A 71872-nucleotide genomic window follows, 5' to 3' on the forward strand; every position below is an offset into this window, starting at 1 on the left:
TCATAGCAAGAGTCCTGATGTCCTCTCTCAATAAGGCTTTTTCTCTTATTTTCATTTATCTCCCCTATTGTTTTAGCCTCCGACCTTTCCAAGACTCTCTACTCCCAATAATGAAACCTAAATAGGGATTTTGTGTCACAGTTATATTTTCACATACCCTTTAGGAATGTTTAAGTGTGAGTAGCGTACATTTTAAAGCTAATGAAATTGAAACCTCAGAAATGAACAGAATTATCCAAAGAAGCAGCTTGCCCAAATTTATAGCAAAACTAGAATTTAAATCTCAGACATCCTAAGCTCAGGGCTCCTTTTGTCATCTACTAGCTAAGAGAGTCTTGAATGTGTGTCATACAGGACAGTAGCATTTGGAGGAGGAAAGGTCTGGAGTGAATCAGGTTTTGAACAAAAGCCCTTGAGGGGCAGACAGTGAGCATGTCTCTGCTGCCATCTGGTGGCCATATTGATGCATGACACCCTTTCCCTCCGTCCTCCTGCCTTCTCTGGAATCCTCATTTTCCCTGGTTTCCTCACTGATAGGAGCATTTGTCTTGTTTTCATGCCTCTCTCTTCCACATACCAACATGTCCCTACACAAAATGAATATCCATAATCCACAGCATAATTCAGGACACAGTTCTTATTTCAAAACTGGGGTCCCCTTGAAAAAGTGTATGTACGGGCCTTTTGTGAAGAGATGCATAAAATTTTAAATAGAGCTTCTTTAAGCGGTCAGTTGGTGCTAATGTGACTGACCATAAACAAAACGCAAAGACAAGTCCTAAGGTCCTGGGAAAATTCCAACAACATATACCATCAAGACGATACAGAATATGTGTCATGAGTAGAATATTTTCATACCACAAAATTGGGTGTGAAAAAATAAATTTCTGTGTTTTCCTATTACTGATCCTAATTTTTATGTCAAGCCCTATAATGTCTTAGAGCAAAGGGGTCAATCTAGTAATTTCCAGAAAATTCCGTGGCTCTCACAACAATTAATAATTTAAAAACAACTCTCTGCCCAGGGTTATTTCTAAGTCCCCAGGTAGGAGGTGGTGCAGGGCTGGTGCAGAAGGCTCTCCTCATATTTACAGCGTTGGCTCCCACTGTATGTCATGGTCACACTGCCCCTGCTCGTCCCTGTCCTTCCCATATTGGTGATGATGACTGTTATATCCATACCATCACTCTCCTCTTCCTGTATCACCCCATGCCAGCATTTTAGGCAGCAAATTTTCATTCTAATAGTTGAAGCTTCCAGGGCCCAATTCTTCTTGCCCTGGGTAGCTTTCCCTTTCCTGCTGCTCTCTGGTTCTGTTGTAGGAGAGAGACGTCTGTGGCACCGCTGCCATTCTGGGAATCAGAGGTGAAATGGGGCACGGTCCCTTCTACCCTCATTGAGAGAAAGAAACAGGATAAAGGAACTTTCACCAATGTTTAATTATTTTTGTCTCCTCTTCAAACCCCTCATCCTCCACAATGGGAAGGGTCTTTATCTACACTGAAGATTGGAGGGAAAACATTCTTCATTAAGAATAGCAGTTTCGGGCTTCCCTGGTGGCGCAGTGGTTGAGAGTCTGCCTGCCAGTGCAAGGGACACGGGTTCGAGCCCTGGTCTGGGAAGATCCCACGTGCCGCGGAGCAGCTGGGCCCGTGAGACACAACTGCTGAGCCTGCGCGTCTGGAGCCTGTGCTCCGCAACAAGAGAGGCCGCGATAGTGAGAGGCCCGCGCACCGCGATGAAGAGTGGCCCCCGCTTGCCGCAACTGGGGAAGGCCCTCGTGCAGAAACGAAGACCCAACACAGCCATAAATAAAATAAATAAATAAATAAATAAATAAATAAATAAATAAATAAATAAATAAATAAATAAATAAAAAAGAATAGCAGTTTCAAGTTAGATGGCCTAAATATGGGCTGATCATACCAGAGGAGAGGAAGAAACTTCAGGGAAAAAAATCCGCTTAAACACTACCACACCATAATGTTGCATATGCTTCTATTTTACATTGAAATGAACACCTAAAATTAAATTTAAATTGTTCTGGAGAGGGAGTTCCCTGGTGGCGTGGTGATTAACAATCCGCCTGCCAATGCAGGGGACACAGGTTCGAGCCCTGGCCGGGGAAGATCCCACGTGCTGCAGAGCAATTAAGCCCGTGCGCCACAACTACGGAGCCTGTGCTCTAGAGCCCGAGAGCCACAACTACTGAGCCCGTGTGCCACAACTCCTGAAGCCCACGCACGGAGATCCTGTGCTCAGCAGCAAGAGAAGCCACCGCAATGAGAAGCCCGCAAACCGCAACGAAGAGTATCCCCCGCTCACCACAACTAGAGAAAGCCCGCGCACAGCAACAAAGACACAACGTGCCAAAAATAAATAAATAACGAAAAAAGAGAAAAAGAAAAAATCGTTCTGGAGAACTCTTGAATTCCTGAGAATATACAGGCATACCTCGGAGATACTGCAGGTATGATTCCAGACCACCACAATAAAGCAAGTATCACAATAAAGGGAGTCACACAAATTTCTTGGCTTCCCAGTGCTTATAAAAGTTATGTTTATACTGTGCTGGAGTCTATTAAGTGTACAGTAGCACTATGTCTAAAAAAGTACATATCTTAATTAAAAATACGTTATTGCTAAAAAATGCTAGTCATCATCTGTGCCTTCGGTGAGCTGTGGGAGTAGCATCAAAGATCACTGATCACAGATCACCATTCAAAAATAATAATAATGAACAAGTTAGAAGTATTGCAAGAATTACCAAAATGTGACATGAGACATGAAGTGAACAGATGCTGTTGGGAAAATGGTGCCAATAGACTTCCTCGACTGAGAGTTGCCACAAACCTTTAATTTGTTTAAAAAAAAAAAAAAATGCAATATCTGGGAAGCATAATTAAAGGAAGTATGCCCGTATCTGCAGACCCCCAGGGGTACTTGCACTCTGATTCAAGAAAATGGACTTAAGAGGACTTTAAAAGAAAATCTAACTTAAACCAAAACAGACACACACACACAAAATGTGCCTATAACTTCCATCATCATAATTTTTGTGCCTAAACGTTGTGTTGAGAAGCTTATTAAATTTCTTTGGTTTAATGTCTGAGAATAATTAAGCTCTTTATTGCCCAGCAAAGGGAGATAAAGAACCAAAGTTAAAAGAGCAATAAACTAGCACGGAGGAGACCTTGGCCTGGCGCTCTGATCCTGGAGAAGGTAATGCCTTTCTCTGGGCCTCTGTTTTCTCATCAGTGAATAGAGGGGAAGGATATTTGGTATTCAGTCGTGCTTCCAACTCTAAGCCCCATGCACACTGTATTCTGGTGGAAACTTGGCATTAGATGGAAGTCCTTGACATGTGGGTAGGTAGAGGGGATGCTGTAGACAGACCACCAGCCTGAGGTGCTGTGGGAAGACCTGATGAGATGGCACAGATGGGTGTCCGATGGGACCTGGCTTTCTGGGGAAGGGTGAGGAATGTAAATGTCACGGTTTGGTCTGCAGCTCTAAAGAATTCATAACTAAACCCAGCCAAAGTTCACTCGCCAACTCAGTTTCACTTTCCAGAGGATTACAGCCAGGAGGTTAACATGCGACTCTGACTGGAATCTCATCTTCAGGGATCTGGCTCTTCCTTCAGTTTGGGTGAGGTGGCTTAAATCCTCCTTCACCCAAAGCCCTGGGGGACGGGGGCTCCCTCCACCCCATCTGGCTGTCCCTCAATTGTTGCTCCAGTCAGCACTTCAAACTCTGACCTGTCTTTGGACATCTGCTCTGTTGATGCAGGGTACAGCTGAGACGCAGTGAGGAGAAGCCCCAGCAGCCCCAGGCCTTTCTCCCCCAAGCAAAGACGGGGACACGTGAGTGGTTTGGAGACTCTCTGGTGGAGGACAGCTCGGGGAGGAAAGGGAAGTTGACTAAGATGACGAAGCAGGGCATAGAGACACCTGTCAGGGACCCTCTGCCCCTTGTCGTCATATCACCTACTTGTATTTTTTTTTAATTAATTAATTAATTAATCTTGGTTGCGTGGGGTCTTCGTTGCTGCGCACGGGCTTTTCTCTAGTTGCAGCGAGCGGGGGCTACTCTTCGTTGCCGTGCATGGGCTTCTCATTGCGGTGGCTTCTCTTGTTGTGGAGCACAGGCTCTAGGCACGCAGGCTTCAGTAGTTGTGGCACGTGGGCTCAGTGGTTGTGGCTTGCGGGCTCTAGAGCGCAGGCTCAGTAGTTGTGGCGCACAGGCTTAGTTGCTCTGCGGCATGTGGGATCTTCCCGGACCAGGGCTCGAACCCGTGTCCCCTGCATTGGCAGGCGGATTCTTAACCACTGCGCCACCAGGGAAGTCCCCCTACTTGTATTTTATACTCAACTCCATTTTACGTTTTTCAAAGTGCTGCCATAGTGTATTCGAGCCTCACAATATTGCTGTGAAGCAGGCTGGGTGAGGAAGGGGCTCTAGATTAAACCTCAGAAAACCAGGATCGCATGACTCATTTGTCATGTCGGATGTTGGGTTTGTGCCTCTGAGCCTTGCTTCCTTGTCTGTCACATGGCGATGATACAGCTGGAAAAATGTTAGGAATGATTGTCTCCTTCAGAGAGGAGAGAAAGGAGAGGTTCAAGGAAATAGAGTGAGATTCTCAAGGTCACGGAAGTAAACACAAAGTCACCTTGGCTCCAAGAAATCTCATGCTACTTTGCTTTCTCTCTATAAAAATGGGGATCTATTGTTCAAGTGTATATAGATAAATAAGCTTCAAACTTCATGAACTGATTTAATTCATTAACACCAGTTAGTTACTACGGTTACTTGGCATTTTGAGAATTTAACTTTTGAGGTTTTTTACTGAAAAAAAAAATCCTCTAACAACCCATGACATGTAGAAACTTGTAATTTTCTTTGGCATGAATTTTAATAGCGCATACATAGACCTTGAAATCTGGAATCGTTACTTACCCAATGCCTAAATACCATCACTTATCACCTCATCTTAGCAGTTGCACTTTATCCAGAAAACTAAATGAAACATGGAGTTTTGAGAATTTGATGAAACACATGCATATTAGGACATATCACTTTACAATATCAAAGTTTACCATATTTAATATCAATGGCGGTTTCAGAAGATTCTTGGCTTACACTCAAGTCATAACGCGGAGATGTCAAAAGCTTATGATTAAAATGTTTTGATTTAACGATTACAATGTGAGTCCAGTTATTTATTTACAAAAAAAATGTACCAAAGATTTTCAGCACGCTGACAGCCGATGGTCTATGGCAATGCTTTTCCTTGGCATTATTGACATTTTGGGCTGTGTAATTCTTTGCTGTAGGGGCTTTCCTGTGCATTGTAGGATGTTTAGCAACATCCCTGGCTAATACCCACTGGGAGTCCCCTCCCCTGAGGTGTGACAACCAAACATGTCTGCAGACATTGGCCAAATGTCCTCCAAGGGCAAAACCATCTCCGTCCCCATTGAGAACCCTGGTCTAAGGCATTTATTCACCCTGTTTATACTCTTTCACAAATCTCTTTCTGAGCATCACTGAAGGTTAAGATGCATTTTCACAATTTCTTCAAAAGCTTCAATGATTTGGACAGCTTTTTTTCTAGAGGGCATTTGTACGTTTCCCCTCGGCTTTCACATAAAGAGCCTAAAGGAACACAAACCTATAAACTGGTTTGTAGCAAGTGTGAGTCCTTATCTCACAGGAAAAGGCAGTGATGCTTAGCACGGTCTTTGTGGGTTTTCTTTGCTTTTACTTGGTGGAATAACATGTTTCTACTTTTCACAGGAGGAGTCAAGGAGTCAAGAAGGCAATTTCCTTTCATCTGAGGCAACATGACTGATTTATTTCAAGTGGCAAACTAGTACTGTTCTGTGGTGTCTTCTAATGCTCAGTCTAATTTTCCATAAATAGTTGAGCACTCTTTCAGGTATTGTGGCTTTGTGACTGGGCTTGTATCACTTTTCCTAGAGATATTTTAGATGAAATTATGCATCACTTTAGAAAGTAAATAGTCATAATGGAGTAAAAATAATCTCCTCAACCACGTTTCATCATCCCCATTTCAGATGACTGTTGTTTTTCCCCCCTGCTCTATAAAATCATATTGACATTCGTTTACAAGGAGAGAGAAGCAGTAACTTATCATTGCTCCTATGCAGGTTCTTCTATTTGGTGTGAAGCAAGTTTTTCTTTCCATAAAACACTTGACACAGCAGGTAGAATGAGTCTTAGACGTGCTTCACTCTGAATTTTTCATTTTCCAAAACTAAAGTTAGCATTCTATTTTTTTTTTTTCCAGATAGTTTTAAAACTTTTTTTAATCTGTGTAGAAGTATTTTTATAATGCTGGTACAATGGGCATGTTGGGTTTGCCCATCTCTGCCAGTTGGGCTATTTTTTAAAATTCATTTCTATATGTCCTCTAGATGATACTGAAAGGTCATTCAAGGTCATTTCTTTGCCAGTCTTCTTCTGTATCACCATTTCCACTATTCTTTCCTTTCCTTTCCAAGGCATCCCCTGTCCCTGGGTCCTCCCGAGGCCCTAGCAATGGCTTCCTGGCTATAGCATGAGGATGCAGAGCCTTTCTGCTCTTTCCTTTACATCTTGGAGACCGTAGAGATGAAGGACTTTGCAGGAGGGACTGGAAGGAGGGCTCTAGAATTCTGCATGCTCAGAATAAATGGGTCTAAAGAGATTTTTTAAAATTATCTAAATATTATTGTCCCTTTAGCCCAGAAGATATTTTCATTTAAATCAGAAATCTTCCCTCGGGGACCCCAAATAGTTTAAAGTACAACACAGTAAGTAAGAGGTTGGAAATGATCGATAAATGCAGAGAAAGGGAACCAAGCCCATTTCATCATTTGATTGTGGAAGGTGTTGATGTTGATTTCTCGTTATGTCTACGTAACCACTGGAAACCACAGAAATGCTTGCTGTATTACAGCCTCATTTAGGTACAGTCATATTTTCTCTTGTGTTTGTTCCAGGGAAGATGGTGGATTTTCCAGGATACAGTCTGTCTGGTGTAGTTGCCTCCTTCTTCTTTGTACTGCTCAGCATGAAGCAGTCAGGTAGGATGCTCTTCTTCCCTTTACTGCATATTCGAGTGTCTCAGAGGTCCAGTCTGGGTGCAGAGTTCTAAATTCAAAAGGGCTAGTACAATATTAAAAGTGGGGATTCAGGGGTCAAAGCACCTGTGTTATAAAAAGGGCTCCTCCACCTCCAGCTGTGTTACCTTTGGAAAGTTACTTGAATACCTTCTGCCTTAGTTTTCTCATCTTTATTATAAGAATAACAACCTACCTACATCTCATAGCTTAGCACAGCCTTTAAGATTAAATCAGGCTGTACATAGAAAACACTTAAATCAGTACCTGGAACACAGTAAGTCATCCATTCTCCTGCTTCTATTTAGTACAACACTTCTGGGGTGAGAAAAAAGTGGCTGCTTCTTACCATAAATTAAACAGCATAAAAGTACTTGGAAATAAGAAACTAGAAGGAGACTTCTAAGAAATGGGCTTGGAAATCTCAGTAGCTGAATTTTGTTGGTCAAAATATTGTACTTTGAAGGGATTGTGAAAATTCAATGTCAGTGGGTAATATCAGAGCCCCAAGGAAAATGCAGGATTGCAAAGTGGGAAAAAACATTGGATAGGACATCAGAAGACACAGGCTCCAGACTGAGGCTGTCAGAAACTATATGATGTGGTGAGGCTGCCCTCCCTGCTATGGGATGCACCTTCCTAACCTGTAAAAGAAGTCACCCAGATGGTATGACTTCAGTTCTAGCTTTATATTCAGATTCCATCAACACAATGCAAGCAGATGTCTACCTATGTTCCATAGTGACCTTTTGAGCACCATCTACTTGATGTTGAGCAGCAACTAAACGAGATGAAGTTCCTTCTTAGGAGGGTTGGATCTGCACAAAGTGCAAATGGCCCTGGAGCATTTTAGGATGAGAAAAAACATAATATACATGACATATGAAATTATTAAGCATAGGAACATACAGAATTATTAAACAGCTCTTCAATTTGCAGGTAAAGAAGACGTCAAACATGACTTAAAATTTTATTGGAAGGTTTGAACTCTTTATACTAATCACTGCCTTTTTTTTTCTGTTTTTTTTTTTTTTTTTTACACGGAGTATAGTTGCTTTACAATGTTATGTTAGTTTCTGCTGTACAACGAAGTGAATCAGCTATATGTATACATATATCCCCTCCCTCTTGGACCTCCCTCCCACCCCCTCCCCCCCCATCCCACCCGTCTAGGTCATCACAGAGCACGGAGCTGAGCTCCCTGTGCTATACAGCAGGTTCCCACTAGCTATCTGTTTTATACATGGTAGTGTATATATGTCAATCCTTATCTCCCAGTTCGTCCCACCCTACCCTTCCTCCCTGTGTCCACATGTCCATTGTCTACATCTGCATCTCTATTCCTGCCCTGCAAATAGGTTCATCTGTACCATTTTTCTAGATTCCACATATATGCATTAATATACGATATTTGTTTTTCTCTTTCTGACTTACTTCACTAATCACTACCCTTAATCCACCACAAAATGTCCTTGCAAAAACTGCATTTTATGTTCCAGCTAGGTCAATAAACTTGTCTGTAGAAGTCTTTTATAAGGATAACACATATTTCAAGTTTTTTTTATCATTGAGAGAAACAAGATATTATCTGAATCAAAAATTTAGGTAAGAATTTCTAAGAAAGAAGCAGGGAACAATGGGAAGGTTGGAACTGGGAAGAAATTTTGTTTCGTATAGCACAAAAGGTAATTCTTCATATAAAAAAAAAAATCATCCCTCAAAAGCACCACTATTAAAATTATCATCAAAGTGCACCCCAAATTTCAATTGCAAAGTATTAGAAGTAATCAACCAGGAAATATTTTCAAAATAACAAACTTTTTATGAAATTCAAACAATAATGTTGGTTAATATGGTTAATATTAACATCTCTTTAAATTCATTTATTATATCTATATTCTATAAATTCTCATAAGTATCAAAATAATTAGAGGCCTCCTAATATGCATGTGGTTAATATTGGCTGTTTTAATTTTAGCACACCAGAAAATATATGGGGTATAAGTTCTAGTAGCATTAAAAACAAGAAAGAGTTACCAAAAAAAAAACCAAAAAAAACTGCATTTTACATAGCCCCAGTAACTGGAGTCTTGCCAGGTCCATACAAAAACAAAACGAAACAAAACAAAGCAAAACAAACCCAGTTCGTTACATAGGACAAGACAAAAACAATTCTGAAAAGCTGAAAAATCTATTGAATAAATCTATTACCTAAATTTTAGGAAAAGTGATTACAATGTCAGTCACCAAAGTGAAATTACTAACTAGAAAATAAATCACTGTAAAATATAAAATAAATCACTAACTAATAAAGTTCCCATTTAAAAAAATCAATTTACACATTAACTTATTTGAGAATAAAAGCAACCCAAGATGGTGGTTTTAAAATCTTAAAGAAGAAATTGAGATTGCAATCTCAAAATCTCATCGAGAATAATGGATTTGCCCCCGAATCACACAGCTGGTAAGTAATAGATTTAGCACTCACACTAAAATTTTTGAACTGCATGTTATTTTTGGTACACAAGAGTGTCTCTGTACAACCAAACGTGCAAATCATAATGCTGGGTTTCCCTAAAACATTGCAAATAAAACTTTCCCTCCTCCAGGTGCCTCCATTTTCATAGAGTAGACATCCCAAAGCAATCATATTGATCCTCCAGTTGGCATTTCCCGGTTTCTGTTTGTCACTCTTTTGTAGATGACTTTAGAGTGATTGGTTCTGCCCATCCTACCCTGGTCATGGTCGGGGAAGATGCCCTACTAACCTGTCAGCTCCTCCCCAAGAGGACCACGATGCACATGGAGGTGAGGTGGTACCGCTCAGAGCTCAGCACACCTGTGTTTTTGTATCGGGATGGAGCTGAGGTGACGGAGATGCAGATGCAGGAGTACAGAGACCGGGTAGAGTGGATAGAGGACAACGTTACTGAGGGAAGTGTGGCTCTGAAGATACACAACATCCGGCCATCTGACCATGGGCAGTACTGGTGCCGTTTCCAAGAGGGAAACTATTGTGGAGAAACAAGCTTGCTGCTCAAAGTAGCAGGTGAGTATCTCAGAAAAGACATAGGGTCTCAGAAGGAGAAGTATTATTAATTTGTGTTAAGCTTAGTTCCAATTGAAGAATTCCCTTCGAATCATCAAGGCAATTGCTCCAAATGAATCCAATTGCCTCCAAATGAATCAGGTGGTTCTGAAATCTTTAAAGTGAACTCACAAACAATTCCCCCAAATTTAACTTACACAGTTTTGACTATTCTTGAGGATTATTTAACATTGATGACACGTAGTCACTAGCAGTTTGGCTGAGGCAAGAATTCGTGCCATATAGGCTAGTGCGCAAGGGCAAGTCAATTGCTGGGCGAGCGACCCTAGCAGACTGCCCCGCACCCACGTTCTCTACTCAGCCTCAAGTACACAATCACTGAGATGTGAACACATTGCTTCTTTGTGTAACGCCGCCTCAAGTTAGAAAGCTAGTGATGAGACTAACAGGTTAAGAACATGATGCTTTTGTGGAGATTACCGTATACTAGTGTTCAGTGAATTGGGGGTTCACAGATGCTTTGGGGACGTACCCATTGTGAGTGACAAGGGTCTGCATGATGTTTTTGTGTTAGCAAAGTAGGACAGAGTCAGAAGAAGGGAACGACTGAAGAAAGGATGTCTCTGTGGAGAAACAAATACCTGAAAAGTAAACTATCGTATGGTTCCCTGGCAGGAATAACTCCTCCATGTGCTAAAGAGAAAATCAGGCAAATCCATTTGCCTTATCAGGGGAATAGTTCTCTGGAGATGTTAACACCTCTAGCTGATGTGACCTCTTTCTGTTCCCTAACACATTTTGTCTTAACACCTATGTATGATTATTAATGTTTTTATGTTCAAGTTGATTCAAGATGGATGAAAGAATCCACATACTTCTGAGATGTGGAGTGGGGAGGGCACGTACTAAGGCATTTCACTATCATGGACATTTGAAAAGAAACCATGCATTTTCTAAGGCTCTAGGTGAAGAAAATGGGTCTCTGTCCCCAGCAAGTGATAGAGACAGAACTACCATCTATGGAAAATAGAATCCTCTTCGTTTGGGTTTGAGAGTTGTGTTGAATAGAGAAAGAATTTCATGATTATATAAAACTGGGACGTCTCAAAAACATTTTCCCATGGAATGGAATATTTAGATACAGAAACTCAACATGAAGCTTCCCATTTTACATAACCCAGATTACCTATTTGCACCCCAAGTTCACAAACACCAACAAAAGAAATGAGAAGAATATTCTCCCTGGAAATGACGTCTCACTTTATATTAAATATTCTATTTAAATTGGAGTCAAGATATTATCCAACAAGTCAAAGTGCCTGACACAATAATATTAAGATGAAAAGGGCAGAGTCTGTGGCATAAGGGAGTTCATGAGTAAATTTTAACACATCTTCATTTGCAGTGCTAGAGACACAAGCAAAATGTTATTATGTCCCTTTCTCTTATTTTCCTGTCTGGGTCTGAATAAAAATACTGCTCATATGCTAAAGTTTAAGGATTGAGACTGGGGTATAAATAAAGTGTATGTGAACTCCAGTTTGAATGGGAAGAGGACTTTGGGCCACCTTTTGCTCCCAAGAACCTTGAACTTCTGCTCTCTCCCTCTGAACAATGTCATTGGACTCCCATCCTCTGTGATTTGTGCCTCCATGGGCTTCGGGACTCAGGGCTGTGTCTTTCCACCACAGGTCTGGGGTCTGACCCTTACATCCACATGGACGGATCTGTGGAAAGCGGACTCCAGCTTGTGTGCACTGCAAAAGGCTGGTTCCCAGAACCTCAAATTTCTTGGCAAGACATCACGGGAGAAAAGTTGCTGACTATCTCTAAGCATAGCATCCAAGATGAAGATGACTTGTTCTATGTAGAAAGCACTCTTGTGGTCAGGAATGTCTCTACAGAGATTGTGTCCTGCTTTATCCACAGCCCCACACTCACTGAGGAGAGGGGGTCAGACATCTCCATCCCAGGTCAGTGCTCTGCCTCTAGGACCAAGATGCTCTGATTAGCAGGAAAGGTTGCAGGGACTGTTCCATAGCACCTAATATTTTTTTAATCAAGAAGAATATCTAATATTTTGTGATATGCGTTAAAAACTATAAAACATTTATGGCTGGAAATATATACACTATATAGCTATTGTTAACGACATTCCAATTTCTTTCAGATTCTGCCTTTACTTCTTTCTTTATTAATTTTCTTTACTCACAAGTATGTGTTACATTGTAAAGGAAATACAACTATATTCTTTCAACTGAAATGTTTTCTTGCACTGTATTTGTGCCAGTTACCTCTAGGAGCTTATCATCTGAAGATAATCAGAGATGGAGACAGCTGTTTACATAGCAGCATCTTTATTATAGCCTCATTTATAAATAGCAACAAAAACAATAGCCAAAACCCCAATACAACAGTGGAGTGTTGGGTCTTATGTTACTTATAGCATCGATGAAAAATGGTATTTTCAAATAATTTTAATGGTTGAAAATATCCCCCTGATGGACCACTTAAATGATAAAGATTACATCTATCTATCTATCTATCTATCTATCTATCTATCATCTATCTTTCTATAAATAGATATTTCCAATCATGGAAAGATTATTGGCTTTAAATAACTTAAAACTGCACTAAGACTTTTGGGACACCCTCTACATTTAGATATAAAGAAATAAGTACATAGTTATTCATATAAATGGATACAGGAAAAAAAGTTAAAACAAATGTTATATGTTAATGTTAAAAGGAACAATACATATATATACATAATTGCAAAACATACATATATATTTATATATCTCTCAGTTTGTAATTATGGGTGATAATTGTCTATGTCCATATATTTTTATACTTTTCATGCATTTATAAAAAGAATATTATTATTTTTATGAAATAGTTAAATATCGATATGTTAAATATAAGCAGAAACAAGCAGAATCATGGGGTGGTAGAACTGAGAGCATTTTTGTTGTGCAGAGAAAGGGAAAAACAGCTGGACCACCAGGAGGTGGATGGGGAAAAATCATTATTTTTCTACATTTTATTTCTTTCTTATGAGTCAAGTGTTTCCATAAAATGTAGAACTTCGGGGTTTTTTTTTTTGGAAATATTTTCTCTCCTTTCCCTTAGACCAAATTCCTTGATATGTTATTTTCATTCTCTTTCCAGAAAAACTCCAGACAGAGCTGGGTAAGTAGAGGTGGTGGCTCTCGCGAGTATACACGAGCCTCCGCCCTCCCCAGGGGAAGGTGGTGCTCCTTGGACAAAGCGTGCACAGAGAAGGTGACACCTCGTGATCCAGATGAGAAACTGAGGCATGACCTTCCCAAGTCTCACATTTAGTGCTAGAGGGACCAGCAAAGCGCAGCTTCCTGCAGGCGTCTTTGCACCTCGTAACCTGCCACTTTCAGTGTTCCTGGGACCCCAATGAGCCTCAGGTGGATGCCTAAAATGGGTGCAGACCTAAGCTCTGTCCTTCTGGGTGGGAGGAAAGGGAGTGTGTAGGGCAAAGCAAAGGACAGCTGGCCCAGCTCTGGAGGCCCTAGTGTGAGTTTCTAGTGTGAGGAAGCAGTGCCATCGTGATAACTGGCGGTCCTCACCCACCACCTGCAACCTCTGGCCCTGCTACGGTTTCTGCACCTGCTCTTCATCCCCGCAGGCCGGACCTCATCACTCTCGGGAGGGAGCTGTGACTTTCTTAGATGCAGCCTGGGACCCTGTGCTTGGGGTGATCATTTTCCTTTTTTTTTCTTTACTTGATCGTTGGACTGCAGGCATGATTTTACTGTACCTAAGATAAGTGGTTTAAACAGTAACCAACTGATTTTTGAACGTCTGTCAGTTTCTCCTTTGTTGCCTTATCATCTTCCTCCCGTTCCTCATTTCTGTGACCTCTTCTCCCAGCCCATGACAACCAACCTGCCCCCTACCTGCTCGTTTTCTCCTTGCATCAGTACTCTGCTCTCCCTCAAGTCACCTGTTACAGGAATATGTGCTTATGTGGGTGCGTGCCTGTGCGCATGTTAGGTGAGTTTAAGCACACTTTTCGGCCCATGTTGGAGTGTTTGAGGAAAATTAGGGTGACCAACACACCCCAATCTCTGTCAGAGTCTAGTGTGACACTTTGGACCCCTTTGGACCATAAAGATAAAGGAAAGGGCCTTGGGACGGTCAAAGGTAACTCCACAGTTTGAGGAGAGTGCACATCTGCGAACCTTACTTTCCAAGTCGGATACCCTCCCACCCAGGTGACACCTGCTTGTGATAGGACAGAAACCTTGGCTGCCAGAGCTTGTTAGTTACAGCTCAGAAAGCCAAGCCAGTGTTTGGGCAGGTTGACCCACGTCTCTGGCCCTTAAGAAAAATGTAAGTGAAGACTCATTTCTCTAAGTTATCTGAACCAAATTGACATGCCCATTGGACACCTAGCACACAAAATACAATCTGATGCCCTGTTGTTTCTAGGTTGTGCACACCTTCTGGGCCCAAATTGAAACAATATGAAAAGACAAAGCTTCCCTGGGCTCCCTGTCAGGAAGAGGGCTGTGCCCTCAGGAGCTTTGAGGGTGAGCTGTTAATAGAGAGTAGAGTAGGAGATTCACAGCTACCTCCGTGTTTTTAGAGCTTGTGAATTAGAGCTCAGAGGCTGCTGGTGAACCGAGATTTCCTTAGAAGTCCTGAGACTGAAGTCCTAGTTCCCTACTCTGGCAAATAATGTTGTTGGTTATACAGATAATGACCAAGTTTTTGAAATGGTAATAACGTGCCTGGGACGATGCTAAGTGCTTTTCAGGAATTATTTTCTTTTCTTACAATAATTTAAAGGTGAATAGATTTATCATCATTTTACAGTTGGGAAACAGTCAATTTTAGCTCTTAATTACCAATCTCTGGAAGAGTAATCCAGTTTGAGAGTTGATTTGTACCACAGGTCATGGACAGGAGAAAAAAAAAACCTCATATGGCTAACAAAGATGAGGAAACAATCTGCTTTATTACTATAAGATACATGGATGGAGAAATAGCAACAAACTAACTACTAGTTCTTTTTTTTTTCCTCTGACTCCTACTTTTGTCTTTAGATTTAAACAGATACATATGGAGTAGAGATAATATGTTTTAGGTAAAATTACAGAACAAAGCAAACAACATGCTGGATATAACTGCGAGTCAAATTTTAGCAAGAATAGAATGAGGGCTTCCCTGGTGGCACAGTGGTTGAGAATCTGCCTGCCAATGCAGGGGACGCGGGTTGGAGCCCTGGTCTGGGAAGATCCCACATGCCGCGGAGCAGCTAGGCCCGTGAGCCACAACTGCTGAGCCTGCGCGTCTGGAGCCTGTGCTCTGCAACAAGGGGGGCCGCGATGGTGAGAGGCCCGCGCACCGCGATGAAGAGTGGCCCCCGCTTGCCACAACTAGAGAAAGCCTTCGCACAGAAACGAAGACCCAACACAGCCATAAATAAATAAATATAATAAATAAAAATTTAAAAAAAATTCGTTTAAAAAAAAATGGAATGAAATAATCGGAAAATTAAAATTATGTTGGCAACAAGTTTCCTCTCTGGAGTAGTACCTAGAAGATTTTGGCTAAATACATAATGAGGACATTTTGCCTTTGATCATTGACTCCCCATCCAGACAGTTTACAAATTTATGCTTGTATTTCTTTATAAATGATCATTACACTTCAGCATTAGAATGGTAAAAACATTCTACCATTTGATGGAAACGGATGACACTAAATAGAGTATAGAGCATAATCAGCATGGCCAGGACCTGATGAGAACTGAAGATGGATCCAGGAAAAGCCAGGAAAGCCCTCAGAGAAAATCTCCATTCTTCCTAATGGGGGAATTAGACTCGTTTTTATGTATTCATTCTTGCTTTGTGCTTCGTATTTTGCCAGTCTCCCCAATTCTTGATCTTATAACATTTCTCAAGATCACCTGAGAACATTGACTGGTGTGTGTTTAGAGCCCCACATATGTGGGAGCTTGGGGAACTGAAATACGGTGGCTGGATCTGACATATAAGGTATTATAAAACAAACTAGGGGAAGGTTTCTTCACATTTCATTACTAAAAGGCCACCTGACTCAGTTCTGTTCCCTCCCCATTATCAAAGTCTAGAGTGGGATTGGCTCCAATGACCTCAAGTCTTATAATCTCAGGTGTCCACTCACACTGCATGGTCATCAAACTCTTTATATGGATTATTTTAACTCCAGTAAAACCTTATGATTTTGATAGTGATACATTTGTCTTATGGTATAAGAAGCTGAGACGTACACAGATTAAGACGTAGTTTAAGGTTGTGCAAATTTAAAATGATAAAATTTTAATTTGATTTTAATTGCAAAATTATTTTCTTATTGGGCTGAAAACTGCATAAGATTATAGGTAGGGGCTGCAGGTGTGGGTTCAGTTAGTGATAATTTTCAGACAGACACACATCATGGGATGGTTCTGCCTTGAATAGGGACAACCTCTATCCTGATTCCACCAAACATCTACCTCTCCAGGGAATGACTTTGAACCTCAGGGCTCCCCTGGGATGTCCCTGGGTTCTAAATCCTACTCAAGATGTTCTTACTGATGACACTATTTGCTCCAGTTTGAATCTTTCATTGTGTTTTGTCTGCTGTATTTAACAGCTTCCTTAAAAGTGATTGGACCTTCCCAGCCCATCCTTGTCAGAGTGGGAGAAGACATACAATTAACCTGTTCCCTGTCCCCAAAGACTGATGCACAGAGCATGGAGGTGAGGTGGGTGCGATGGCACCGTTATCCTGCTGTTTATGTCTATATGGATGGGGACCACGTGGCTGGAGAGCAGATGGCCGAGTATCGAGGGAGGACTGCATTGGTGAGTGATGCTATCAACGAGGGGAGGCTGACCCTGCAGATAAACAATGCCAGGACTTCAGATGATGGGAAGTACCAGTGCCTTTTTGAAAAAGATGGTGTCTACCAGGAGGCTGATTTGGATCTGAAGATCATAGGTAAGGATTCTAGATAGATGTTTTGAAATCGACATCTGTTCCCACTGCTTTAACTTGCTAGTTCATGGAAAATTTCTCTGGCACCTGAAATTTTCTTAATGTCCATTCACTCATTAAATTTATATAGTAAACTCTCCCATGTGCAGGAGCTGTAATAAATACATAAAGTCCACAAACCCTAAAGGACCAGATTTGATTCTTTGTGTGTAGAATTTGTATCCTTCCCAGGATCTCCATAAAGTGGCCATACACCTAGTAAAATGTGAGATTCTTACTCCATAAGTACACAGGACTCATTATTTCAGTGTGTTTTTAAAATTCTGGGAAATATGTAGTTATTAGGAAGCATGATGATTTGAAGGCTGAACTAGATCCACCACATAAGCAAAAATCATAAACGTTGACAGTATTGGCAGGACGGAGGAGGAAAGACAAAATCAATCCCTGCATCATGATTTCCCACTGCCTATGTTTGTGGGTGAGAATTGATTTGCCAAGGTTAGCAAATGCCATTGAGGACATTGCCTAAATTGTGGAAAATCTACTTGTTTCTCCCATTGATGGTGTATTCAAATTAATAAATATGTTTAGAAAACATCCATGAGAGCACATGTTAAAAGTTTTAATGAGCTTCGTCATTTTCTGCCATTGGACACATGTATTTATAAGATTTTGTTCTTTGAGGATATTCTCTCTGTCTTTTTTTTTTTTTTCTGGCCATGTGACTCATGACCTACCTAGTCAAAGTTATTTTGTTTCAGATATAGAAGAAAAAAAATTGGATTCGAAATGTACTGTATCCCTTAATCTGTCCCAGAATGATTTTAGGAATACAAAGCATAAAAATAAAAATTTGCAAACAAAAGGAAACAAGTAAAGGCTCCAGCTAGTCTCCTTCCTGAGTGGAGTATAATTCCCTCCTAAGCTTTGCTTTCTTCTCCGAGCCTCTGAACCCTTCTCTTCCCCCTCTGTGCAATCAATGACTGTGTAACCACTTGCAGAGACTCTAAATTGCCTTCCTTGACCTCTGTTCCCAGGTTTGGGTTCTTCGCCTCAGATCTCCATGGAGGCACTGAAGGATGGAGAAACAAAGCTGAGGTGCACTTCAGAAGGGTGGTTCCCACAGCCCCATGTGCAATGGAGGGACATGGAAGGAAAGACAATACCGTCCGTTTCCCAGGACCTGACTCAAGGCAGCCAGGGCCTGTTCCATGTGGAGGCATTTCTACTGGTCACAAACAGCTCTGTTGTGAATGTGACCTGCTCCATCAGCAATCCCCTTCTTGGTGAGGAGAAAATGACAACTTTTTCTCCTTCAGGTTAGTGATTCCGTGTGCTCTTCTCAGCTTTGGGAAATAAATATGAAGACCAACCCAAACTTACTCATTTTATTGCTTTTCTATTTTTTGTTTTTTATGTTTTCTTTCTGATGAAGTCTCTTGCTATCTCTTGCAAAGCTGGTCTTCAGGACACCCAGAGATTCTACTCTTTAGAGTTTCTTCCTGAAATCCCCAAGTAAAGCCCTAAGGTTATATGGTTACATTGTTATCTACTGAATTCCAAGAATTGATTCTATCATCACTATATCTACAATCTCTTTTCTTCTAATGTGAAAACAATGACATCATTTTTTTCCCCCTCATGACGGGTTTTCTTCTGGATTAGAAATTAATTTTCCTTAACACCATCTTCATGGCTGTGGACTCGGTAAATTTACCCTTTTGCCGCCCTCATTATTCCAGTGATTGTGGTGGTATAATTGGAAAAGAGAAGGGGCAGAAGTGTGTGTGTGTGTGTGTGTGTGTGTGTGTGTGTGTGTCTGTGCGTCTGTGTGTGTTTCTGAGAGGAGCAAACAGGAAAGCTAGCATAAACCCCCAGCCTCTCCTCAGCCTCTGCAGAGCAGGGAGAAGCAGACCCACTTTCTTCTTGACAGGACTAATTCTCACCTTCCTCCCCAGTCTAGGAGCTCTCAGATGAAAAGAACGATCTTGAAATTTTCCCAGTTTCATGATTTAATGTGATTCTGGGGTTTCCATTTTAGAGCCTGGGATGACTTTTTCATGGAAGATACTGCTTATTTTGGGATTGCTTCCTCTTGTTGGGGCTGTAGGCTTGATCTGGAGGAAGAGCTGTAGAAAAGGTAAGTTAGGAAAACAGAAACAGCGTGGAGCACACTTTGTGATGGGAACCTTACTGTACACTTTCCCTAACCTCTCTTTTCAGCAGGCACTGAAGCACAGAGACATTCAGTGGATAGTCAATAATTGATGAAACGTGAGAGTTCATGGCTTACATCCATGTAATTGAGAATCAGTGTTGAAAGAGATCAGTTTACCGTGATAAGAGAAGCAAAAGGATTAAAAGACAATAATTTAATCTCCCAGTGCACATTCCCAAGTGATCTAGTTAAGGGAGAGGAAGAAAAAAAGGGGCAAAGCCATCCTTACTTTGAAGTTGAGAGTTGAGACTTAACTGGGATTCTGTTGGCATGAACATTTCACTAAGATCATTACAAATATGGTGACTTGCTTATTGGTTATTCCTGCTCTGCCAGTGAAGGACTTCTCATGTATTGATAGGCTGTTCTGTGTGCCCTAGAAAGTTCTTCCACTTTAAATTTCTTAAGTCATTGTAACTTTTGTTTTCCTGTTTGGGTGTTAATATCATGAAATTGATATTTTAAAATATTCCTGTATTGATTATTATCAGAATGGATTTTCTTTCTCTGCAGTGAATGAGACATTGGATCCAAATACATCTCACCCAGAACTGATCTTTTCTGAGGGAAATGAGCGTGTAGCCCACAGACAGTCACGCAGCCAGACTTCCTACAGTGATCTGACGGCCTCCTCACTGCGATGGGCCAGGAGGGGCTCATCTCAGGAAGGTGGTTACAAGAAGCGGAGGTTAGGGACTGGACAGTATGGGTCCTGAGTGTTGCCAAGGACGGTGTCGTGAAGGAGTCATCTTTGTGTCAACTGAGAACGGGTTCGGGCAGTGAGTTGCTATGGAAATGAGTACTGGGCCATTTCCTCTCCTCATCTATACCTCCCCCCCAATTTTCTTCTCTGAAATTCTGCACCCCCCTTCATTCTTTGGTCCCCTACTGTAGGTTCTCCTGACATTTTCCCTGCACCTAAGAGAGCCTCAGCGACACCTCCAAGGAAAACAATAACCCTGGATTCTGGAAACCAGGATTATATTCTAAGTCCCAGCTCTTTTCTCCTTTCACCAACCGCTTGAAGGGGACTCACACGATCACCCATTTATCTAATCAAGAGGCTTTAACTTTACTCTGGCATCAAATCTGACCTGGAGACTGATCCCTTCTGTGACCTATCATATCCCAAGCTCTCTGACATCCTGCCTACGGATCACAATCTGATATCCGGTGATAAAAGACCCTTGGAAAATCCAATGGGAAATGCAATTTAGCCTAGAGGAAGAAGTGCAAGGAATGATCAAATATTTGATCGTTTTCTCTAGGAAGGTGACCATTAATTATCCAAGTGGGGCTGAGAAAACAAAAAATACAGTTAAAATGAGGTAAAGAAAATACAGCTGAATATAAGGAGAAAAATCTGATCACTAAGACATAATCTTGAAAATCACATGAAGTGTGTAATTCTTGCACCAGACTTTTTCAGAAAGTTAATTAAGAATGTGGAGTAAGGACATTTTTCAGAAATTTTAGTCCAAGAGAAAAATGTGTTATGTGTGATGTATATGAAAATATCAATTTCTGTTTTAGAGTGAAAAAAGCACACAATTTAAAATTAACAATTATAGAATAAGCATAAGCAATAAATGCAACACAAGTAATAAAATGCAGTGGAAATAAAAATATTTTAAAGTCACAATGAATCAAAATAGAGAAGCCACACATAGGAGAAGAAAGAATGTGAAGAAATAAAGATTTGGAAAAAGTCTTAAAATCTTCTGAAGTGAGAATAAGGAATACCTGCAAATGACAGGCTGCTGCTTTCTAGGAAGGCAGACGTCACGGTTTTAGCTGTCCTTTGAGGATTATTCATCTGCGGCATTCTGGAGTTTTCTCTTTTGGGTCATGATATGTTTTCTCTATTTTTAAACTCATAAATTTATGTTTGAAGCTATGTAGTGTAATACTGTAGTATGTAATATTATTTCACAAGTATTTTCACATTTATTTTATTTAGTTTTTTAATTTTTCCAGTAGTGGTAAAATACACATAAAATTCATCATTTTAGTCATTTTAAAGTGCCCAATTCTTATTGTTGTTTTAACTTAAAGGGAACCAAAAATCATGAACAGTTTTCGGGCCTTTTTAGACTCTGATTTTACAGTTTCTTGAAGAGAGAAATCTCAATGGCAGAATGCAAAATGGGAAAGATGTTATTACTAAGATGAGAAAGATACATAATTACTGAAATGATGTCTCAAATCTGAGTTCAGTCAAAATTAGGAAGGAATGTAATCAAAGTGTATTTAATTTTCATATCCGTTAGAATTTTATTTAAAGAAAAAAATAAAGTGTCCAATTCTGTGGTATTTTTACCTTCACAATATGTGCAACCTTCATCAGTACCCAGCTCCAGAATATTTTGATTACTCTAAAAAGAAACTCCATAACCATTAAGCAGTTACACCCATTTTTCCCTCCCTCCAGCCCCTAATATACTTTGTTTCTGTGAATTTGCCTATACTGGGTATTTCATATAAATGGAATCATAAAATACTATATATGGATTTCTTTGTGTCTGTATTTTTTTAATTTAGTGTAATGTTTTCAAAGTTCAACCATGTTGTGGCATGTACCAGTACTTCATCCTTTTTTTTTTTTTTTTAATTAAAAGACTTTATTTTTTTTAAAGTTGTTTCAGGTTTACAGCAAAATTGAGTGGAAAATCTAGAGCACTCCCATATCCCTCCCCTCTCACCCCTTAGTTTCTTCTATTATTAACAACTTGCATTGGTGTGGTACATTTGTTGCAGCTGATGAACTGATACTGGTAAGTTATTTTCAACTAAAGTCCATAGTTTACATCAGGGTTCACATTTTGTGTGATGTATATACATATACACACACACACACATATATATATGACAAAAGTGAAATATCCCAAACTGAACCCATTGTCCTTCCTGTTCCATACCATACTTCCAATACCATTTGTACCCATTCTGTTGTTACCCTCACATATCCTCATCCACGTGTCCATTTGATTATACCTATTAATATTTTCCCCACCGTTCATTTACCTCTCTCCTGCTTTTATTATTTCTTGCTTGTTATTTAAGTCCTTCCTTTACTGTCAGTAAAGTTAATATTCTGGGCTCTGGATTTATTCTTCTTGGGTTCAAATACTGACTACCACTTAGTGGCTGTGTGTTAGGGAACTTTTGCTATGGCGGTGTATCTTCCAAGAGAGGTTGTTAAAGGGACTTGCCACTTAAAGATCTGCTAGAAGTGCAGAAAAATCTAAGTGGATGTAAGTCGATCTCGTCTATTGTCAGACAGAGAGGGTTCATTCAACAGGAGAAGCTCATATTTTATATTCTTGAAAATGTAAGCTTTGTGATAAACACCTGGAGAAGGCTTAGATGCATTAAAGGCAAAGGAAAAACCCTCAACAGCAGGAAGAACTTGGTCAGAAAGAAAAAAAAAAGGCAATGTTAATGATGATTGTTTCTTCATGAAGGCTGAGGACGTTTCTTCATTCCTATTTGATGATTTTTTTTTTCTCTGAAAACATAAATTGTAACATCCATTCCTTTTTTATTCACATATAGTTCTGGACTTGCTGACCAGTAAGAACTTGTTTTTTTTTTAAAAAAAGGGCTCTTCCTTCCCAGGAGGCTTGTTCTCCTCAAATGGTTTTACAGTTATATATCAGTCTTCAACACACCTTGGCAAAGTCCAAGTTTAGAAGTTGATGGACACCAAAGTCTGAAGAAAGAACAAGCTGAGCCATTAACTTTTAAAAGACTTGAACAGATTTCTGTGTGTATCTCCAACAGTACTGCTCAACTGAGACCCTTCCCTTTACACATCACTCCCTCCTCCATATTTGATAACAAAAATAGTAAGAAGAGAGATTTTCTCTTTAAATGTAGCTTTAAACATATTTACTTCAAAACACAGTAAGTACCAGAACTGAAGAAAGGCCCAAGAATTAACTTGGAGTTTTCTCGTGACAAATCGTTGCTGCCCAGAAAGAGTATTTCCCCAAAGGGAACACTGAAGGAAATTCCCCCAGACATTTTCTAGCTGTGCCATTTCTCTTTCTCCCTCTACCTCTCTTTGAAAGGGGTTGGATTTATACCTAGTGAGAATGACCTACTCTTCAAGAAGAAGAGCTTTCTTGGACAACATACCTATAAGAAGCTTGAGCAGAGGCAGCAGAGGCGCTGACACTTCACTTCTTATGGAGGCAATAGAGAGTTAGTTTCTTGGGGGACGCTTGCATCACAACTATTCAAATGAGTTAGAGAGGTCTTTGGAGAAGAATCAGGACAATTTTCAGTGTGATCTGAAGCTGCACAGATGGTCAAAGATGCGCCAGCACCCTGAAGGCTAAAATAAGGACGAAGGGTCCCACAGAAGGTGATTCCAGTAAAAGAATAGATGTGGGACCCATCGATCATATTGTAAAAGGACACATTCCCAGCATCCCAGTCCAAGAAAACACCTATCCTGCAGGAGTGCTGCCTCAGTGACAGAGACTTTCTCTGAGAGGTGGGAAATATGAATTCTCCTGCCTTGTATACCACCACCCAGAAATTCTTCTCTGGACGTTCTACAAACCACCCGTCTCTCTTTGCTGTGTCTGAGCAAACACCCAGAGCCCATCTAGTTCTAGATCCAACTTCTGTCCCAATATTTACTTCTACTTCCCAGTATTGTCTCTCCACAGTAAGAAAAATCTTGCCCAGAACACTGAAGATGGCTTCAGACTCCCCTTGCTCTTGGTGTGTTGGGGCGTCACCATTCTGAGAAACACTCTGTTTTGAATAAATATGTTTTCTGCTCTCAGATAAGATGAGGTTGGGATGAGCTGTGGCTGGATCCAGAGTAAAAACCACTGTAGGTATGGGGGAAAAAAAATAAAGGTCATTCCACAGTGGAGACTGGTTGGTTTTAGGAAAGATGAAAATTACTGGGAAAGGAGAATGAAGAAAAACAAGAGGGAGAGAAATGGAAGATTAGGTTAAACAATGCATGTTCTATCCTATGTTCATTCATAGGAGACACATGATGCGTAGATCATAGAAGGCCAGGGTTGGATAGGACCTTGGGTAACCATGTGTTCCAGACAGGCTGAGACCATTTAGCCAAGAAGTCTGTCTCATCTGAAAATCTCCAGGATCATATATTTCAAGTTGGTGTTTCTCTAACCTCCTGCAAATGCTGGTTGCTTTACTGCTTGCTCTTAATAGTTAAGCCATGCCTTATTTCCAATCACAGTGTACCCACTTTCATTTAAGCTTCTTTGGTGTCATTTTTCTCTAGGCTTCTGTAAAAACTAAGTCATCTACTTCTCATACACTCTTTTTATATTTCTAATGGTTGAAATCCCAGGCTCTGTGGTCAGAAAGAGCTGAATTTTGATAATCACTCTGTCTTTAGTAGCAGTGATCTTGAAGTTACTTTGTCTCTCTCTGTCCCACTTTAATCTCATGAAGATGTACATCATTATGGTACCTCAGTACATACAGGACTAGTGTGAAAAGTCAACAAGATAATGTGCAGAGAACTTAGTACTACATCTTGTCCATGATGAACACTTGGTAAATTTTAGCTTCTGATGGTTGTAGTAACACTAATACCTGTACTCATAGTAGCAATAGTGCTAATACTAGTAGTAATTAATCTGCTTCTTGTCAAACCAAACATCTTCAATAATTAAAATTTTTCTCATAAGAATTTGTATGTTAGCAATTATAATATAGTTTAATTTTCAGAGGATTAACTTAACTAGGAAATGTGTGTGGATACAGGGATATTCAGAGTGAAGTAGCAAGCAGTAGAAATAGAGAGTCGACTCATAATTCTGGAAAGACCCTAAGATGGTCAGGCGCCATTTTTCCACTGAGATGCAACAGGCTCTTCTGTGTCTCAGACTGGGTACGTAATAGACTTCCTTCTGACTGAACTATTCTTTCAATGTTATTCACATGAATAGATCTACCATATCACTTAAGTCTCAGATTAAATATCAATTCCTCAGGGTAATTCCTCTAATCCACGATTTTTTTCTCATGGCAATCTTTTATTCCTTCATAAGATTCATCACAGTTTGCACACTCGCTTTCCCATGAAGTTAGAGACCAGCTCCACTTTATTTATTTGGCACTGAATAAATAGTTGTATAATTTTATGCTGATGAACGAACGGTGTCAGAACAGTAAGAAATCTGTTAACATTTCTGCATGAGGTTGAAGTGAAAGCCATGAAATGAACAACCAGTTAGGTATTACTGGGAGTTTATACAAATAGAGTAGTTTCTCATTTGTATAAAAGAGATTAAGTGAGAAAAAATAGTAAGGGCACTCACCTGCTTTGAACTGTTCCTTTCTCCAGTCTAAAAAGAAAATCATATGAGAAAATATGCTAAGGACGTGTCCTCCAAACTAGTGAGATGCTTATCCCTTTACCTCTTGTATTTTTTTGGACTCCCAGATTCAAAGTAAAATCTCCAGATGATGGCACCTATCTGAAAAATTCTCTGGAAATGCCTCATGAAATCCTGAAGTACCTGAAGCCCCAAGACAACATCGGTTACTCACCAGGATATAACTCTGCTTTTCTCCAGTCTGAAATAAAACAAAGGAATTAGATTCTCTCATTCATTGGAATGCCACTTCAGAGTGTGAAATTGCAGTGACCTCATGAAATCTGAGGGTTTATGATAGTACTATATTTCTGCATTCATTATCTCAGTGACAATTCTGATGTACTTGCCCTCTTTCACATCTCCTGTTTTATTTCTCACATTTTCCACAATCTACACCTATGATAAAATACGAGGGTCTGGTTTTTTGCGGGGAGAAAGGAAAAGTAGGCTTACATTGTGAGAGTGTATTGGAAAGCCTAAAATTCTATGTGCCGCCTTGATACCTTTGAGCTTCACAGGGCTCCAAATGCCTAATTGTGAGTTCTCCTGTTCTCACCAGGTATGTCCTCCACCCAGCAGGAAAAGCTCCCCCTCTCAGCTAATTTCCCTGTTGGCCAAAACAGCTGAACCCCAGCTGGTCTTCAACCTAATGAACTTTACCTCCCTGTCAGCCTGCAAAAATTATTCAAACAAGCCAATTACATACTTCCACAGAAAACAGGGCCACCTCATTCTCTTGTTCCTGAAAAGCCTGGCTACTGCAGACCTTGCTAATTTGTTCTGCTCCCAAGTGCAGCCTCCATGTGGTCCTGCATGGTGTGAGGTGTCTTTCTCCCCCAGGATGTGAGTACATGTGACTAAAAAACTGCTGTCAATCTCTTTTGTCCAGTGTTGGGTGTCATGCGTTTGAGCATCTTATACTGTTTAGGGTATGGGATCCCTCCCTCACCAACAAGGTAAATAGGAGGTGACCAGAACAGAGGGGCCGATGAAATGGTTCATCCAACCATAACATCAGTATAACTCACCTTGCTGATACAATTTCTTCCTTCTGGCTGAAAGGAATAACAGCCTGTGAGATGCCAGACATACAGCATACAGTAATGACTCTATTTCCTCTATTAGAGCAAAGAAAGTAGAAAACTTACCAAGCTCTTTCTCAAATGATTCTAAAAAGGAAAGAAAATAACAAAATGGATTTAACAGAAAATAAATATTTTCTAGACTATGTTACTAAGCCCAGATCCTAAGTGCTGCTTCCATACACCTAAAACAAAAAAATTACCTTAATTGAGAATTATTATGACCATTAAAAAAAAAACTCTATCTTTATACCAGTGATTTTTCTCTCTCCAATGGACTTTATAATACTTTTTTTTTTTTCTCATAGATGTCCCGGGCTCCATGTTTTGTTGGAGGTCTTGGCACGCTAACTCATCCTTACACATATCTCTTTGTTCCCAAAAGATGCCATCCACATGCACAATCATGTTAACAAACCCATAAATTCAGAGATCCCCACCAAGTCTGATTCACAGTTTTACCTTTGGCTTTACTTTCTTTCTCCTTTTCCTTCTTGACTTCTGATAGTTTCTTCTTTTTCTGTCGTTCTTTCCGAGCCAAATACACAACAGCACCAACGAAAACCCCAAGTATCACCAAAGTCACAACGAATGCTATCTTCCAAGGAGAGGTCCTAGGGAAGAAGGGTTCTGACACAGGACCCCCCAAACCTGATTAAAAACATACACCAAGCAAGTCTAGCCCATCCCAGGTCCTAAATATCCCCTCCTTACTCCTGTCCTGTCCCCCAAATGAGCAACACTGACCTGGGATAAAAATGGTTTCCACTTGCTCTTGTCCAAAGAAAGGGTTCTTCATGGAACAGGACACTTCTGTCTTTGAGCTGTCTCTCACAAGAAGGGATGCCTCAATCTGAAACAACCCATCATTATCTTGTGTCTCGTCCTCAGAGAGCGATGGGATCTTCTCTCCCTTTGCATCTGCCCATTGTATTTCAGGCTGGGGAAACCATCCCTTGCCTGTGCACTTCAGCCTTATTCCTTCATCTTCTGGACCCACCATGAAAATATGAGGACCAGAACCCAAACCTGGAGAGGAAAGTCATTCATCTGAGACTTGGACATTTTTTGTCCAAAAGCTCCTCGTGTTTCACAGCTACACCAGTGGGAGAAGATGGACAAAGCACCATAGCTCTCTGTGGATGGAAGGGGGTCCTTTTCTTTTCCCATGAGATAAATGGGTATCTGAAGTTCAAAAATTACAAGAACATTGAAGCTGATACTGGAACTTATACCAATGCCTGTCATATCTCCTCTACACAAGCATATCTGCAATTGGCCATAGAAGGATAATAGGGAAGGAACAGAGTAAAATTTGCCAATGTAGACATGTTGCCACTATATCCATATCTATTCTATATCTATATCATATGTCTATTCCATTTATTGGAGTCTCAAGGAAGACTTCTTCTGTGCTTAAATTGAGACTACATGTAGTCACTTCCTTAAACAATCTCCTTTTGTCATTTTTCCAAATTTTCTTTCTTCCACTGAGTAAAGATTATCTAAAACATGAAGGTAACAAGGTGAAGTGAGTCCATGAAAGAGTCAAGATCTTTTTACTTTTCCATTCTCACTCCTTTCTTTTCCTTCCACTACCCCTCCTCTTCTTCAACTCCACACAGGCTAGGTCTGCTAGTAGATTCACATAACCAACACCCATATCAAAATATAACAGCACCAGAATACTAGATGAATTCACTGTCTCTTCAAGAATGATGGCTATTCTAACTTCTAAGACTATATATTATTTTGTCTTTTTAAAACTTGATATCACAAAGTATGGAACCACCAATAGCTCAGTCCTATTCTAGTTTCTCAGTTGTGGGAAATATGTCAGGAACCTCAGCTACATCATCTTTTTTCTGGCTAAAAATTATAATAGAGCTAATAATTTTAACTACCAATCCCTGACCTTCCTGGGGGAATATACTTCTGGAAAACAGAAAGCAGTCTGAAAGACAATCCATCTTCTCAGAATTGCCTGAGGGAGCTGCCAATTCTCTTGAAAAAAGGAAATAAACATAAGTGAGTGAAACTGCTCCTGAGCAAAATGGAACAGATCAAAGCCTAGGAAGCAAGAATTAATAAACCAAATAGACTTTGCATTTCCTGGAAGAATATAATCATTGAAGTTCCAAGTTGACGTAAGCAGATGAAACCTATATCTATGTTGAGAAAGAGCAAAAAGAAGGAATACCCATTTCCGAGCATTAGAAGTGGCTGTAATAGACAAAGTTTAAATGAGTGAAAGATAAGCATGGATATATAATCAAACAACTGCTTCTAAAGGTTGGACTTGTCTTTACACCAGTAAGTCTAAGAACTGATATGGGAAAGGTACTGAAAAATGCTGTCACCTGAATGAGGTTATTTCCATAACTATGAAATCTTTGACCCCTTACTGGGAAGATACTGAAGTGAGATCACAGTAACATGGCTCAGGAGAGTTTGTCACTCTTTCGTTCAACATCTAATGGATTAAATTTTTTCCATTAAAGTTATACATAAAGAAGATGGATAAAATGAATATATAGATATCTTGTCAGATAGTATTAAATGAGAAGTATTAATTTCAGGTAGGCCCAACATAGTCAAAATATGAGAAAAACATTACAACTAAAAAAACCAACATGTTTGTCTTGGTAGAGAGTATATAGCTTTAGAAATGGAAACACCAAAGAAATAGACAGATAAATCATTATAACCACACAGAAAATTTAGACTTACCCTGGTACCTATGAGAAGTTTATGGGAAACAATGCATTGAAAACTGGTGGAGATTTTCTACACTATTCACTACTGGTATGGAGATAAGTGAATATATACATTACGAAAAAATATTTTGAGCTTTTCATTAAACTTTATACCAAAAATACATTTCTATAGATGAAAGATCTAAATGTAAAAAGCAAAACAATAAAAAAGAGATAGAAATGAACTACAGCTACATTCAATTAACTACATAGAAAAATCTCAAACATAATGGTGAGCAAAAAAAAAGAAAAAAAAGCCAGACATAAAAGAGCCTATGAATGTGAAATTAAAAAACAAGCAAAACTAACCAGCACTTCAATCTCCTCTGTCAAACCCTCACAGTCACTTCCTCCAAACAGTGGATTTGGTTCCAGACCACTAACACTCCCTGTTAAGCCTCTGTCCATCATGGTACCCAGCTGGAATTCTGGTCTCTGAGAGTAATGGTACTTTTTGCTAATCATGGTGCCTTCCTTCAAAATATGTGAGGAGAAACATAGAGGGAAATAAATGATCAATTTTTATGGTAGATATTTATGGAAATAGTTTAATTTTAAAGTACAGCACAATAAATGTATAAATAGATGAAGAGGATTTGGGGTTAAATCCAGTGTCTAAGATGTTGACCAGCTCTAAGGATAACTGCTTTTTTGCTTCTGTCCTGTTCACCATCCTTGTCCCCAAAATCAAGTACAGAAGACTTAGATTTCCCTTAGAGTGATATGTATTCTCAGATATTACTCACTTATCACCTTTAGCTCCAAAAGGGCTTCTTCAAAATCACTTCCTTTTTTAAAAAAACACTTGTACATTCCATTGTCTGAGACCCGGAGGCTGTGGATTCTCACAGCTACTCTTCCCTCAGTGATGTAGTCTTTCACCAACTCTGCTCTCCCTTTGAAATCTACTAGTTGTTCTCCCGCCTGCTCCATTCCATTCTGATACACATACACAGCATCTGAGAACTGGGAGTGGAACCACCGGATCTCCATATTCTCCAAGCTCATGGCTGGGGACACGCGACAGGGCAGCACCGTGTCTGCACCCAGCATGGCCACAATGGGCTCCGAGGGACCAATCACCAAAAAGGAATCTGTGAAATAGAGCCACAAGTGAAAAGAATATCAGAATACCCTGCCTGGACCTTTTAGAGCACAGCATCATTATTGGTCCAGTAGAGCCCCATAGACATTCTCTCTCTCATTCATACAGCAATAATTTGTAGCACACATTCAGGCTGAAGAAGGCAGTGAACAAGACAAGGAGGATTTCCACCCTTGTGGAGCTTACAATCAACAGAGTGATCTCATATTAAACAGAAGATTTTTAAATTGCCATGGTGGTAAATTCAATGAAGGAGGAGGGGAGAGTGCTGGAAAATCAAGAAGCTATAGAGTTTTTAATCAGGTCTTGGGCATCAGAAAATGCATTCCTCCAGAATCTGAGATCTAAATGAATTACAAGACATGAGTAAAGTATTTCTACCTGGTCCTGCCCTTTAAAATAATCATATAATGATTTATTTGTCCTTGTATATGGACAAATACATTATTGTATCAAAATAAAAGATTTGGAATTAACCTAGGTATATAGGAGACATGATGGAGTAGTTTAATGCTTCTGTTCAGAGAGCAAGAGAATCCAGGTATAGAAAATATAAAATATTCTCACCTGAGCCCCATATGGACACCTGGAGAAGCAGGATAAAGAAGAGGTCTCTTGGCAGAGAGAAGTCCAGGGAACACACCATCTTTCCCAGAGCAGAGAACAGTACGACCCAGAGGGAGGCCCTGAAAATAGCTGGAGTGAAGACAAAAATGGGACCCACAAGGTAAAAAAGATTATAGCCAAGGTGGTTCACAGTGCTTCTAAGAAATGGCCTCCTGAAGCGCTCAAATGACCGTAGTGTTTCTCTCAGGGAACATCAGGGAAGACTTTGACATTCACAAAAAAGACCTTTTGTTTCCCTTATCCAAGAAAAAGGTCTTTATCTCAATAGCCATGCTCTGATGTGATAAATCTGACCACAATGTCTCTAAACTCCTCTCTCAAGAAGAACATTTTATCCAATGGACGGAAAGACAGAGCAAAGGCAATGAGCAGCCACTGAGACAGAAGGCTTTAGCATAAACATTACTCTGGCCTCAACCAATTTTCTCCCCACACATTCCTATGGGAGGAAGGAACATATATAACTTGGCTTCTCCTCTGTCAACCCCCAGGGTCCTTGACCAGATTCTCTCACTTCCCTCCCTCTTGCCCGTCACCAAGAAAATGCAACTCCCACATCTCCGAAGTGTTTCTTACAGAGATGAAGGCATCCTGGAACTTCTCACCCTCACTGCCGCAGGCACCAGGAATATATGCTCTCCGTCATTCCTCCAGGTTCCCTTTTGTTGGCTGTCTACAGGTCTCTCCTGTGACACTTGCTCCAAGAAGCCAAGGGAATACCAGACGTTAGAAAGCTTGGGGTCCCGAAGGAAGCCGTAGGTGTGTTTTTTTAAAAGGTTTCAGAAAACTGGAAGAAAGACCGCCCCTGCTCAGGAACCTCTCAGCAGTGAAATTCTCCTCTGTCACACCGACATATTCAAAATTGAAAGTAAAATAAGATAAGGAAAGAGAACTTTGACCTTGCATGAATAATAAATCTATCTAATAATTACATTCTTAAAGGAGAGGATCAAAAACAAGTGATTTCTTTCTCTCTGAGAAGTATAGTATCCAGGCTAATAACATAAATATTAGAACTTGACTGCCTGAGTTAAAAGCCTGGTAAGGCTACTTCCAAGCTCACGGTTTTGAGCAAGTTATATACGCTCTCTGTGCCTCAGTTTCCTCATCTGACAATGGGTTTAATAATAGTACCTACCCTAAGTTTTCGTGAGGATTACATGAATTAATATAGGCAAAGCACTTAGAAGAGTGTCAGTAACTTTTACGTTCTGTGTAAGTGTTGGCAATTTTTATTTTAATGTCTTGTTCAATTGACCTCAATATATCTGCCATTCTGATGAAAGTTTTCATCTATCAGTTAGGCCCCTCATTCCATTAGACAGGGAATTGAAAAGACACGGGCATATTCATACCTTCTCCCAGACAAAGAAATTTCCTCCACTGACATGGGGGTTATATCCATCTCAACCAGGATGAAAGAAAAGTGGTATAAAATTCCCAAAATGATTCTCTGCAAACTTTCATCCTCCTTCCATACTGTAAACAATGAGAAGAGGTGAGGATGAGATTGCTGTCCTCTGTTTACATAATTGATTTTTGTTTTGAAGATCCTTCAAATCCTATGAGTTCTAGAATAATTGTTTTTCTTGCTTAGAATGACAGAAAGACATTCTGAGTTAGAGCCTGAAAAAATTAAAGTTCTAATTTACATTTTTTGAAATTCTGGATCTAAGATTGAACATCTATGTATAAATTGGAAGAGACATAGTAAAACAAGAAATAAACAAATATAAACCAGATATATTCTAACAAAATTTTAGATATGGTAGTATTAATTTTAAAATAAAAGTAAAGTTCAGAGAGAAATCATTCAAAGAAACAAGATTGTGCCTTCAAATAGGGACATCCATTAAGAGCATATAACTTCCGAGGATTGCATGGTGCTAACGGCATACAGCAGAATTTAAAAACGCAAAATCAGTTGGGAACTCAAAAAACTTTATAATTAACCAGAAATGAACAGAATCATTCCAGAATGTATAAATGAAGTCACAGAGATTTTAAATAATATGCTACATTTAAACAACTATGCTATATCAAATCTTTTACTTTATGACTTGGTGAGATCTAACAATTTCTCTTAGTTTTTGATTAACAGAAATCCACTTCAGGCAATTAAGATGGATTAGTAGAATGAGTCAGTGTGATACTTAACCTAACCCTTTCCTCCACGTGCTTGGAATGCCAAGCCTCTCCCCGGTCTGCCTATAAAATTAATACCAAAATATCTGCTTATTCTAAGTATTGCTTTTGAAACTTGCTTAAGTATCTAATCTCATTAGAGATTTGGATTTGCATTTCCTAAACAGGCAGGGATTTGACATGAGTATGAATAATACTATCATGCTTTGGGAAAATGATTTAAATTTATGAAGTAAATCACTACCGCAGGAAAGCCACGCAGTCTCCGTGGAGGCAACTACTCTATTGGAAGAAGCTATCAGAAAAGGAGAATAAGTCAGTCCTTGATTCCTCCATTCCTAGGTGACTAATGCCAGGACACAATATCTGAAATCTCCCATCTTCCACTTTACTCCAAGTCAAATAGCAGTACCCCACAAAGGGCGGGTGTAAACAGAATGTGGGATATATCTCAAAATTATTTGTACCTTTTCCCTGCTCCAATCCCCTGTGTTCAAAACCTGCAACCTTCCTTCTTCATGTAAGAGAAGTTTAGTGAGGAGAAAACTTCTGATTCTTTGCTTGTCCAGAATTTTCTTTCTTTTGCCCTTACACTTAATGTTTTGTTGCTTAGATAATTCTAGTTTCTACTCAGGAAAGTGATAAAATAAAATTTATATTTTAAAGCAGGACAAGAAAATTTAAACAAAAATTCTCTCTCTGTCTGTTTGGGCCTCCTTCTTCCCCCTGTAATATGCAATGTGTATCTGCATTATACATTAACCAGACCTCCTCAAAGGTGGGAATGCCCGCTTGATTGTAAAGATCAATTTTTTTTTTCTTTCTTGTGATGACAGCAATGTAACTTCCTAAAAGAATAGCATTCTTTCCCTACTCTGTAGGGGATCATGGAGACTTGCTGCTTGCTTTGTATATGCTTACCTGGACTACGTATCTTTGGTGAACTTTTATGTAAAATGTCACTATGTCTCAAAAATATGTGTGATCCTTTGTCTCAAAAATATGTGTGACTGTGCCTTCAACTTCTAACAGGTGGAACAGTTCTCAGAACTTCTGAATCTGTCTCCTAAGTTATAATCCTTAGTTTGGCTCAAATAAAATTCCACCTTTTTTTCTTAACTTGATTGTTAGTTGAATTTTTGTCGACAAAAATAAAGACTAATTTCAATTGTTTTCTAGTAATTAATAATGAATGACAGATGTATGATGGAATCTGATTTTTTTCTTTTGTACATAACACATTTTTCTGGACTCTGGAAGCTTTGAGGTTTTTGTTTTTTGTTTAGTTGTTTGTTTGGAGCTCTAAAACTTTATAAGAATTCATGTATAAATGACTTTTTTTTTTTTTTTTGCAATACTCCAACTTTTTGTGAAGTACCCTTCCTTTTGATTCTTGCCCCTAATCTCCTTTCTATTTTGGAAAGTGTACTAGGTGAATGTTGAAGTTCTGGCTCTATTTGCTTAACTTATATTTCCTAATTTTTTAAATCTCTTTGACTTAAAGTATCATGTAGTAACTCCATTTTCCTAACCCAATATTTTGACCTTCAGGAGTGTCTACTCTGATATTTGACATTTCCATTTGTTTTCTACTTTAAGCCAATTTTTCATTCCCAAGAATGCTGATTATTTCTTCAATCCTGTATCTCCTATGAAGGAATCCTTCCTAATATACTTCATATTTGTATTAAAAATCTTCATATACACACACTATTCTTTACCTTTTTATGTTAGAGAAATCTGAAAATTAGAGATAAGCAAAAATAATAGATAGAAACACCCATATTTGCACTACTCAGAAATAAATACCCTGGACTTCCTGGTGGTGCAGTGGTTAAGAATCCGCCTGCCAATGCAGGGGACACGTGTTCAATCCCTGGTCCGGGAAGATCCCACATGCCACGGAGCAACTAAGCCCGTGTGCTGCAACTGCTGAAGCCCGTGTGCCTAGAGCCCGTGCTTCGCAACAAAAGAAGCCACCACAATGAGAAGCCCGTGCACCGCAATGAAGAGTAGCGCCATGCACAGCAACAAAGACCCAAGGCAGCCACAAATAAATAAAAATAATTAAATTTTAAAAAAAAGAAAAAGTACTTTCCAAAAAAAAAAAGAAAGAAATACCATATCATTATTTTTCTGTGATTTTGATGTCTATCCTTCTATTTTTCTCAAACAAGATCATACTGTTTACACTGTTTTAAAAACTGCTCTTTGAAATCAATAATATCTTGTAGTTCTCTCTCGCTCCCTCTTCACTTTTCTCTCTCACACGAACACTGGTATGTACTCAATGAAATTCCTCAAAATATTCTCCACAGATTAATTGATTTTATGCAACAATTCTCTATTATTGGGAAAAATATATAAGTATGTATATAAATTTTTCAAATTTATTTTGAGAATAGAATATTTACAGTTTGAGATAGAATACACACACAAACATACACATTTCAAAGTAAACAAAAAAAGCAAGTCATGTCTTCAGCCCATTCCTTCTCTCCTTCAGTTTTCCCTTCCCATTCCTCAATATTTCAGACCCTAACCATATGGTAGGTGTCAGACCCCAAATGAGACAGGAGGGCCTTATGGAGGAGGGCTGCCCAACTTGGTGGGAAATAATTTGAGTGGAAAGAGAGGTCATGCACGAGGTGGGGAGACAGCACCGAAGAGAATTGCGGAAGATTATATGGTCCTATATTCAAACAATGTAATATTATGCAACAATAAAAAAAAAATTTAAAGGTACTGATACACACAACATGGTTGAATCTCAAAAAACATTTTGTTTAGCCAAAGAAGCCAAGCACAAAAGCATACATACTGTATGACTCCATTTTTGTTGAAGTTTTAGAATAGGCAAGATTAAGCTATCATGATTTATATTAGAATACTGTTTTTCCACCCCCTGGATGGATTGATGGACAATGGACATGAGGAAAATTTTCAAGAGACAAAAAAATTCCACAGTTTGATGGAGGTGGTGGTTACATGAGTGTAAGCATTTGTGAAACCTCATTCAAATGCATGTTTTAAAACCATGCATTCTGTTGCATGCAAATTATATCTCAAGACATTTGATTTCTTAAAAAGGCAAATGTACCTCATTGTCTCTAGAAAATATTTATTTAGGATCTTGGTATTCATTTGGCCAGACTGTTAGGGGCTTACATACTAATATTTATGCAATTGCTATTTGTGTCCCTGATTATCTGTAAACCTTGTGTGACACGAAGAAACATGAATTAAACTTGGAAAGTGTGTGAAATGGAAAGAAAATGCCATGTGAGCATTCTGTATCTAGCACAGTATAACTGTGTAGTTATATCTATTCTACTTTGGGGAGCCCTAAGGTTTTTGGAAATACAGACCTTCTATTCTTGGAGCACAGAGCCCTCCATTTCCAAACTCTTATTTCCCCCTGTGCAGCTCTGCACGTGGCTTCCAATGTCAATCATGGTGTGGTGAGAGTAAGCGTGCTTCTCCCGGGCTTATTCTCTAAATCAGCTAGCTTTGTTAGATGGACATTTGGATTACCGGCTGAACTGAGTATTATACAGGAAGATGATTCCCTCTCCCCAGATAATGTCATTTCAGTCCTTTGCAGGTGGGAGGGGGGAGCTACACTGAGCATTTTTGACCAAAGCAACTTTAGAGTTCCTATCATTCTATAGCTCAGCCCAGTCCAAAGTCCCCTGGGGTGACCTTTATTACTTCCACTTTCAAAGTAAGTAAAAGAGCTGCAGGCAGGCTGTGACTTCCTCGTTAAACCCATTCCAGGAGAGGCATTCAAATGCCAGTGCCTACTGGCAGCCCTGTTTGTCCTCCTTCCTAAGAATATTTTCCTAATCCAGGGATGGGTTAGAAACCTGCCGTTTCCAGCCCCTGAAGCCACACCGTTGGAGGCTGACCTCAAGAACAACCAGGTGCAAATTGTCTCTAGAGCTGGGTCTTGTAGATGCCAGGTCTTGTAGCTTCCAGGAGCTTCCAGCAACCCCCTTGGCTCAATCTGGATGGTGAGAGAGAAACATATGGTGATGTGCAGGTGTGTCTGTGGGACATGTGGGTCCTGAAAAAAGAAGGGCTTGAGCTCTGGGTCATGTGGTGACAAAACTCCCTCCCCTTTCAGGAGTTAAGCCACAAGAGTATTTGCAGTCAAAATAAATAAATAAATGTATGAATGAATGAATGAAGGGGGAAAATAGTTTGGCTGAGTGGAGTGGACAAATTTTGTGTCTGACTTCATCTCTCAACATTGAACTCAGGGTTTTCAGTTTCAAGAGAGCCCCGGTGAGAAGGTGAATCTGTAGATAAGCAAGTGAGCCCACAGGACACAACAGAACAGTTTACAGTTTTCTACACCTGCTGGGGAAACGGTTTTCAGAAAAAAAAAAAAAAAGAGGGAGGGAAGAAAAACAAAAAACCCATTGGGAAGGGGTGGGCGTTGGTGGTGTTTGTCTCAAGGTCTGTGAGGGAAAATAGCCAAAAACCTGTGTATAAAAGTATGTCTTTGAACACGGGATTTTTGTTTTCTAAGCACTTTCACTCGGCTAGCTTCTCAGCACCTTCTCCAACAGAGCACCTCATTGTCAGAGTGAACATCTTGTGCTTCCACCTGCTGCAATTTCTGCTCTGAAGAAGATGGCGGGTTTTCCCAGCTTCCTTCCTGCTGGCTTTCTCCCCACTCTTCTCCTTCTCCAGGTGTCCACGTGGTGCTCCCCAGGTCAGTGTTCTCCCTCATGCTTTTTATCTGTAGGTGTGTTTTCAGTGGCTCTTCTCATATAATGGTCCATCAGTCCCAACTCTGCATCTTCTCAAAGCAGTTATTTCTGGGGAAACTGTGGCTGTGCCTGCTGCTAACAGAAGGCTTGAAGGGTCGGGCGAAGGGTGGGAGTGATCTCCTTCACATCAACACACCTTACTCCTTTGAGCAGACCTCATTAAACTCATAGCTATAATGTTTATCTAAGTCTTTATTGAGTATGACTGATTTTAGCCTGTTTAAATTTGATGTAACTGTTTGTTTTTTGTTTGTTTTTAATTTTATTTACTTATTTACTTTTGGCTGTGTTGGGTCTTCGTTTCCGTGCGTGGGCTTTCTCTAGTTGTGGCGAGTGGGGGCCACTCTTCATCGCGGTGCGCGGACCTCTCACTGTCGCGGCCTCTCTTGTTGCGCAGCGCAGGCTCAGTAATTGTGGCTCACGGGCCCAGTTGCTCCGCGGCATTTGGGATCTTCCCAGACCAGGGCTCGAACCCGTGTCCCCTGCATTGGCAGGCAGATTCTCAACCACTGCGCCACCAGGGAAGCCCTAACTGTTTGTTAAAGCATACTTTGTAATGTTTTCACTGCCAAGAAAACCCAAGTCTGAGCACAAAGAATTTGGACTCAGGATCCCTGAGCTCTATCTGGTTATGACCTTGGACAACCCATTTATTCTTTCTGGGACATAAGTCCTTTCTTCATAAAATAAAAGGGCCCCCTCAAGATGAAGTTTTCAGACTCCAGGTTTGAAGAGAACCAGCTATGAAGTCACAATAATGACATTTTCTGCTATTGTCTCTTTAATTGGAGGTCAAAAAATAACACAAATAAGAGAGAAATACTTTTGGGTCCCTACATAAAGAATGCAGGTGGGTCTACCATCTCATCCTGCCCCCCACCCCCATTCATTCCCCCAATTTGTCTCTAATGTTCATGCAGTGTCTGGGTTTTCCGTGAAGGGACCAGCTCAGCCCATCATGGTCCTGCTAGGGGCAGATGCCAGTCTGCCCTGCCAGCTGTCTCCTGAGCAGAGCGCAGCCCACATGCAGATCCGGTGGTACCGAGCCCAGCTCTCCTCCACGGTGCTTGTGTACCAGAACGGACAGGAACAAGGAGGGGAGCAAATGCTGGAGTACCGGGGCAGGACAGAGTTGGTGGGCGACTCCATTGGCAAAGGCGCTGTGGCCCTGCTGATCCAACACATCCGTGCCTCTGATGATGGCCAATATCGGTGTCATTTTAAGGATGGTCACATCTCCCAAGAAGCCATTGTGGAGCTGCGTGTGATAGGTAAGTTAACTTAGCACACAATGTATGTGTCATGGTGTAGAGCAAAGGGAAGGGTGAGAACATATGGATTCCTAACTTGGCATTTCTCGTGATCTTCCATATGTTGATATAATATTTTGCCTTGCAGAATCTCAATTTCCTAAACTGTGCAGTGAGGATAAGACTACATACTCTGCTTTTAAACAGTAAAGGAGGCAATCCTTCTGAAGATATTTTGGTATCCAAAGGATCACAAAAATTAATTAACTAGTATTAATTCAGATAGGTACTGAGGCCTTCAAATACTTTTGACCCAATCAGGAGAGAGAGACAACTTGTAGAATTAAACTGCTTTTTTCTAACTTTCATTGTCCCTGTTCTTTTTTCTTCTTGGAATGACCCCAAAGCTCTCTCAGTCCAAGTAAAGTGCAAAAGCATTAAGTTGATTTAAACACTGAATCACAGGTAAGCCTAACTTTGGCTGTGAGCAGTTTTGAATTCTGAGCTTCAGTTTGCTCACCAGCCTAGTGAAAGGCAGTTAGACCTTCAGCCTCAGGGACTCCTGAGCCCCAAGGACCACAGCCCTCAGGCACATGTCTTCTCTCCTCAGGCTTGGGCTCTGCCCCTCACGTGTACATGATGGGGCCTGAGGATCGCGGGATCCGAGTTCTGTGCTCCTCAGGTGGCTGGTTCCCAAAACCCAGGGTGCAGTGGAGAGACATGGTGGGAGTGAAGCTACCATCTGTCTCTGAGTCTCAGACCCAAGATGGAGATGGGCTGTTCCATGTGGAGGCATCGCTTGTGGTCACGGACAGCTCTCTGGACAATGTGACCTGCTCCATCCAGAACCCCTTCTCTGGCCAGGAGAAAGTGTCAGCCATCTTCCTCCCAGGTCAGTAAGGTACAAACTCCAAGGCAGAGTTGGGTGCGTTAAGGGCAAGGAGGAGTGAGTGAAGGAAGGCTGAAGGGAGCCTTGGAGAGAGGGCAGGGCTTCCTCCAGGTCAGTCTCTCACTGTGTCTCCACATGCCTGTGTCAGAGCCCTTCTTCCCCAGGACGTCTCCGTGGAAGACAGCCCTGGCTGGGACACTGCCTTTGCTGGTGCTTCTCCTCGTCGGGATCAGCTACACTGGCTGGAGAGAACATAAAGCCAAAGAGAGAGAAGTAAAGAAAAAGCAGGAAGAATCACATGAAACAGAGAAGATGAAGAGAGAAAAGGAAGTGGCACTTAGAGTCAAAAGTAAATCAGGGCAGCAGGTCAAATCAGAGGTTCATGGAAAAGCTGCAGATACAGGTTGTGTAGGGTGGATGGGGAAATAAAAGATTGCTGAAGAACCCCAAGGGAAACGCAGGGTACCAAGAATTCCACAGAGCTGGGAGTCCTATGGAAAGGAGAAAATCATTTGGGAAGTTAGGAGGTCTGTGGGAAGTGGTCACGAAGCCTCCAAATTGCAGCTCAACCCACACCATACCTTTTCACACCACTGTGCCTCAACCTGTTTCTCTTTGTGGAAATGTCTTCCCTTATCTTCTCTTCCTTTTTGTCCTTCAAGAATAGGCTTTAGAAACACCTAAGAAATCTTAAACTCCTATGAAGCATGGGCTCTCCTTCCTGTGTGACCCCATGATACTTCCCACGTAACTTTTCTTAGCGCCTGTCCTTTTACATTTGACTAATATGTTTGCTAATCTTCCTCACCTACTTAACTATGGGACCCTTAAGAGAAGGTCAAATTGAAATCATTTAGCTAGTCACCGAACTTAGGAGCAGCTAAAACCCAATTTGATGGATTTTATATCTCCTCCTCTTCCAGTGAACCTCAAGGCAGAGCTTGGTGAGTCTTGCTTCTTCTCATGCCCTGTGTAGAAGTTGTTCCCCTTTTCACACCTGTTCTGGGTCTCTCATTGAATGTTGTTTCTTTCAGAAAGGCGAAAGGCATTATACAATGAAGGTAAGAGACTCTGTCATGTCAATTGATGTCCTGATGACCAACAAGTTCTCAGCTCCCTATCCTTAGAGGAAAAGACTAAAGGATTGAATGATGATTAGTGGAAGAGAAATAAGGGGAAGGAAGAAAAATTCAAGGCCCCAGATTAATGTCTCATCTTGTCTTACCTCTATTCATTCTGTTTTAGATTGGAAGAAGGCCTTGCTATATCCTGGTACGTAACTCTATGGACCTAGTCTTGCCAAGTGCCTCTGGTATTCTGAGCATAATAAGCAGAGTCATAAACACACACACACACACACACACACACACACACACTTGAACGTTGTGAAAATTTATTTGGTATCACTCTGTAGTATTTTGTATTTGGAGGCTCAAATAATCAGTTGTCTTCCAGAGCTAATGATGAAGGAGAAGTAACTGCTGCCCGGTCAGTTCCACCACAAGGCTAGGGTAGGACTCAGCAAGAATTGTTAGCTCATCCACTATGAAGAAGGAAGGGACAGAACACAGAGTGATTTTGATGAATAAAGAGTGATTTGGGAACAATAAAGAATATATTATATCAGCATTTCTATTCTACAAATAAAGTTTAAAAGAGCAGAAAATGTATTATATTTTATATTTGGAAAAATATATATTAACTATGATTTCACTTATTTTACCTATTTGAAATAAAAAAAGTAAAATTCAATATATAGGGAGAAGGTTTATGTGTGAAAAAGTTGAAAAACAACTTTTAAAAATATTTGAATATCATTTGCAAAAATATGTTTATCTGGTGGTGGGGGAATTGGCTATATTTATACTTTCTAAAATTTGTCCATGTATTCTGTGAGTTTATAACTTGTGTGTGTGTGTGTGTGTGTGTGTGTGTGTAATATAGAGTTGGACCTCAAAAGCACACCAGGTCATTTCTTGAATATGTATCTGTGCAATTTTTATATGCCAGACCTTGTGCTAGATGTTGGTGGTACAAACTATTATAGTCTGACCCTGTGAAACTTAAAGTCCATTGGGAGAAGTAAGCCAGGAACCAGGCAACTACACACAGCCTGATAAGTGCTTTGATAAGAGGAGGTCCTCCCAAGGATTAAGGTTGATTAAGCAGTTTCTGTTGAGTTTTCTTTCATGAGATACTGAAAAATGTTCCCGTGTTTCTAAAGGAGTGAGCAAAGTACTAAGAATGACTTTTGACTTTCAGTTCCAACTCTACCAATTACAGCTGAGAAGTCAGGTTATCTTCTCTTTTTTTGAGCTCAGTGTCCTTATCTCTAAGACAAAAAGACTGGAATACGTGATCTCAGATGTCCTCCTTGACTCATATATTCATAGATTCTATGCATCTGAGTGCTACATTTCTGACAGGAGGGCAGTTTAGTGAGAGACCACAGTGCTGCTTCAATCAAGAATTATGGATATGTCCTTATCTGCCTATTGTCCCAAGACTTTATGAGAATACCCAATGTTTAAATAAAATCACAAGTCCTGTCATAAGAGAAGTGGCCACAGGCAGAAGCAGATGCAATTCTATTTCTCATGAGGAATCTGTCTCTGGAGAAAAATATAAGTAATCTGATTACAATCTGGGTCAAAGTAATAAGGGCCCATTTAAATGCCTTAGTCATAAGCTTAAACTCTACTCTGAGGAGATCACAGGCTAGAAAAACTATAAATAAAATGGAATAGAATAAAATAAAATAAAATTTAATTTAATTTAAAAATACACTTTATAGCTCTCATTGTCAGTGAGGAGGTCCATAAAGGTCTTGAGAGCATAGTAGAGGGGCATGTAGAGCATTAGACCCTGCTCCAGGGGTCTCCAAACCTGGCTGAGACTGGAGAATACACCCCAGCTTCGGGCTGAAATATGTGATAGTTTCTAGTTTGAGACAGAGCGCAGAAAGCATACTATTTGTCCTGTAGTTTCTGGATACTACCAGAGTTTGAGGGGTTTAGAGGAGGAAGAGAATGTTGACAGGAGAAGGTGATGAGTCAGGGAAGGAAGCATCTTGCCTCCTTTTCATTCCCTGGGTATGCTTCCGTCCCAGTTTCAACTTGTATTGCTCTTTTTCAGACTGGAGGAAAGAACATTTCCAACCTGGTAAGTTGTTCTTTATTTATCTTTTGGGCTCCCTTCCAACCTGCCCTCTGAGACCCCGCTTTTCTTTCCAAACATCATCTCCTCGCTGAAAAGACAGAGGCACTATTGTTCTGGTAAAGAGAGGCAAGAACATGAAAATCATTAAATATTAGCCTGAACTGAAAATTGCTGCTAGGCTTAGCTACTCTGGTCGTGATTCCACTTTCAAATATTGGCACAGCTTCCTCGTCTATGGGGTCCACTTGGTTCTAAAACAGAAATTAAGATAGCCCCTCAGCTGAGGAGACCCCAAACTAAGTAAGAAGTGCTCAAAATAGCAACTCAGCTGTTCTTTGTAGAGAGGTCAGCTCACTTGGAGCCTGTTACTAATTGAGGAACATAGGTCTAATTTGCAGAGAACATGGAAAGAACACCATTCTCCAATAAACACTTCAAGTCCCCTGCTCACTCTGGCACTCTGCCAAGACACTGACCTATATAACTGCATAGATAGGATAAGATAAGTAGCCTAGAACTCAAGATGGGAGCACATCAGCTGCCTCCCAGCACCACCTCCCCCAACACACACGTTCAGAGGAGATGCATTCTATCCGTACTCCTTACCCATTTGCTCTGTTTTGTTAAGGTTTCCCCTGTAACAAAACAGTTACAGGGAAAACAGTTTTCTGAAATATACAATGTTGGCCTTTTCCTTTCCTTTTTTTTTCTTCCAGCTCTTGTGACTCTAAACCATGAAAGCTTTCATCAGAACAATTCTGACCCAGAGAGAGAAGAGGACGTCAGAGAGGAAACACGGGTATTATTATGTAATAAGCAAGGAGACTGCAACCTTATCAAACTTGATCAGAAAGAATTCACTTCAGGGAGACATTACTGGGAGGTGGACATTGAGGACACTGATGAATGGACTCTAGGCATTTATGAGAAGCCCACGGAGAGCAGTGGGTTACTCAGCCATCTACCACAGAGGAAGTTCAGCGTCTTAGAGAAGAAGGGACGTGAATACAGGGCTCTCACCTGTTCTCCCCAAAACATTTTCCTGGAAGAGCCTCTCCTGATAGAAAAGTGTCCACGAAAGATTGTGATTTTCTTGGATTATGAGGATAGTGACATTTCTTTCTATAACATGACTGATGGAACCCACATCTTCTCTTTCACTCAGGCCAAATTCTCTGGGTCACTCTATCCTTACTTCAAACTTAAGTCCGTGGAGCTCTCCCCATCTGTACAATATTAAGTGACTTAGAAGAAGAACCTATAAACCATGGAGATAGTAACCCATTCTCTGTAAACCCTAGGACCACTGATTACGAGGCCTCTTGGCTTAAGGCTCCATGAATCTGCATGACCAAAGTTTCTAACCACATCAAGCAGTGTTTCTCAAACAATCTGCAGAGAAGAATCTTTTTCTTTCTTTTGGTTATTGTTGTAAATGTTTCTTGCATTATATATTATATATCACAGACATACTTTTCTGAATAAATTACTGGAAATAATGAAGTGAGTTAAAAACAGACATACAAGTGGTAATATCATTATTAGATAAAATATAACTAATATTTTCTGTCAATTTGCTCTAAAGTTTTGTAATACTATATTTCTGTATTTGTTTCATAAAGAACTAGTAAGAAACGCTTTATAAATATGCACTGGTCTGAGGATCACACTTTAGTAGCACTGCTCAAGGAATAAAAATTAGATACACTTCCTCACATTTCTCAACAGCAACACTGAATAAAAATGACAAAAGAGTTCTATTTTCAAATGTTGAAGGAGAAAAGTTAAACTGCAATTTGATAACAAGCTAAACTATATCTTAAATGCAAGGATAATTTGAGAGAGAAAAAAATAAATATCAATCACAATCCAATTCTAACAAATGTGATGATGTGAACATGTTGGAGGTCTGGGAAAACTAGAAACAACTGAGAGCACGTTGAGGTATTTATCCTATTGAATGATGAGAGAGAAATGTTATTGCTTTGCTTAAGATGTTAATAAGGAGAATGACTACTTTGTATTCTGGGGAATTCTAAGTATGTCCACCAGCAAAGGTAAGGAAAGGCCCTTCTTCTCCCTCCAATCAAAACTATCTATTAGGTTAAAATGAAATGATTAGAGGAAACAGTAACTAATACTTAAACAAGGGTGAGAAGAGAGTGTGATCCTACCACCCAGACTAGAAAACCTTGTAAATGCAGTGGACACTGTATAGGGTACCCACAAAAGTCTTTCCCTAGTAACGGGGAATAATTAGCACTAGACTAAATATTGATCCAATATTGATGAACAAATTTAAAAGCAAGATTCAAATGGACCAAATCGTTTACAAGTATCGTAAATTCATTCCAGAGCAAAGCTCAACAGGATAAAAAATTCACACTGACATTCAATCAAAAATTACCAGGCAAGGAAAGAAGCAAGAAAATACAACATATAATGAACAGAAAATCAATAAGTTAAAATTGACATGGAACTGGTACAGGTATTCAAATTTATAGACATGGATGTTAAAACAGACATTATAACGATATTCCAAATAGTTTAAAATATGTTCAAACAATTCACTAGAGATATACATTTAAAAGAAAGACCCAAATTAAACTTCTAGACATGAAAAGTACAATGTGTGAGATGAAAATTTCACTGGATATGATTAACGGTAGATTAGTCATTGCAGAAATAAATGGTTAGTGAACTTGAAGACAGAAATTCAAACTATCTAAAATGAAATGTACAGAAAAAATAATTTAAAAAATGAAGAGTATCAGTGATTTGATGGAAAACTTTAAAGGTCCTAAAACAAAAGTAATTAGAGACCTTGAAGAGAGAGGTGTGTGGACAGAAAAAAGATTTGAGAAAATGAGAGTCTAAAATATATTCTAAATTTAATCATTATAAACTCAAGATCCAAATATCACTCTTAGGGGAATTCCCTGGTGGTCCAGTGGTTAGGACTCCGTGCTCTCACTGCAGGGTGCCCGGGTTCGACTCCTGGTTGGGGGAATAAGATCCCACAAGCCACACAGCAAAAAAAAAAAAAAAAAAAGAAATCACTCTTAGTCTGTTCAGACTGCTATAACAAAAAACACCATAGACTCAGTGGCTTGTAAACCGTGTAAATTTATTTCTCACAGTTCTAGAGGCTAGGAAGCCATCCCATTAAGGTGAACAAGAATTAAAGTTTTACAATCTCACAACCACACGTTGAAACATTGTTACATTTTAAAATATATGGAAAATATCTATGGTCATCAACTGAGACCTCATAAAAACTGCAGAGTCTAGATAATGTATTTATTAAATATAAGAATTCTTTAAATTCCTTAAGTTGAAGTTGAACATGCATCTTGTTAAGCTGAATATATTCAGAAGTATCCTTTTACAGTGACAGATATTACCTGTGCCTTATGCACCTGGAAGGACTACAGAGCAGCTCCTGGCACATGAAAAAACTTCCTGAAGTCTACATCATTTATAGACTCAAAAGCCTCTTATACAGAAAATACATACAGTACACACACAGACACCCCCACTCACACACACTATTAGAGGCAATAAAGAAATTCAGCAAAGTTGCAAAGTTTAAGATCAACACACAAAATTCAGTTGCATTTCTATGCACTAGCAATGAACAATCCAAAGATAAAATTAAGAAAAAGTTTTATTTATAGCAGCATCAAAATAATAAAATACTTAGGAATAAATATAATCAAGGAAGTGCAAGATTACAAATTGAAAATTACAAAATATTGTTGGAAGAAATTAACAAAGACATAGATAAATGGAAAGATATTCTGTGTACATGGATTGGAAAAAATATTTTTAAGATGACAATACTATCCAAAGTGACCTACAGATTCAATGCAATCTTTGTCAAAATGCCAAACACATTTTTTGAAGAAATAGACAATCTGATTGTAAAGTTCAGATGAAAATTCAAGGGACCCAGAAAAGCCAAAACCATCTCAAGATGGTTTGATGAAGAATAAAGTTGGAAAACTCACATCTCTCAATTTCAAAACTTACTACAAAACTGCAGTGATCAATACAGTGTGGTTCTGGCATAAGGATAAACATATAAGTCAATGGAATTTATTGAGAATCCAGAATAAGCTCACACTTTTATGGTCAATTGATTTTTGACAAGCATCAAAAAAATCACTTCATCCATTTGATAGGAAAAGAATACCCTTTTCAATAAATGGTGAAGAAACAATAAACATCCACAGGCAAAAGAATGAAGTTGCCCTCTATCTCACATCATATATAGAACATCAGCTCAAAATGGATTAAAGATCTAAATGTAAGCATATGTATAAATCTTGACTTAGACACTGGCTTCTTAGATATTATACCAAGAGCACAACCAAACAGAGGAAAAATAAATAAATTTGACTTTATTAAAAGCTTTGTGTCTGAAAAGACACTATCAGGGGTTTCCCTGGTGGCACAGTAGTTAAGAATCCACCTGCCAACACCGGGGACACGGGTTCAAGCCCTGGTCCAAGAAGATCCCACATGCTGAGGAGCAATTAAGCCTGTGCGCCACAACTACTGAGCCCACGTGCTACAACTACTGAAGCCCATGCGCCTAGATCCCGTGCTCTGCAACAAGATAAGCCACCACAATGAGAAGCCTGCACACCACAACGAAGAGTAGCCCCCGCTGGCTGCAGCTAGAGAAAGCCTGTGTGCAGCAACGAAGACCCAGCACAGACAAAAATAAATAAAATAAATAAATTTTTGAAAAAGACACTATCAAAAAAGTGAAGAGGCAATTCATAGAAAGGGAAAAAATATTTACAAATTATTTATCAGAGTTTAGTATGAAGAATATATAAAGATTCTTAATGCTAAACAATAAAAAGAAAAGCAATTCAGTTTTTTAAATGAACAAATGATTTGAATAGACATTCATCTGAAGAAGATGTGCAAATGATCAATAAGCACGTGAAAAAATGTACAACACAATTAGTCATTTGGGAAATGTAAACCACAATGTAATATCACACATACCCTCTAGAATGTCTATCCTATGCCCTCCCTACACCCCCCCCCCCAAAAATGAAAATAACAAGTATTGGAAAGGATGCGGAGAAATTAGAAATCTCATACAGCTATGCAAATCAAAACTACAATGATGTATCACCTCACATTGGTCAGATTGGCCATCATCAAAAATTCTACAAACAAATTCTGGAGAGGGTGTGAGGAAAAGGGAGCCCTTCTGCACTGTTGGTGGGAATGTAAACTGGTACAGCCACTATGGAGAACAGCATGGAGGTTCCTTAAAAAACTAAAATAGAGCTACTGTATGATCCTCCTGGGCATGTATCTGGAAAAAGCCATAATTTGAAAAGATACATGCACCCCAATGTTAACTGCAGCACTATTTACAATAGCCAGGATATGGAAGCAACCTAAATGTCCATCAACAGAGGAATGGATAAAGAAGATATGGTACATATATACAATGGAATATTACTCAGCCATAAAAAAGGAATGAAATAATGCCATTTGCAGCAACATGGATGGACCTAGAGATTGTCATACTGAGTGAAGTTAAGTCAGACAAAGACAAATATCATATGATATCGCTTATATGTGGAATCTAAAAAAAGGGTAAAAATGAACTTATCTACAAAACAGAAATAGAGTTACAGATATAGAAAATAAACTTACGGTTAACAGGGGGTAAGGAGGGGAGGGATAAATTGGGAGATTGGGATTGACATATACACACTTTTATATATAAAATAGATAACTAATAAGGACCTACTGTATAGCACAGGGAACTCTACTCAGTACTCTGTAATGGTTTATATAGGAAAAGAATCTAAAAAAGAGTGGATATATGTATACATATAACAGATTCACTTCACTGTACACCTGAAACTAACACAACATTATAAGTCAACTATACCCCAATAGAATTTTTTTAAAAATTTTATACATTGCCTGTTGCATGTAAAATGGCACAATCACTGTGGAAAACAGTTTGGAAGTTTCTCAAAAAGTTATACATAGAACTACCATCACTCTGTAATTCCACTCCAAGTTATATACCCAAGAGAAATTAAAGTATACATTCACAAAAAATGTGTACAAAAATGTTCATAGCAGCATTTTTCTCAATGGCCAAAAAAGTGGAAAGAACCCACATGTCTATCAATGCATACACAAAATGTGGTACAGCCACACATGGCACATTTTTCCACCATAAAATTAATGTGGACCCATGTAAGGATTAGAAATATACAAAGCAGAGTCTAGGTTTACATTGACAGGCAGAATTTGAGAAGGATAGAGGTTAGTCCTAAATTTGGACTGCAGAAGTATAATCCTGGAGCAAGGACTGGAATCAACAGATAAAGTTTGGGGAAAAAGGAAAGGAACCCAGAATCACTGCCTACTCTGTAACAACCCTGGCTTAAGTTTTATTGGTTCTCATAGATTGTCAAGTGAACATAAAATTTCTTCCTTTTCCAGCACTAGACAGTCTCATTGGGCTTTATCTGCATGAAGGGGGAAAAAAAAAGCCACTTATCAACTGAACTTGGTGTGTATATGTGATAATTTGTGTGTGCATTCAAGTGAGCAAATGGATACCAGCAACTAAAATATTGTTTTATCACCCTACAAGGACAAAACTCCAGAGTCTCCTTCCCTGCTTCTGAGATACTCCATACTCTACCTGGCTACAGAGCTCAGGAGCAAGAAACGTGGTTCACGTCACTGAAGCTCTCTGCCCCAAGGATACCGCCCTGGGTGGTACAGTCCCTCTCTTCTGTACTGGTATAGGAAGCACAAAGGCATTTCAAACTCTGGCAACCCAGATCAGAATAAAGCCAGGAATTTCCTGTGGACCAAGAGTGACAGACATGAAACAAACGCCCTTCTGACTCAGACAATGAGTTGGTTTAGAAAACTGTTTACAAACTCTGAGAGTTGAGAAGTTAAGTTTGATTTTTTGTTACTGTTATTGCTTGTTTTTGTATGTATATGTATGTATGAATCTATGTATCTAGAGTCTCTGTAAAAGTATTTGGGCCACAAAGATAGAGCAGACCGCAGGGTACAAAGCCTAGGGGTTAGAGCTGTTACTTTGAGGTCTGGTCAACCTGTCTTCTCATTCCCTAATTAGCCATCTTTAAATAGTGCTTACCTCACCAATCTATCTCTCATTATATACTGATTTTTCTTCCACCTCTTTCTTCTACCTCACTTCTTTCAGTACACTTTAATTTGTGGATACTATCACTCTTCCCATATTTCTCCTCTTCATATCTGTGATGCTTCTGGTAATATGCTTCCTGCATATTCTGAATCTTCTCTCTACTCCAAACTCACAATTCAAACTCCTTGAGTAATCTCACTTTAATCCATCCATTTTTATATTCCAAAAGTAGGGAAAAATCACCTTGTAAAATTGAAAACCAATACTCATACTGGGCACCTTGCAAAATAACGAAATCAAACCTTTAAAATAATATATTGATATGGAATTATAAGTGGATATTAATATGCATGATCAAAACATTTTAATGTGCACTATTTGGAGGTTCTAAGGGTGGAGTAGAAATCCAGTCTCTAGTGATTATAGTTCCAATTCATATTAAGTAGTGAAAAAGTATATAAAATGAAACTTTGAACAAATGATTAACCTTTTCTGTCTTGAAAGATAAACAACGATTTGACAAAGTTTACAGGTTACCAATGTCTGTTCATGCACAACTGGTAAATGCGGAAAGGTTTACCCGAATAAGAAAATTCATTTCTTGCCATTAATGGGGTGGCATTCAAGTTACCTTCACATAAGATTTATACACTTTTTCTGCCTCTATGAATATGATTATCACTGTGAACTGCTTGAAGCTTCCTCTGAGAGTAGACATGTTATCTTCACTTACTCTGGTCCACATGAAGTAACACACTCATTGCCCACCAAGGCAAGAGGATCCTTCATAGCCACACAAATTCATAAATCAATTTACCCAAGCTCTCCCCAGTATCAATTCAATGTCTCCTTTCTGGAGAGAGATGGGGGTTGCCTGAACTCTGGGGGAGGCCCAAGCTTGGCTGTGTATCTAGAGTGTCCTTGAAAGGAAGGAACTAAGAAGTAACATTGTTTGATCAGTGAGTCCACCATAAACACATCTGGAGTGGATTTTTTAGATATCCAACTTGGAATAATTTATGCAATATCAGTCTGGCCATATGTATATAAATCCTGATAGCAATCACACGTTATTTCATGTATTAGAAGACACATGAAAACGGTAAGTCAGAATCATCTTGTGATCTAAAGGGAATACCACCCCCCCCCCCAAAATAATTTACCCTTGAGTTGAGAACAGAGATGAACATATTCTGAGCTTCTCAGTGCAGAAGTAATCTCCAAGCAAGAGATGTCAATGTACTTTTCTATGGTCATATTTTTAGCTAGAGTTCTTTGCTTAGTGCTGGGAAATTGAATTTGAAAAAAATTTAATAAGGAGTATGTCAAAGGTATAATATACAGAATTGTGAAGGGTCTGAACACTTGGAATAAGATGAAAATTTAAAGGGACTAATGACATTTAGCTTTGAATGGAGAAAATTGTGGAGAAGGTAAAAGCTGTTTTCAAATATTGGAAGTCCTTAACATTCAGCAATCAGAATAAGTACTGAAAATGTTAAAATGGCCATCTTAGATCAAATGGTGAATAACTTTTTTTTTTAAAGAACCAACTTTTTGTTTCATTGCTTTTCACTATTGTTTTCCTACTATTTTGTTTGTCTTCACTCTAATCTTTATTATTTTCTTTCTTCTGCTAGCTGTGGGATAAATCTGTTCTTTTTTTTAAGCCCCTTAAATTGTAAAGTTTAATTGTGATTTGGTATGTTACTTCTTCTTTTAATAGTTTACAGCCATAAATTTCCCTGCTTTCACTGTATCTCAGATGTTGGATGTGTTGCATTTTTGTTTTCATTGGTCTCAAGATATTTGCAAAATTTTCTTTTGTTATTTCTTCTTTGACTCATTGGTGTTTAAGAGTGTGTTGCTTAATTTCTACATAATTGTGAATTTTTCAGTATTTTTTTATTTTTATTTTTTTAACATCTTTATTGGAGTATAATTGCTTTACAATCGTGTGTTAGTTTCTGCTTTATAACAAAGTGAATCAGTTATACGTATACATATGTTCCCATATCTCTTCCCTCTTGCGTCTCCCTCCCTCCCACCCTCCCTATCCCACCCCTCTAGGTGGTCACAAACCACCGAGCTGATCTCCCTGTGCTATGCGGATGCTTCCCACTAGCTATCTATTTTACGTTTGGTAGTATATATATGTCCATGCCACTCTCTCACTTTGTCACAGCTTACCCTTCCCCCTCCCCATATCCTCAAGTCCATTCTCTAGTAGGTCTGTGTCTTTATTCCCATCTTACCCTTAGGTTCTTCATGACCTTTTTTTTTTTTTTCTTAGATTCCATATATATGTGTTAGCATACGGTATTTGTTTTTCTCTTTCTGACTTACTTCACTCTGTATGACAGACTCTAGGTCTATCCACCTCACTACAAATAACTCAATTTCGTTTCTTTTTATGGCTGAGTAATATTCCATTGTATATATGTGCCACACTTTCTTTATCCATTCATCTGTCGATGGACACTTAGGTTGCTTCCATGTCCTGGCTATTGTAAATAGAGCTGCAATGAATATTTTGGTACATGACTCTTTTTGAATTATGGTTTTCTCAGGGTATATGCCCAGTAGTGGGATTGCTGGGTCTTATGGTAGTTCTATTTTTAGTTTTTTAAGGAACCTCCATACCGTTCTCCATAGTGACTGTATCAATTTACATTCCCACCAACAGTGCAAGAGTGTTCCCTTTTCTCCACACCCTCTCCAGCATTTATTGTTTCTAGATTTTTTGATGATGGCCATTCTGACCAGTGTGAGATGATATCTCATTGTAGTTTTGATTTGCATTTCTCTAATGATTAATGATGTTGAGCATTCTTTCATGTGTTTGTTGGCAATCTGTATATCTTCTTTGGAGAAATGTCTATTTAGGTCTTCTGCCCATTTTTGGATTGGGTTGTTTGTTTTTTTGTTATTGAGCTGCTTGTAAATCTTGGAGATTAATCCTTTGTCAGTTGCTTCATTTGCAAATATTTTCTCCCATTCTGAGGGTTGTCTTTTCATCTTGTTTATGGTTTCCTTTGCAGTGCAAAAGCTTTGAAGTTTCATTAGGTCCCATTTGTTTATTTTTGTTTTTATTTCCATTTTTCTAGGAGGTGGGTCATAAAGGATCTTGCTGTGATTTATGTCATAGAGTGTTCTGCCTATGTTTTCCTCTAAGAATTTTATAGTGTCTGGTCTTACATTTAGGTCTTTAATTCATTTTGAGTTTATTTTTGTGTATGGTGTTAGGGAGTGTTCTAATTTCATTCTTTTACATGTAGCTGTCCAGTTTTCCCAGCACCACTTATTGAAGAGGTTGTCTTTTCTCCATTGTATATTCTTGCCTCCTTTATCAAAGATAAGGTGACCATAGGTGCGTGGGTTTATCTCTGGGCTTTCTATCCTGTTCCATTGATCTATATTTCTGTTTTTGTACCAGGACCACACTGTCTTGATTACTGTAGCTTTGTAGTATAGTCTGAAGTCAGGGAGTCTGATTCTTCCAGCTCCTTTTTTCTTTCTCAAGATTGCTTTGGCTATTCGGGGTCTTTTGTGTTTCCATACAAATTGTGAAATGTTTTGTTCTAGTTCTGTTAAAAATGTTATTGGTACTTTGATAGGGATTGCATTGAATCTGTACATTGCTTTGGCTAGTATAGTCATTTTCACAGTGTTGATACTTCCAATCCAAGAACATAGTATATCTCTCCATCTGTTTGTATCATCTTATTTTCTTTCATCAGTGTCTTATAGTTTTCTGCATACAGGTCTTTTCTCTCCTTAGGTAGGTTTATTCCTAGGTATTTTATTCTTTATGTTGCAATGGTAAATGGGAGTGTTTCCTTAATTTCTCTTTTAGATTTTTCATCATTAGTGTATAGGAATGCAAGAGATTTATGTGCATTAATTTTGTATCCTGCTACTTTACCAAATTCATTGATTAGCTCTAATAGTTTTCTGGTAGCATCTTTAGGATTCTCTATGTATAATATCTTGTCATCTGCAAACAGTGACAGTTTTGCCTCTTCTTTTCCAATTTGGATTCCTTTTATTTCTTTTTCTTCTCTGATTGCTATGATAGTCATTGTTTTGTAATAACTTTAAATGGAGTATAATCTATACAAATATTGAATCACTATATTGTACACCTGAAACTAATATAATATTGTAAATTAACTGTACTTCAATTTAAAAAAAAAAGGAGAACAACAGTGGAAACAATAGGGACTGCCTCTCTTAGGATTACCTCTCATCTCTCTATAAAGTTGGGAAAATAAGGAGAATACACAACCTCCTTTCATAAAGCTAGAAAGGTAAGAATTTTTGAAGAGGGTAATTCTCCAGTAAGTCACTTCAAGCTAAGAAAGATTGAGGCAGGTAGCCTAGATAAGTTATGCTTTAGTCTCTGGGTGAACATTCTTGGAAATTAGCACGGATGACATTCTTTCTGGTCAAATTTTTCCTCCCCATCAACAGATTATGTAAGACCTTCAGGGAAAAGAGGAGAAATTCCCTTTCTTTTTCCACTGTTGTCAAAAGACTTAAAACACTTTCCATTCTTTGCATTATTCATTTACATGTAAAATTTGTGAAATAGAGCACAGGATTGTCCTGTTCAAAATTACCCTAAGTGTTTGTAAAAAGTACCATCATAGACTAATCGGATAGAAATTTCTTGGGAGAGGGGAGGGGGAAGGGAGGAAAAGAACAGGGCTATGAATCAGTAATTTAAAAATAATTTCATTGGGAGATTGGGATTGACATATACACACTACTGTACATAAAATAACTAATAAGGACCTAATGTATAGCACAGGGAACTCTACTCAATACTCTATAATGACCTGTATGGGAAAAGAATCTAAAAAAGAGTGGATATATGATTCACTTTGCTGTACAGCAGAAACTAAAAAACATTGTAAATCAACTGTACTCCAATAAAACTTTTAAAAAAATTAGTCTCAAGTGATTATACTGTGCACCCAGGATTAAGAAGCACAGGCCTAGGCTGCCATCTCCATGCCTCCTACCCCTTGTCTATCAGCTCCTGCTGAGCCCTCAAGACAGGGTGAGGTGGAAGAAAATGCATTGTTCAAGGACCCTCTTATCCAACCAGGCAACTATTTATATCCAACAGAATTATATAAAGAAAAGAACATTTCTAAAGAAAAATCTCCTCTCCCCCAGAAATCCATTATATGACCTTGATATGTTTTATTTTGTAAATATGAAGTAGCATTCATGGATTCCAGGAAGAGAGCAGGAAAAAGCAAGAGAAATACAGTGAGAGAGGGAGAGAAGAGAGGTTGTAACTTCTAATTAGACACGGTCCACTCAACATGACACCGTGAAAGGGTAAAAAAGATCATTAAATATGATCACAACTACTCATTTTTAACTTCCTTGAAAACAGAGGGAAGCAAGCATGGATCACAGGAAAACAGAAAAGAGAAACAGAATAGCAACAGTAGATGAATCATTTTTTATTCAGCCTTCATTAATTAGAAAGTCTTTACTGAAAACGATTATTTTCAAATGACTGTATTTAAAAATGCACTGTAAAATTCACTAAAGTTGCGCGCGAGCTCGGCGTCCCCGCGGCGAGGTTGGCAGAACGCGGAAGGGGAGGAGGGAGCCCGCGGCGGCGTCGGCTACAGCCGTGAAACGGCGGAGACCGTGGCGGGTACCCGGCGGCTGATCACCAAGCCGCAGAACCTGAACGACGCCTGCGGGCCTCGCAGCAACTTCCTCGAGATCGATGTGAGCAACCCGCAGACAGTGCGGGTAGGCCGGGGTCGGTTCACCACCTACGAAATCAGGGTCAAGACAAATCTGCCTATTTTCAAGCTGAAGGAATCTGCCGTTAGAATAAGATACAGTGACTTTGAGTAGCTGCGAAGTGAATTAGAAAGAGAGATCAAGGTTGTAGTTCCCCCAGTCCCTGGGAAAGCATTTTTGCGTCAACTTTCTTTTAGAAGAGATGATGGAATATTTGTTGACAGTTTTATTGAAGAAAGGAAGCAAGGGCTGGAGCAGTTTATGAACAAGGTCGCTGGTCATCCTTTGGCACAGAATGAACGTTGTCTTCATATGTTTTTACAGGATGAAATTATAGATACATGTAATGCTCCATCAAAAATAAGACATAACTGAAATTTGGCAAGAAGGGGCAAAAATAACTTTCCATGACTATTAATGATTCATATGCACCAGTGAAGAAGTTCTAACTTTAGTATGCTGCATAAAAACTGGTATAATATGCCTTCAGTGTACTAAACTCATAATGCTCAGTTTTGTTTTGTTTTGGCAGTTGACAAGAAGTTGATTTGCTTTAGTGAAAAAATCCCTCATTCCAGCCTTTCTATATAAATAGCCCTTTCTTGCTGTTTTAATGTGGTACACACTGTAGCTTCACAAACCTGTTACTCCAGTATAACCTGCAGTGTTCTAACTAAAATTACTCATTTGGTCTTACCTGCAGTTTTTGTGTCATGTTTGCTTCTTGAGTCTGATTAATAGAATTTTTCTCTTATCCCCTTTTTAATAGGTGGTGTCACGACCTAATTTTTGTGTGGAAGCACTACACATTGGTTTCCAGTACCCTACACGTAAGATACACACTTGTGTGCAGAAGGTATCTCCCTTCAGGCCTGTAATCCCCTTCACATGGACGATCAATGAGGAAAATCTTTATATTCTATATAAAAACAAAATCAAATTTATATACTAAAATCATTGTCTAAAAATTTAGGTTGTTTTCAAATAAAAATAAAAATGTATTTCTGATACACAAAAATAAAATTCACTGAAGTTAAAATACTGGCATATCTGGTTTTATTGTGCTTTGCTTTATTGTGTTTCTCAGACAATGCTTTTTTCTACAATTAAAGGTTTGTGGCAATCCTGCATGCAGTAAGTCTATCAGCGCCGTTTTCCCAACAGCATTTGCTTATTTAGTGTCTCTGTGACACATTTTGATAATTCTTGCAATATTTCAAACTTAACTATATTTGTTACGGTGATCTGTGATCAGTGATCTTTGATGTTACTATTGAAAAAGACTAAGATTTGCTGAAGGCTCAGATGATGGTAAGCATATTTTAGCAATAAAATATTTTAAAATTAAGGTATGTACTTTTTGAGATATAATCCTATTTCATACTTAATAGGCTACAGTATAGTGCAACTTTTAATGCACTGGGAAACCAAAAATTTAGTATGACTAGCTTTATTGCAATATTCACTTTATTGAGGTGTCTGGAATTGAACCCACAGTATCTCTGAGGTATGCCTGTAGTGACAAGAACACTAGGGAAAATATCAATACTAATAAACGATTATACCTGATACGATAAACATATAATTCTATTAAAAATACAAATATTTTGTGAGATATTACTATGTGACATCACTATGTGTTTTGGTGCCCTTTATACTAATCTGTCCCCCAAACAAGATTGTGATTGACCTGAAAGAAAAGTAAGGACTTGAATTCTGGAGCTTCAAGTCCTTACCTGATGCAAGTAGAAGTCTCAAAAGACAATGGAGTTAGCCAGATGTGAAAACAAAGAGAGTAAGGATGTAAAATACCAGATCGTCTATTGTACAGTTTATTGGGGGTTCTCACTAGAGCAGTAAACCGAGAAAAATAGTAATATTGTAAATTAAATAATTAATTTAAAAACTGGATTAATTCATGTTCTATAGGTATAGAGCAGGGAAGAAAGTAGATACAAATTCCCACCTTTAAGGAGTTTACATTCTTGTGAAGGGAGATAATAAACATTAAATAAGTTAAATACGGAGTGCATTAAACGGTGATAAATACTGAGGAGAAGATAAAGTAGCAAAGGTAGATAAGGGTTGCATGAGGGTGGCAACATTAGACTGTTTGTCCAGGGAGGGTCTCACTGGAAAGGAGAATAAAGACCTGAGAGAGCCGTGGGAATATCTGGAGGAAGAGTATTCCAGGCGGAGGAAAGAGTAAGCAGAAAACAAAAGCAGCTTGGAGTATTCATGGAGCAGCAAGGAGACTGGTCTGGTTAGAGCAGGTGATCAAATGGGTGTGAGATGAGGTCAGAGATGGAGTCCCAGGGACTCCACTGAAGAGCCCAGTGGACCGACGTAAGGATTAGAGATGCAAGGAGAACCCATGGCAGAGTCTAGGTCCAACATAGCAGAAAGAGTTCAGAAGGTCACAGAATCTGAGGAGCTTTGCGTCTAGGACTGAATTTGGGCAGCTGAAGAAAACGCTTGAGGCAAGGAGACTGGTATCAGTGGATAAAGTTTTGAGAAAAAAAGAAGAGGAACCTATTCTGTAATAATCCTGGCTTAGTTTTATTGGTCTGTATAAATTATCAAGTGAACATAAAATTTCTTCCTCTTTCAGCAATAGATACTCTAGCTCAGGTTGATGTGCATGAAGAGAAATATAAAAAAAAGAAATCTAATCTCCCATTTATCAATTGATTTTCTGTGTATGAGCAATTATTTGTGCATTTATTCAAATGAGCAAATGAACAACTGCAACTAAAGTATTGCTTTATAATCCTATAAGGTCCAGAGTCCAGAGTCTCCTCCTGCTTCTGATTAGTTCCATACTGCACCTAGCTTCAGAGCTCAGGAGCCAGAAACCTGAGTTGCATGACTGAAAATTCTCTCTGACCCAAGGATATTGCCTTGGGTGGTATAATCTCTTCCCCCTGTGTTTGTAGAGGGGACACATAAAGACATTTCAAAATCCTGCCAACACAGCTCAGAACCAAGTTGAGAATTTTCTGTGGGCCACAAGTGACAGTCGTGAAACAATTTCCTGCCAAAGATGGTTACTTATCCAATAGATCACTACAGAAGATTACCTATGACAAATGAAAATCATGAGGGTGAGTTTTATTTTTAGATATTGCTGTTATTGTTTGTGTTTGTGTGTGTGTGTGTGTGTGTGTGTGTGTAGGAGAGAGAGAGAGAGAGAGACTAGGTCTAGTGCTTCTAAGAAAAATATTTGAGTCACAAAGATAGAGCAGACCTCAGGGTACAAGACATAAGACTTGGATCTTTTACTCTCTCAAGTCTGATCAACCTGACTGCCACACATCCTTTTCTATATGTCATTAGAACATTACTTATTTCAAAAATATAACCAGAAATTAGCAATTGATAAGTGTGCTATTTGCATTCTAAAGTCATGAAAAATTACCTTATAGGATTGAAAACCAATACTCTTATACTGGCCACTCTTTGTAATAATGAAATAAAAGCTTCTTTTAAGGAACGTGTTGCTGTGGAATTCCAAGATGCTTTTAATATTCATGGTAAAGACATTTTAATGTGCAGTAATTGGGCATTTTAGGAGTAGAGATCCAACCTATAGTGGCTAATATTCTGATTCATAGTAAATCCTGAAAAAAACTGATGTATAATGAGACTGTGGGTAAGTAATTAACCTTCTCTGTTTGGAAAAATAAACTATCAAGGACAACTCATGGACAGATAGAGAGTGGGAAATGTTATTTCTGGCCATCAGTGGGGTATTATTCAAATTATCCTAACATAAGATTTATATAATGCTCTAAAAATTTTTTATGCAAGAATGTGGTATTGGACTACTTTGATGTTAACTTTAAACATTTAAGTGTTTTGCAATATTTAATGGACTCCTTTTTGTCACTGTTATTTTTTCAGTAGAATGGTTGGATTGTACGGGTAAATTTCCCCTGTGTTTTCTTATGTACAAGACCATATTATTACACAAGCATTTTTTTTTTGCTATTACTGACTGTCTATTTAGAATCTAAAATTATGCAAATGTAACAGGAAAGGAAATGCAGTTTATGTTCTCTTCCTCAATGATGTTTATATATCACTTTTGAAATTTAACACGTTTTCTCATTGCCTTATTATGATTTTATATATATGTCATATACATAATAATATGCTTAATTTCAAAGCAATATTCAATAGTGGAAAAATATGAGGACCTAAAAAGTGACAGAAAATGAGAGTCATATGGGCAGGAGTAGATGCAGGAAACAATGTTGTTATAAAAGGACAAATCAATTTGAATGGAGTGGTAGATATTCAGATTGTAGAATATTGAAGAACATTGAAAAGTGAGCAGCTGATTTAGCGATGTCACTGCTGTTGACCATTGCCAGTGAATTTACAATGTAATATTAGGAGAAAAAGTGTAATTATACATGACAGATAAGACAAAGGCAGGTGATCTGGCAATTTTTTGAGGAAGAAGATTGGATGCAAGAACAAAGATACCAACAGATGATATGACCATTTATCTAGGAGAGCTGGACCAAACTTCCTGGTCAAACAGTACCAATAGTAATTATGTAAATAAATCCAATTCTCTCAGGCATTTCTCAGGCATTTGGCTGAGAAATAAGTAGAAAATTGTTGGTCTCTAGCAAGAAGAAAAATGATAATATGGACAGGAAGTGAGAATATAACTGAGTCATGTTCCAGCCAGTTTAATAAAGTAAAGATGGCTACATCTTGATTACTTAAATTCTTGGAATTCTTGGAATTTGTCTCAATTACTTAAATAATTATTTTTAAAAAACAACAATTAAATAATCTGAATGACATGAGACCATATTATCTTCAAATGCATTTTCTGAAAAAAATTTAAACATGTAGAATTTACATTCAGAATGAATGAGTTTTTTCTATAATTTTTAAAGGCTACACTCCATTTACAGCTATTACAAAACATTGGCACAGGAAAAATATATTTCCTGTGTTGTATAATGCATCCTAGCAGCCTGTCTTGAGCTCAGTAGTTTGGACCTCCCACTCCCCCACCCCTATATTGCCCCTCCCTCCTTTAAAATTGTTTATAAAAAAAGAATGAATGAGTTTTTTCATACAGGCTTTCAAAGTAAAGATCAGATTCAAAGATGAAAAAGGATTTTCCCTGTTTATTGCTCATTTCTCAGATTCTTGCTTTTTGTCATAAAATTTGATTCTCTTCGATGTGCTTGTCTCCACATAGTGATGCACTTACCTCACCAAATAAAATTTCAGATTTCATCTTTTATATATTATTTTAAAGTACTGACATGTACTCAAATTTTAATTTCCAGGAAATCAATTGGAAAAGATAGGTGAGTTCTTTTATTACTCCTTATTCAAAATTGTGTTGGATTTTTAGTCAAATTTAAATCTTCAGGTAACTCATCTCCTAACCTCTATTAGTTTGCAGTTAGATGTTTTAAATATAGAATTGAAACACACATAATTGAAATATTTAAGTGTATCATTTTTTACTGTGTCTCTTTTTATTGAATTATAGTTGATTTACAATATATTAGTTTCAAGTGTGCAACTTATTGATTTGATGTTTTTATATATTATACTCCATTTAAATTATTATATAATATTGGCTATATACCCTGTGCTGCACGTTGCATTCTGATATCTTATGTATTTATATCTAGTAGTTTATACTTTTAATCCCCTTCTCTTATCTACCTCCTTCCCCAAATTTCTTCCCACTTGTGACCACTAGTTTGTTATCTGTATCTGTGTCGGTTTCTCTTTTGTTGAATTGCTTTGTTTTTTTAGACTCAACATATAAGGGAAAATATACAGTATTTTTATTTCTCTGTCTGACTTATTTCACTGAGCATAATACCACCCAGGTCCATCCATGTTATTGCAAATGGCAAAATTTCATTCCTTTTTTATGGTTGAGTAATATTCCATATATATATTCCATAGATATATGAAAAAAATTTCAAAATAAAAGAATATGTAGAAGATGGAATTTCTTACACAACTGCCTAGAAAACACATTAACATTGTATTTTGCTCTTCTGGTTGATTCAGTGCCTAATGTACAAATTTATTTGTTTAATTTCAAAAGGGGAGGAGAACGATAACAAATGATAACTCTTTAATATAACCACACTCCTTCCTTTGCAGCACCAAGAATATGACCCTCTTTACCACATTCAAAGCTTAGGACTCCTGGGTGTGTCTGAGGCCCCTCACAAAGCAGGGAGCAAGGCCTGAAAGATGTCTGGTTCTGGCTGAGCTGGAATGTGATATGGAGTCTTATGTGGGAAGGTAGCTTCATGGTAGGATGAATGGTTAAGAGTCAAAGTGAGAGCCAAAGAGTAACAAGGAAAAAAGAGAGATGGTTGTGAAAAAGCAAAAAGAAGGTCCAAATGTGTCATAAGATTCTGAAACAATATTAGGAGGCTGAGTATGTAGCTAATCTGACAATGAAAGCAAAAACTAAGGGTTCTCTGAGTAGACAAATAGGAGAATAGTCTGGTAGTATGCTGCATGAATACTTTACCACAGACTACTGCTGTTGACATTTCACTAGCTTGAATACATTTTTGAAACTTGAGCTCCTTTTAGATCCATTTACTTTCCCTCAGTCATAATTATATTAAATATAGCCTCTATATACATTGAGAAGCACATCATATAATGTTATAACTTTTGCTTCAACCATCAAATGTATTCCAGAAAACTCAAAAGGAAAAGGAAAATCTATCATATTTGTCCATATTTGTTCTCCTTCCTTGTTCTGTCTTCCTTACTGATGTTCCAAGATTCCTTGTTTTATCATTCCCTTTCAATTTCAAGACTTTATTTAGCCATTCCTTTAGGACAGGTCTGCTGGCAAGAAATTTTCTTAGTTAACCTTAATCTGAAGATGTCTTTATTTCCCTTTCATTCCTAAAGGGTGTTTTCACTGAGTAGAGAATTCTGATTGAGTTATTTTTTTTTCAGCACTTTAAAAATATTCTGCCACTTCCTCTGATTTCCGTGGTTTCTGATTAGAAATCTACTGTAATTCAAATAGTTTTTCCCATAAAGTTAAAGAATCATTCCTCTACCTTCAAGATTTTTTCTCAGTAATTTTCAGAAGTTGGATTATGATGTGTCTCGGCATGGATTTATTCAGGTTTATCCTATTTGTGGTTTGCTCAGCTTATTGAATATATAAGTTAATGTCCTTTGTCAAATTTGGGAAATTTTCAGCCATCATTTCTTCAAATACTTTTTCAGCTCCACAGTCTTTCTCCTCTCCTGGGACCCCAATGACATATACATTAGATCTTTTGTTATAGCTCCACAGGACCCTGAGTCTTTATTCATTTATTTCAGTCTCTTTGTTGTTCAGATTGGATAATTAGTATAGCACTATCTTCAAGTTCACCGACGAATTCTTCTGTCATCTCTATTCTCTGCTAAGCCTATTTAGTGAGTATTTTATTTTGGACATTGTATTTTCTTAAATTTCTACTTTGTTCTCCTTTCTATTTATTTACTGAGACTTTCTATGTTGTTTGATTTGTTAAAAGTGTGTTCATAATTGCTTATTTTTACGATGACCACCATGAAATCCTTGACAGATCATTCAAATGTCTTTGTCATTTTGATGTTGATGTGTATTGATTGTCTTTTTTTTATTTGAGATGATATTTTCTTGGTTCTCCCAGGTATGAATTGTGATTTTCTATTGTATCCTGGACATTTTGGGTCTTATTTACGAGACTATGGAATTTATTTACATCATCTATTTTATCAAGGCTCAAATGGCACCAAATGTATGAGAAAAAGAAGATATCTCATATTGCTAAGTGAAGGTGGAACTACAGATTCCCCACTCAGCATTGACACTGTGGAAGGAGAGAGGCACTTTGTTACTGCTGTGTAGGGCTGAAGGCTCAGGCTCCCCTCTGGTCCTCTGCTGACACGACCTCACCTGGTAGAGTGAGGGCCACCTCATTATTGTTCTCTGTGTGATCTCCACTGACTTCGTGGCAAGGCAGCGGGACTGGCCTCACTGCTGCTGGATGGGAACGAAAGTTCCAGCTCCCCACTTTGCCTTCACTGACAACAGCCAGGACGAGAAGGGGTACATTGTTAGCTGAGTGAAGGTGAACCTCTAGGCTCCTCAGTCTTTGCTGAATAGCGGGAGTGGGGCTACAGTTTTCTCTGTGGTGTTTGGTTGGAGTAGGGGAGTTATTGTCTAAGAGTTTTCATTTTGTTAGATTGCCTATTCCTGGTCCTGTGATCACAAAGAGCAGGCTTTCCTTGGGGATTAGTTTATCTTCGCCCACTGGCATTTCTGTGTTGTTGGCTTCTCCAGCACCCAGCCAGGGATATATTAGGGAAAAAAAAAAAAAAAAAAAAAACCCGGAGAACTCACTACGTGTCATTTTTGACACCTTTCAGAGTCTTCTTGTATTTGTTTTATGTATATATATGTACAGTTTTAGGCTTCAGTTATTATGAGGAATAGGGAAAAGTGTGTCTATTCCATTTTGTCCCAGAACTAGGTAATCCCTTGGTTTCTTAATTGACTGATGATATTGTTTCTAATGTCTTCAACCATTCGAACAAACGTTCTCACCAAACAACTAATAGACTTGAGTTTATTTTCTCTGGTCACATTTCTTTGGCTTCTTCAATCAAACACAATTTATCTCACTCAACTTTGGTTGATGGTGTCTCTTACTTGACTAAAAACTGTTATTAAAAACTTTCTTTGGTTGCAGCATCATTTTTCCTTTTATATTTTCATGAAAAAATTTTCTATAATGAGATATTTAATTTTATAATTTTTCCCACAGTTGCTTTACGATAATTTGAAAGTATTATAATGGGTGCTAGTCTGGTAATGCCAGTGTATATTGTTATCTTTTAGCAAAGCTACAGTATCTTTGCATAATAAATACATATAATTCAATAATAAAATAATCCACACTCTAATGTACCTTAAAATGTTTTATTCAAAGTCTACTTTTTTTCTCCTTTACTTGTTTTGACATGATTATGGTTCCCTGGTAATAAAACAAAGATATAAAATAAAGTGTTGCAGTGCTGTGACAGTCCAGCCACTCAAAATGATGTGGAGTTATAACTGTGTCACTGCACTTCGTCCTGATGCAACTACTCATCTCTGTTACTGTAGTGAAAAAGCAGCTATAGACCATATGTATATGAATAAGCATAGCTGAGTTCAGTGGACAGCAAAATTTGAATTTTTTATTTTTGTGTCACAAGTACTATTCTTTTCATTTTTCCAATGATGTAAAAATGTGAGATCCATTCTGAAATCACAAGCCTTCCAAAAATGTATGTCAGACTTGAGTTGGCCAATCCCTGCCCTAGATCACGTTTAGCTTCATAGGATACAGCAAAGTGATGAGGGCATATCTGGAATTTGGCAGAGATCCCCTCATTTATTGTGAAGTGTCCACACTCAGCAATCCTTCACAACCCATGGGAGAAGCACTTCTCTAACCCCTGGTCTACCCTGAGATATTCAATCCCACACTGTTTTCTGAGTGGCTGCTGCAATCCACCCCTGTGATACTTAGAAGTAATGAGATCCCTCAAGTCTATCTATGAAGATTGAAACTTGGTCATAGACCTACAGGTTACTTGAAGTGTAGAATAAAACTTCTGTTGTAGAAACAGCAATAAGATTGGGCTGAATGGTAATAAGAAAATTCTCTGGCATACCTTTTTCAGAATCTCACCCCAAAGTAGATGACGTAGACACTTTCCCTGCAACTTGCCTTCTCTACCTCTTAGTGATGTTCTTTATTATTAACGTATCCTGGGAGGAATATCGCAAAAATGGTAAGTTACTAAATATTTAAATAATTAAAGTGATGACATCTTAAGAGAACTGTCCACTACTCAGACAGACTTTGACATGGTTCCTGAGTGGTGATGATAACAGAGAGGAGCAGAGTATGAACTTCCCATCATAAAAGCAGAATTGGAGCCAAGAGATGTGGCAGTCTCATTCCATTGTTTACTTTTTGCTTTTGATGGGAGCTCATTCATTTAGTTCTGGAAAACACAGTTTAAGAGAGTTTGACAAACTGCAAGTCATCAAGTGTACCATTCCCCCAAATTGCAAAGCTTCTAAAAACACTTCTTTTAAATTAACAGAATAAATAAATAAATAGCTGAAATTTCTCAACTATTTTGATAACCCTTCATTGAGAATAGATTCTTTCAGTCTCTCGGTTTCTCTCTCTCTCTCTCTCTCTCTCTCTCTCTTCAGAGTTATTTCAACTGTTAGCATAAGAAATAACTGCTTGAAGTTGTAAAGAGTCATATTTAAGCTCTATATATAAGGAAATATTTTAATGGTGAGACCTTTTTCATTATTTAATATACCTGAAAAAAAGGTCATGAGTTGACTAACCACTGATACCATTTAATTGAAATCTTAATGGTCATACACAGAATTGTTTTTCTTATATTAAAGAGTAGATTTCTAAATCAGATGGAGGATTGAATTATATTTTATCATAAAGAATGTGCAAGTGTAAAGAAGAAATCCTATATTCTCAAGCAAGATTTGTAGGGTGATGTTAAGAAAACTTTTACCACGGAGTTTTCACAATTTTTTAAAGTTGCTGTAAGAAAAAAATTATCTCCTTAGAAAAATAAAATGTGCAATATTTTACAAATTCAAAAATCCTGAATATGCAGAAATATTCAAAGAAACACACTGGGAATTTTTTCAGTATAGATTCTTAGATGGCATTAGGAATCAATGAGTATTAATGAATGAAATCCCACAAAAATATTTTATTCTAAAAACAAACACACTGGATTTAAATAAATGTTCTTAAATAAAATCAAGACAAAATTTTTAAAAACTCAATTTAAATGAACATAGTCAACACAACAGAAAAATGGATATTGGCACAATACAGGAAGCAAAATTTGAACAAATATCTTTTAAAATTCCTAATAATAGATTAAAGCAATCAATACAGTATTAGAATCTACTTCAAAGGATAGAGCCACACAATCCAACTGAAGGAATTCAAACATCATAGCTATGTAAGGGCTAATTGCAAATATTTCACTGAGGACTATTATAGAACAGTCAACAGGAAAGCTACTGTTCTACTCTCTTAGGCTGATAAAAGAGATGGATATGGAACCACTAAAATCCTCCAATGGGGTTTTGACCTGGGTCCAGATTTGTGACAGCAGCAGTGGCAACAGCAACAGAAGTGACATCAGTGGCTGTAGCTGTGGGAAAGAGGAGGAGGTTCTCATGTGTGCAGTGAGAGGGCCTGCAATGGAGGCCAGCTTGCCCATCTGTCCCCAGAGCCTATTCCTGTGACATCTGCATAAATATTAACTCTCTGTTCTGAGTGTTGGAAGAGAAACAAATATTCATAGTAACTTTATTTATATTAGCAGAAAATTGGACACAAAGCAAATACCTTTCAACAGATGAAAGGTTAAATAAACTGTTGTACATCCATACAATGGAATACTATTCAGCAGTAAAGTGGAGCAGACTATTGATTCATACAGCAAACCTTTTGGACTTACACTGTTCTTTGTGAAAAAAAAGTCTATTTCAAAAGATTATATATTATGTCATTCTATTTGTATAACATTTGAAAAATTACATAACTATAAAGATGGAGTATAGATTAGTGATTGACAGGGTACAAGAGCTGAACAGGGTTGTGGAGTAGGAATATAAAGAGGTTATACGAGATATTTTCTTTGTGTTATGGAATATTTCTGTATCTTTATTGTGGTGGTAGTTACTTGACACTGTATAGGGTGGAACATTACATAAACACAGACATACATACACACCCAGACACACATACACATCAATGCATGGCAAAACAGTGAAAGCTGAATGATACATGTTGTATAGTTAATAATATGGTACCCATGTTAATTTATTGGCTTTGATATTTTGCTATAGTTATAAAGATGTTATCTATCATTAGTGGAATATGGATAAAGGACACACAGGGTTTTATATGTAAGAAAAAGGAAGGAAAAGAAGACTATGATTGCCATGCTATATCAGATAAAGTAGAAGAAACTAGAAATGAAAGAAAAAGAAATTCACAACAGAGAAAAAGAAACTAAAAAACCCAGCCAAATCAAAATTTTAGAGCTGAAAAATATATCTGAAATGTAAATATTACTGAATTGACACAATAGCAGAATGTAGATGACAAAGTAAAAAGACCAGGAACTGGAAGACAAATCTATAGAATTTTTTTTTTTTATCTGAAGAATAAAAAGGAAAATAAACAATGAAGAGAGCTGTGGAGAAACTATAAGGTAATACCAAAAGTTCTAACGCAAAAATTATGAGATTCCCAGAGGAGAGAGCAAGACTGAGGCATAAAATATACTTGAAAAAGAATGTCAAAAATTTCTCAAACTTGGTGATGATTTACACTTAAGGTTGCAAAATGCTTGGCAATATACAAGAAGAATAAATTTCAAGAATAGCTACATGCCTAGATATATCACAATCATAATTCTTGAAAACCAAAGATAAAGAAATAACTCCTGAAAGTTTCTGAAGGAAAACAGCAGAGAAGAAATTATTTAAGATCAGGTGGTTTCACATCAGAAATCATAGGAGTAAGAATACAGTGCATCAATAGCATTCAAATGCTGAATGAGAAGACTGTCAACCCAGTAGTCTATATATCCAGTGAAAATAGACTTCAGTGATAAAGACAAAATTAAGACAATCATGCATGGAAGGAAGGAAAGTCAAGGAATTTATCAGAATATTTGTTTAATAAGAAACTGTAAAGGAATTTCTGCAAGCTTAAGGGAAATGACACCAGAGGGAGTAATAGGAAAGGAAGGACATGGTGGATAGAAATAAGATGAAGAGTTTGTCTATTTCAGTTTTCATTCTGAAAATAAAAAAGTTCTTCTATTTGTTTTAGAAGACATGAAGAAAAAGAAAGGTATTTTATCTTCATCTATGTACAAAGGATTTGATTAATTAATAACCTAATCAATTTAAACTTCTTAATTCATTTGTAAATTGTATCAATTTATTGGAAACAAATGAATTTATCTAATCTGTTTATTCAGAGAAAGGAAGGAAGGAAAAGGAGAATTTATCTCCACCCAAGTGGAAAATATATAACTGAAGAAAAATCAGACCTGGATTGTATAAAAGCAATGTTTAGTACCTTGGCATTATGTAAAATAGAGTTTTGCCCATAAAAGAATTAATATTTGATCCTCTGTAATTTTATTTGTGAATTACTTCAGTTATTTTAATCAATATTTACCTTACTTGTTTTGCAGAAAAAATAAAAGAAAATGGTGAGTTTCAACTTTTGATCCACTTACAAAGATATCGTTGCAGAAAACCCAGTTTTAGACAATAGTAAACAAAGTGTTCCAGTATCTTCACATTGTATAAGAAAAAACTTCTCCCTGGTATACCAATCTATTTGAAACTCTGTTCTATTTGCAATTTGCTTCAATTTAATCTGTAATAAGTTTGTTCCTGTTTGTTTTTCCAGATTGTCAAAATTTTTATCTAATATTTTTTTTCAGAGACAATGAAGGAAGAAAATAAGCCAGAGCAAGGTAGGCCTTTTATCTTCACATAAATATAAATTATGTAACTAAAGTAATGTCAGCCCTTGACTCTATGAGAGTAACTCTATGGGTATTTTGGCATTTTGTTAGAACCAAGGGCTTTGTTCATGACTAAATGAATTGATTAGACCCTCTGTTATTTCATTTGTAGATTTCTTCTACTGATTTATTTTTTACTTCTATTGAGGTAAAATTTATATAACATTAAATTAACAATTTTGAAGTGTACAATTCAGTGGCATTTGGTACATTCACAATATTGAGTAACTATCACTTCCATCTAGTTCCAAAATAATTTTATCACCCTAAAAGTAAATTCCGTACTCGTTAAGAAGTCACTTCTCATTCCCCTACTCCTTAGTCTCTGGCAACCACTGGTCTGCTTTCTGTCTCTGTGATCTCATATGCATGAGATTATACAATATGCCACCTTTTCTGTCTGCCTTCTTTCACTTGCATAAAGTTTTTGAGGTTCAGTCATGTTGTAACGGGCATCCGTACTTCATCCCTTTTTAAGGCTGAGTAACAGTTCGTTGTATGGGTATACCACATTTTGCTTATCCATAAGTTGTTGATGGGCATTTGGGCTTTTTATTCCTTTTGATTACTGTGAATGGTGTTGCTTTGGATATTTCTGTACATGTATTTGCTTGAATGCCTGTTTTCAAGAATTGGGGGTTTATATACTTAGCAATTGCTGGGTTACATGGTATACATTTTTTTTACTTTTTGAGGATCTGCTAAACTGTTTCCCATAGAGATGGCACCATTTTACATTACAATCAGCAATGTATTAGAGTTCCAGTTTCTCTCCAATCTCAATAACACTTGTTATTTTTCAATATTTAAAATTATAGCCATACTAGTGCCTGTAAAGTGGTATCTCATTGTGGTTTGATTTGCATCCCCCTAAGGACAAAAGAAGTTGAGCATCTTTTCATATGCTAGTTGGCATTCCTTGGAGAAATATCTGTTCAAGTCCTCTGCCATTTTTAAACTGGGTTCTTTTTCTTTTTGTCGTTGAGCAGTATGAGCTTTTTTTCTACGTATATTTCTGATACTGGGCCCTTAAAATATATAATTTGCAGATATTTTCTCCCATTCTGTACCTTGTCTCTTCACTTTTTTATCTTTTGATGCACAGAAGTTTTCAATTTTTTTATTAAGTCCAATTTCTCTGTTGTTTTTTCTTTTGTTGCTTGTGCACTGGTGTCATTTCTAAGAATCCATTCTCAAACCCAAGGTCATGAAAATGTAACTTCATGTTTTCCTTTTAGAGTTTTATAGTTTTAAGCTCTTGCATTTAAGTCTGATTCATTTTGAGTACATATTATGAATGTAGTAGAACATAAAACAGTGAATAAGAGAGGGAATTAATTACATGAATTAATAGTCAGAGGTTTTTCATGATGTTAAATGACTAATTGGATTTTCAAATAATGTGGTTGAAATTTTAAAAAAAAAATGTAGTATACTCTGTTTAACTTTTTGAGGGTCAGCCAAACTCTTTCCATAGTCTTGCTACATATTACACAGTATTACATAACACTACATAGTATCAGGATTTGAGAGTGCTACTGTACTCTAATGCTTCGTTCTTCTACTGAAAATTTCCTTCTCTAAAAACAAAATACACAGGCAAATGCATGCCACATTTTTCCTCTTTTATCACATATTAAGTTAAATTAAAAGAAAATAAATTATTTATGAA

The 71872-nt window shown here is 38.2% G+C and overlaps 4 protein-coding genes and 1 pseudogene across 4 annotated transcripts in view; 4 read left to right on the forward strand and 1 right to left on the reverse strand.

The window, feature by feature from the left end:
- Window positions 1–3577: 3577 nt before the first annotated feature.
- On the forward strand, window positions 3578–20791 carry BTNL2 (butyrophilin like 2). The gene is made up of 11 exons (XM_068558206.1): window positions 3578–3652; window positions 3794–3867; window positions 5804–5945; window positions 7012–7095; window positions 9833–10180; window positions 11872–12153; window positions 13352–13372; window positions 16838–17185; window positions 18223–18504; window positions 19227–19325; window positions 19917–20791. The coding sequence occupies exons 4-11, from the start codon at window positions 7017–7019 to the stop codon at window positions 20117–20119; spliced, it is 1662 nt and encodes a 553-aa protein (XP_068414307.1). The 5' UTR covers window positions 3578–3652; window positions 3794–3867; window positions 5804–5945; window positions 7012–7016; the 3' UTR covers window positions 20120–20791.
- Window positions 20792–23591: 2800 nt separating this feature from the next.
- On the reverse strand, window positions 23592–31372 carry LOC137774165 (butyrophilin subfamily 1 member A1-like). Its single transcript, XM_068559297.1, has 9 exons — window positions 31294–31372; window positions 30368–30715; window positions 27613–27894; window positions 27328–27495; window positions 26932–26952; window positions 26812–26838; window positions 25956–25982; window positions 25724–25750; window positions 23592–24250 (listed from the first exon to the last, which is right to left on the reverse strand). Exons 1-9 carry the CDS (start codon window positions 31370–31372, stop codon window positions 23592–23594), a joined length of 1638 nt encoding a protein of 545 aa, XP_068415398.1.
- Window positions 31373–38136: 6764 nt separating this feature from the next.
- LOC137774084 (butyrophilin-like protein 1) lies at window positions 38137–44814 on the forward strand. Its single transcript, XM_068559204.1, has 9 exons — window positions 38137–38218; window positions 39197–39547; window positions 40137–40418; window positions 40564–40764; window positions 41339–41359; window positions 41450–41476; window positions 41661–41687; window positions 43551–43577; window positions 44291–44814. The coding sequence occupies exons 1-9, from the start codon at window positions 38137–38139 to the stop codon at window positions 44812–44814; spliced, it is 1542 nt and encodes a 513-aa protein (XP_068415305.1).
- A 7036-nt stretch (window positions 44815–51850) lies between these two features.
- On the forward strand, window positions 51851–56907 carry LOC137774085 (sorting nexin-3 pseudogene; annotated as a pseudogene).
- Window positions 56908–70121: 13214 nt separating this feature from the next.
- The window catches only part of LOC137774086 (butyrophilin subfamily 1 member A1-like), a 10385-nt gene continuing 8634 nt past the window's right edge, over window positions 70122–71872 (forward strand). The window contains exon 1 of the mRNA XM_068559205.1: window positions 70122–70149. Within this exon, the coding sequence (XP_068415306.1) occupies window positions 70122–70149 (28 nt within the window). The remainder of the gene's footprint in view (window positions 70150–71872) is intronic.

Source organism: Eschrichtius robustus, chromosome 12 (genome assembly GCF_028021215.1).
Source record: "Eschrichtius robustus isolate mEscRob2 chromosome 12, mEscRob2.pri, whole genome shotgun sequence".
Classification (NCBI taxonomy): Eukaryota; Metazoa; Chordata; class Mammalia; order Artiodactyla; family Eschrichtiidae; genus Eschrichtius; species Eschrichtius robustus.

What these genes read in the sequence shown, in the direction of transcription:
- BTNL2 (XM_068558206.1), top strand. Translation starts at nt 7,017, where the DNA reads ATGGTGGATTTTCCAGGATACAGTCTGTCTGGTGTAGTTGCCTCCTTC. An exon ending in AAAACTCCAGACAGAGCTGG is followed by an intron (nt 13,373 to 16,837) that starts GTAAGTAGAGGT and finishes TGTATTTAACAG; the next exon opens with CTTCCTTAAAAGTGATTGGA. An exon ending in GAGGAAGAGCTGTAGAAAAG is followed by an intron (nt 19,326 to 19,916) that starts GTAAGTTAGGAA and finishes CTTTCTCTGCAG; the next exon opens with TGAATGAGACATTGGATCCA.
- LOC137774165 (XM_068559297.1), bottom strand. Translation starts at nt 31,372, where the DNA reads ATGGTGTGTTCCCTGGACTTCTCTCTGCCAAGAGACCTCTTCTTTATC. An exon ending in ATCATTTGAGAAAGAGCTTG is followed by an intron (nt 26,839 to 26,931) that starts GTAAGTTTTCTA and finishes TATTCCTTTCAG; the next exon opens with CCAGAAGGAAGAAATTGTAT. An exon ending in AAAAGCAGAGTTATATCCTG is followed by an intron (nt 25,751 to 25,955) that starts GTGAGTAACCGA and finishes TTTTCTTTTTAG; the next exon opens with ACTGGAGAAAGGAACAGTTC.
- LOC137774084 (XM_068559204.1), top strand. Translation starts at nt 38,137, where the DNA reads ATGGCGGGTTTTCCCAGCTTCCTTCCTGCTGGCTTTCTCCCCACTCTT. An exon ending in GTCCACGTGGTGCTCCCCAG is followed by an intron (nt 38,219 to 39,196) that starts GTCAGTGTTCTC and finishes ATGTTCATGCAG; the next exon opens with TGTCTGGGTTTTCCGTGAAG. An exon ending in GAACCTCAAGGCAGAGCTTG is followed by an intron (nt 41,360 to 41,449) that starts GTGAGTCTTGCT and finishes TGTTTCTTTCAG; the next exon opens with AAAGGCGAAAGGCATTATAC.